General features: G+C 39.1%; 2 protein-coding genes across 2 annotated transcripts; both read right to left on the reverse strand.

The window, feature by feature from the left end:
* Positions 1 to 19,362: 19,362 nt before the first annotated feature.
* Positions 19,363 to 20,334, reverse strand: LOC143850478 (uncharacterized). The gene has a single exon (XM_077359725.1). It carries the CDS (start codon positions 20,332 to 20,334, stop codon positions 19,363 to 19,365), a length of 972 nt encoding a protein of 323 aa, XP_077215840.1.
* A 1,329-nt stretch (positions 20,335 to 21,663) lies between these two features.
* On the reverse strand, positions 21,664 to 22,924 carry LOC143850479 (uncharacterized). The gene is made up of 3 exons (XM_077359726.1): positions 22,838 to 22,924; positions 22,422 to 22,724; positions 21,664 to 22,050 (listed from the first exon to the last, which is right to left on the reverse strand). Exons 1-3 carry the CDS (start codon positions 22,922 to 22,924, stop codon positions 21,664 to 21,666), a joined length of 777 nt encoding a protein of 258 aa, XP_077215841.1.
* Between the last annotated feature and the right edge of the window lie 49,165 nt (positions 22,925 to 72,089).

Below are 72,089 nucleotides of genomic sequence, written 5' to 3' on the forward strand. Positions count from 1 at the left end.
AACTCAAGGGAAAAACATGGAGAAGAAATGAGAAGAGCCAAGCTCTCTCTCAATTCTCACACAAAGGAAGAATGTCTACAAATTCTGAATCAACAAAAACATATGAAAATGAGGTAAGTATTGGCTTTATCATGGGCAGCCGAACTAACAACCACAAAACCAACATAATTAATCTATTTAAAATGACAAAAAGGACATCACTTACAAGGGAAATTACAACTAATGACTATTACTAAAGACCAAACACTAACACTAACCCTAGGCTAGTGCAATCTACATGTCAAGCTGCATCAGCCACCATCATGAATGAGGAGCAGGGATCCTAGTAGCACAAGGATAAGAGGAGAAAGCAAAATCTAGGAGAGGTGGGTTGGGAAAAAAAATCCTCTCTACTATTAAGCTTATTCAGGACAAGGGACATTGGCTACTGGTCAATGTCTGGGTGAGGGAACCAATGTTGTTGATGGTTTTAGATGATGACCATGACAGCTACCACATCAATTCCCTTGAGTAGAGGACCAAAAGCATAAAGAATATCACAAGGATTTCCCTAAGGACAGTTGTGTAGTGGTAGGCTTGGACTTAGCTCGAGAGGTCACAACCCCACTATATTGGATTAAGAGACCTCGATGTTTAGAGAATGTAGGATGTGAAGCCTAGATGAGGACAAAAGAGCTAAAGATCATGGAGTCATTTCCTAGACTGTTGAGAGAAAAATGCACTTATCCTTCAAAGAGGGTATTGGATGGAAGCAAATTGATTATAGAAATACTTACGCTTGTTCAAGTATTGATGTGGACATCAACGCATCTAATGTTGTAGACCCCATCTTGGAAAAGGCAGAAAAGAGAGAAGAAAATTATTAGTTTTAATTTCCAAATCATCTCACTTCCTGTTCGTTAAAGTAATTGCCTTAACCATAGCTTGGGCAAAATCCCTTCCTTTATTCCTCTTTACACCGGCTTTTTCCTTATGGGAGATTTGTTCCAGTGTAGAGAATAGGTCTGCTATAGTACAACAATGGCAAGCTCCTCATGGGATGATGAAACTCAATTTTGATGGCTCTAGTATGGGTAACCTGGGGCAGGCATGCATAGGAGGAACTCTAAGAGATTCCAGGGGTGAAGTTATTTGGGCTTTTTCTGGGCATGTTGGGGTAACATATGCGACTGAAGCGGAGGTTCGAGCTGCTCATCAGGGGATTATTCATCTCCAAAGGGAGATTATGGATCATGTGATTGTCAAAGGTGATTCCCTTAATGTAATTAGAGGGCTTAGAGGTTCATATGTTCCCCATGGAGGTTTGCTCAATTCTTTGATGAGATCTGTGATAGATCAAATGACGCCTCTTTATCTTTTATGCACGTAAGAAGATTGGCCAATGGGATTGCAGATAAATTAGCTAGGGAGGGAGTAGAGAAACAAAGTTTAGAGATTTTTGATTTCCTTCCTCCATAAGTGAGCTGTATCTTTGTTGCTTTGTTTTTCCTGTATTCTATCTTTTGTTCTTGTTTGTTCCTTTGGGTCGTACTTTCTCAGTCGCCCTTTTTATTGAATGAAATCTACTATTGTTAAAAAACAAATATTAGTTTTCAGCATCCCATGACACTGCAAAGGTCAGAAAAGCTTAAGGAACAATGCATGAATGCCGCTAGGGATTAAAGAGTAAATTATGTGTATTGTCATGGTTGTAAATTGAGTGTGTAAAAAGGGTATGCAGTGCAGGCTTATTTGTAAATAAGGGGATGAAATAGGTCATTGTAATTATATAGATGGGGACCAAGAACAGATGACAATCAACCATGCGGAAGCTAGTAGGGACGATTCCTGATTCTCTCTCAATATGAGTTTCACTGTCACCAGAATCAGAACAATTTTGAACTGTAACAATTCAGTTCTATTCATGGTGTGTTGGAATCGAAACTTACTTCTTGAAAGTAGTTTAGTTAGTCCTATTATGTTAGCTTAACTTCTATAGTTCCGATCCTATCTGAATCAGAAAATATGATTTGCTTCAGCAGTTGTGTTTAAAAAGTACAGCTCTATAGATGACTGTACATTTAAGTGTCATTTCCAAATCTGTAACTGCAATGTTCAGTTGCAAATCAAAGACATTTGATTACATATTTGTTGTTTGTTAGCTTGTTGAATTGGAATCCAAATGCTGATCTGAAATTTCTGCCAGAAGACAGTCCATTTCTTAAATAGCTGCAGACCTTTAGCTCCTATTAAAATAACTGCAAATTTCTGCAGTTTATAACATTGTCTCCTCAATCACAAATCAGATCTGAAACATGATCACTGGCTCTTGATTTTACTAGTTCTGAAACTCCAGCATTGTTCAACATTGTTCTGAACTAGGTCTGTTCATGTACTGAACAGAATAATGCTGATTAGTTGTGTTTCAGTTCAGCACAACTATAGAGATACTGTTCGTTGTAGTTCTAAACTGAACAGAGCAGCAACATTGTGCTCCGTTCAAGTGATCCTGAACTAGTTCAATGTTTATAGACCAGATCTGGCTATAACTGTTCTGAGTATTTGCTGCCGATTGGGCCCATAAAGAAGCAGAACTTTAAGACTTTTAATCTGTTTCATTGCCAGTCTAAGCGTCTGTTAGTTCAGAGTCTTGAATTCTTAAACAAGTTGGTAGTGAACTAATCTGAGGAGGCGAACGGAACGGTTGACACCTTGGACAATGAGGGGTGTTTTTACTCCAAGATAACAGACAAGTACTGCAAATGGGGGGAACGTCCCAGAGTAGAGAGAAGAGCATGAATATGTGATAGATTGGCCTTACCTACTCTGAGGACGATTGTCCTTGCATTTTCTTAGGAAAATAGAGGGGAAGTATTCGTGAGAAGAAGGGGGAGCTCTTGAAAAGTTTAAGGGCTCTACTCTCCTACTTGTTCTTCTACATTGAGTTCAATGGTAGAAACTATTTCCCTTCCCTCTCTAGTTATTTCAGTTTTCCATTTGAATTTCTTTCAGTTTTTCATTTGAATTTCTTTTAGTTTAAGGGCTCTACTCTCCTACTTGTACTTCTGCATTTTCTTTTTGTTAAATTCTCATAAAATACTAGCAAAATTCCATTCATGTCCTCGCAAACTGCTCCTGAACTGCTAATACTTTGGAAATTAACCGCCCATAGATCTTGTTCTTCCTACGCTCCTGAGATTTCTATACAACATGATTGAGGATGTGATTTGTTCTCCGTGATCCTATAATGTTTCTTTGCGTAATTGTAGTTGGAAATTCTTGATTCGTGCTTGTTGTGCTTTATAAAGATAGTTGTGCTTTATAAAGATCAGAGTTTTCTGCATCTTAATCGACCCCTGAGCAGCACCTAAAAAAATCAAGAAGTTACTCAGATCTCAGTTTTATTGCAGAGATTGCTTCTACAACGAAGTCAATTTCCAATATTCATCTATATCTGAGAAATCGGATTCAGTTTGGGAGAAGTACCAGCCGATTCACTTGCTACTCAAGAAGCGATACGGTTGCAGATGATTGCCGAAACAAAGAATTAAGCAACACTAGTTAGTTGATAAAGTCCAACAGTCCAGTTTTATGTTTTCTCTGACTTGGATCTGTCCTGAGCCAAGGCTTAAATCCATAAGAATTACATTTAGAGTAAATTCGGGTTCTTCCTTCGTGTGTATGCTGTCTCAGAACCAAATAACACTATGTTAGGAACCGTACCAATATGCCAAACGCTCCAGAGCTAATGGAACATGTTAAGTAAGGCCCTTTAAACCTATCCCATACTAGCCTGGGTCCCACCCAGTCCCATGCCCAGGCGAGCCCCCACTCCGGACCATAACATACCACCACGCTTCTCCATCCGCTGTTCTCTGTGACAGCTTTCACTCTGGCTTTTTTTCTAGGTAGCCCTCTCCACATGTCGACCCTTCCGTGACTCGAACACGGGGCGTGATGGTTTCTCTGATACCAAATGTTTGGTACCTTAACAATACGCCAAAAACTATAGAGCTGATGGAGCACGTTAGGCAAGGCCCTTTAAGCCTGTCCCATAAAAGGCTGTGTCCCACCCAGTCCCATACCTAGGAGGGCCCCTGCTAAAGACCATAACACACAATCATAAATTTTTTTGGTTCCAGTTTGTTTCAGTGAATCATTTGATCTCTTGTGAAGAACACAACATTAGCCAGATCCAGTAGCTATTCAAGTGGCTGTGGGCATCTGCTGTGCAGCAGAACAAATTTTCTTTTTGTTCTAATTCTGAATTCAAGAGGAGAAGCTCCATTGCAGATTTTGAGCTTGGCAGAACAGATCTGATGGTTCTTGAATCTAATCCTGCCATGATCTTCTTGTCTTAACAAGCTACATGAAATTTTCTGGCAAATCGAGCAAGAACACAAATGGATCTTTGACCGTGTTTAAGTACTATCTGCTTGGTCTCTGTACCGTTCATCTTGGACGTTTTGGTTACATGGCTTGAAAGAAGTTTCGAAGGAAAAGTTCTTGCTTGTGCCATCAGGTAAGGTTGTTGTTAACAAAGCAAAGCCTCTGACTAAAAGCATCAATTCACATCCTCTGCCACTGCGAATGTTGTTTTCTTTAGACAAAAGGTTGTGCTTCAGTAATGACCAATTCATCAACCAGTTCTCAACTTTTCCATAGAACATGGAACATTTGTAGAATTCTGTCATTGAATCAAGTTGAAGAGCCATCACAATGTTGAAATCCTGAGATCCAACATGCAAGCCAGTATCTCAAATTCACAACACATCATCACACTTTAGTAAGGCTTCCCAATGTTTAAAGTAACTGTGCTCCAACAGATCAGAAACAGTTTGTGCCATTGGTTCAATTTTGAGATCTTCACAAGGCTATGTGTACTTGTAATTGATATCTTCAGAGGAGAGGATTTGAGGTTGAAATGAGCCATCACAATGTTGAAATCTTGCTTGTGCCATTGGTTCAATTTTGAGATCCCCACAAGGCTATTTGTACTTCTAATTGATATCTTCAGAGGAGAGGATTTGAGGTTGAAATGAAGCTGTTTTATTTTGCGAGTTGCATACAAGGGTATCATGTTGTGAGTCTATACTCTATAGGTATATGATAAAGACATTACTACCCTGGACAATTTGTCATCAATTGCTTTTGATGAGAGAATGCTGCTTCACTCAGATGTTGAAATGAAGTCATGTCTATATCCAAAAGGTTCGGATCAGCGTCGAGCAATTACTTACAGCCTTGCTACTGTTGGTATATTTCCTGGAAAATGCCTCCCTAATCCCTATACCTGTCTGCTAGAGAAAATACGCATGATGAGCTCCGGATGGTTCATTCTCAGTAGCATATTAAATCTGTTGAACCTACGGGGTCCACGTTGTCAAGTTATTTCATTGGAGCAGAAGTTCAGTTGTGGAGTTCAAGAAAACCTTTGCTTAAGCTAGTAGCATGCAGGCGTGGCCAAGTACAAGCGAGGGCATAAGTATTTGGCATATAAGCAAGATGTGCAGCCTGATCTCTAATTATAGACCAGTTGGTTGGATGTACCAAGAAGGCTCCCTGCACTGGATTGGAAAAGAAAAGATGATGGACTTGAATACTGTTTGTGGCTTCTTTGCCTCCTCCTAGAAGATATACACGCCAAGATCAGATCAGAGTTCTTGAAGGTTGCTACTATTCAAATTAGAGTGCTATTATTCCATTGGGTTCGACAAAGAAAAGAGTTTCAACAGAGAGCAGAAGAATTTCAATATGTGAAGGAATGAAATAAGGAATCAAACTAAAGTAGAATGTATCACTAGCCAACCAAAATTCTGATTTCACTGCAATTGTTCTAGCAACAACAAGGTGTTTGCATTTTTGCTTCATTCTATAGAAGGAAGGATCGAGCTTGAGGACAAGCTCTTTTCTAAGGGGGGAGTTTGATGTGGACTTCAACCCCATCTAAAGATGTAGACCCCATCCTGGATGAGGCATAAAAGAGGATAAAATTATTAGTTTTCAGAATCCCACGACACTGCGAAGGTCAGAAAGCTTAAGTAACAATGTATGAAGGCTGCTAGAGGTAAAAATGTAAATAATGTGTATTAGCATGGTTGTAAATTGAGGGTGTAGAAAGGGTATGCAGTGAAGGCTTTTTTGTAACTAAGGGGATGGAAGAGGTCGTTGTCATTGAAAAGGTAGGGACCAGGGATACATGGCAATCAATCATGTGGAAGCTAAGTAAGGAGCATGACCCTTGTCACTAGCACAAGATTCAAGCTAAGCGACAGGTGGTAATTGGGGACCGGACACTTGTCATGGGCTAAGGCTTTATTCTCTGATCATTCGACAAGTGTCTCGTGGGGACCAGACCAAGAGGACACTTGTAGCCACGTCATGACTCCATGCTTCATCGAATGACAAGTGTCAGTGGACCACTTGCAAGAAGCTTCTAGGCCCCTTCCTCTTCCTATATATAGGGGAGGGGGGAGGCAACATGCAAGGCACTTTTAGTGATGGATTTTTGAGAGTGTGGCCGGGAATTCTAGGTTTCTCATTGCATTTTTCTAGGAAAATAGAGGGGAAATAGTCATGAGAAGAAGGGAGGGGTACCGGAAAGTGTAAGGGCTCTACTCTCCTACTTGTCCTTCTACATTGAGTTCAATGGTAGAAACTATTTCCCTTCCCTATCTTGTTATTTCTGTTTTCCATTTGAATTTCTTTCGTATATCTAGTATTAGTGCGTAGATTTCTTTTTGTTAAAGTCTCGGAAAATACTAGCAAAATTTCATCCAAGTCCTAGCAAGCTTCTACCAAATTACTAATACTTTCGAAATCAACCTCCCTTGATCTGGTAATTTCCATTCTCTCATCGCTGATCCACATCAAGTACTCTCGAATCAATGAGATCCCTTTTGTTGAAATCATCTAATTCTACTTTCAGTTGCATAATGCAAGATTCAAATTCTCAAGAATATGAATTATGAAGCAAATTCAAGAGATCCTTAGAATTATAAATTATATAATACTTGATCCAGGAAATAAGCTGTGAGTTTGGAATTAATCCACGCAATAATGAGTAGATCATTGGCATGTCAAGAATCAAAATTTGTGATTTTTTCCCAACCAGGGAGCTTTTTCTTCAATACAATCTCCATCCTCCACTATCTTTTCGATCCTTTTACTATATTCGGCAGTAGGTAAAGCAAGATCAACAAGATGGCCAGGGATGCCATGAGCTCGCCGTGAGCTCTGAGTCTTGGGAGGATGTATCTCTCCAAAGCTAGGAAGTTATTATGCGAATTTGATACTGACTACGCGAGGGATCTCTTTTGAGAATTTGATACTGACTAGGTGAGGGATCTCTTTTGAGAATTTGATAATGACTAGGCGACGGATCAAAGAAAAGGAAGACAACGAGGGAAGAAGGGAACAAAGAGGAGGATGTTTCCATGATAAAGAAGAGAGAAGATGAATATTGGAAAGATAGGAGAACCCTCAATTCTAATAGTTAAGGATTTCAGATTTTCTTTTCTTTTTATATCTGAGGAAATGCTAACAAAGGAGATTAAAAATAAAGGAGGGGAATAATTTCTTTCAGAGACATTTTTTGGAGACAGAGGAGAGAAATGGGCAAGAGAGACCCAACCAGTTGTTCTCTCTAAGAAATCTTTACAAATACAAGGTTCTTGTGACAGAAGTGCTAGTCCTTCCATCCAGTTGTGCTAATAGAGGATGTTAACTTACCAACTTCTCCAATAGCTTAAGCTGTTGGAGAAATGAGTTATTTATCTTTTATACTTTAACACTCCCCCGCACGTGTTTGGCCCACTTGGCAAACACGTGGCACATGTGGTCCCACTTTGGGCCGACCATTGCATGTGGATTTTTGCTATCCGGGAGGTTTGAACTCGAGACCTTTGGCTCTGATACCATGTTACGGCTACATCGAACATGTAAAAGAGAGAAGAGAAGAAGGTTTTGGGGAGAAATGGTGAATGAGAGAGTTCTACCTCACGCACATATTTATTTATATATATGTAGCTCATATACATGCGAAGACATAAATACCCCCCATAAAGAGGGTGCGCACATATACTACGATATCCAACAGAGGATATGATAGTAAACTTTTCAATAACATGCTGCAAGAATTATCTATGAACATATTCAAGCAAGTAGTTAATTAACACATGAGTTTCATAGTTTAAAAATTGAAAGACTAGGTCAAGAGAGTCATCTAGTCACAATAAAAGAACTTTAGTGAGGTATATTAATCTATGAAAAAGGTTTGCAGAAACTTAGCACATTGCACAAATATTTAATCAAATATACTCAAATGCAAATTTAACATCCCCAGATTAGAAAAGTTGCAGAAAAAAAAATATATCTGTATGCGAGGATGTAAAATTAGTGATGCAAATCATAAAACCCAAGAGTCCCAAAGAATTATTTAAACATGCACACAAGGATGAAGAAAGGTGCGGTTGGAAATGTGGGTCCAAAGAGTCTCTTGTTGATGTCAGAAATGACTCCCAAGTGCAACAAAGAACCAAAACTTCCATTTCAGACCATTCCTATCTACTTCGATGTATGCTGAATTTTTAAGACATTTTACAACTAATTTTGATTATACTTTTTAAAGCTCAAATCAGTAAGTTTATAGACTGACAATTTTGAGCTTTTCCACTTTAAAAGGTTCCAAAAAGGGGAATGGGAGTTCATTTGAGTAGGGCTTCATGTTAGAAGGTCTCTTTTTGAGTTAAAGAGACTACTAATAGTTTATAAACCAATTCCGTAAATCCCTCAAGTTGTCGATAGTGTATGAACCAGAACTAAAATGTACACAATCTGTTTGCTTTCTAAACTGGAACATTTACTCAATTGGAAAGTATAGTACTTAGGATGAGATTAGTAACTTGTATTAGGAGAAATAGTCTCCATTTATTTTTTGGAAGTAGGAAGTCTAAATTTAGTAGTTTTATGATAGCTTTTTTTATCTTTTGAGTTTTCTATGCAAAAACTACTTTTAGTTGCTTAAGTTTTAGCAATTTAGAGCACAAAGGAGTTGCTTTTGAGTTGATTTAGAAAGTACTATTAGTCTAGAATTAGAAAGATATGGTTTACACTCTGGAAGAAGCTTCATGTGCAAGAACTCTACATATCTCATAGATAGGGTTTAATGGAAAGTTCATATGTACTCACTTTAAAGAAACTGTTTTCTTATTGCTAAAAAAAGCAGTTCATGACTTTAGAATTTTCTATTTTCAATTCTTGCATCTACTCCTAATATTTTGAAATCCTTCTCCGGATCCCTCCCAAAACCAACCATCGAGATTTTGGGGGGTCCCAAATAGACTTTATCCGCACGCAACACTTACCTTTGGGATTTGAGAAAACCTTTCAGGATTCACAAGGGTCGCAGCCACATTTGTCTTTTTATTCTTCAGCCCTACGGAAGGAGGTTTAGTGAGTGCATCCATGGATTTCAAAGTAGGCTTTCCTCGGTGGTTCCCCTTATGATGGCCGAATCCATCCCCTTAGATTTTTGCCTCCATGCAAAGCTAGGTTTCCATTTTCGAGGTCTGGGTTCTAACGAAAAGGATACCCCAAAAGAGAAGAGGCCCAGGAATCCCAAGCTTAGAGCCTCCCAAGCCTTTCCTTAATTTCGCAAGATTCTCCTTTCGGGTCAGATAGCATGCCAAACTAGCACTCCTAACATGCCTAGATGGTTGATAAGGATCCTTCAGTCTGAGACCTTCCTCACTGGGGTCCAGAACAGTGGGTATATGGCTGGCTTGAATAGGATGAAAATTTGATGATCCCAAGGAACATCCATCAGTCGCAAGAGGGATTGAATCGGGGGGAGATCTTCCTGAATATTGCCAAACACTGCTGTTGAGCAGTGAAATTTGAAATTTGAATTCAGAGAAGCAGGCCCCAGGAGAACATCTCTCCTTCCCTGAAGGTCCAGAGGCGGAAAGGAGGCCCCGGCATCATCGCCGAGGGCTGGCTATCCAAAATTAGATTATCCTTAACCGGTAAAGGGGAAGGTTCCAAACAACGGCCTGGCTCCAAAGGAGCAGCATCGGAACCCGGCTCTGATTTCTGAACTTCGATTCTGACTGTGAAGTACTAGCCCAAGATCCGGATTGGAGCAAGGGAAGGGGGCAGTTTCCCCCATGGAGTGAGGATTTTAGCGGATACAAAGCTCATACATTGTTTATAGCTTCCTTCCATTTTTACCTACAAGACACGGCGAAAAAGGTTTCCTAAGGCTTCAACCGTTGAGGTAGCCCAAACGTGAAATATAATTTCTAACATAATATAATTTCTTAAATAGGATTCCAACAGGAAATGCTTTCTAAGAAGAGATAAAAGGTTAACTTCTTCTGGAAACAGTTTTGCATAATGCAATCACATTTTGTCCTAAGTACCAAAATTTTTGAATAACCTCAATGAATGGATGAAGGTCTCCAAAAAGGATGGCAAAGTGTAAGCATATGTAAAAGGTAGGGATCATTGTTTATTTGGTAGGCCTAAACCAAAAGAGTAGATGGGACTTCGAAATAAAATGGAGAAATCTGAGGGCAGTAAAAAGTTGCAACTAAGAAAGAATAAAATAAGTATTTTAAGTCAACATGTGTTGGCGTTTAGTTCTTACTTATCTAGAAAGAAAAGGAGTCTGTGTGTGTGTGTGTGTGTGTGTGTGTGTTTGTTTAATTCTTGCTTATTTAGCAAAACAAAAGGTCAATATGTAGGCGAGAGAGATATGGGTGCATGCAAGATGGAAAATTAACGGAGTTTTGATGCTAAGTTCTAACATAGGTTTATGTAAATGTAAAAGGGAAACCTTTAGACATAACTTCATCTTATTATAAGTACAGGGAATGTAATTAAATGCAAATGTAATCATCAATCAAATAATATTTAAAGCAAGCCGGTACTAAATAAAAAGGAAGAACATTTGACTAGTTGAATGTCTAAAATTTCATCTACAAGATCAATTAATATAAAAGAAACCAAGAAATCATGACAAGGAACAACCAATGAGTATTAAGGCCGATAAAAATCCATGAGAGCTGGTTTGACTTTGTTAAAGTTAATTGTTGATAGATCCTACATCCATACATTGATCAAATTCTCAAGTAATGTACGCAAAGATATTTATTCCTTTTTTTTTAGGATTAGTTGAAACTTATTGAAAAAGGAGAATAGACAGAAATACAATAAACATTCCAGCCAGGGACAAGGCCCCATAAGGCAAAAAAAAAATCTCATATGATGCAACCAAAGCATAATTTCACTTTGTCTTCTGTCTTTCATTTTTTGTGGACGAGTGTCCTTTCTTAATGAACCTAAAATTCCAGTAAATTTAACTATTTCCTTTGTTTTGTAAGAGAGTGAAAGAGAAAAAATGAGCAAGTGAAAGGGGATACAGAAAATGTGAGAGTTACTATTCTTTAAGATAAATAATGGAGCGAAAATCATTCATATAATTAATAAAAGCCAAGATGAGAGATATCCGTGTACCTTCACTAGTGTAGTCTACAAAACCTTGAGTGAGTTACCCATATTTCGGGATGCGTGAGATACTAGGCCAATATTGGCCTCCTTCCTTTCTGCATTGTTTCTCTACTTCCACACATCCACAAATACTTAATCGTTGAAGCATTGTGGGTAGCCCATCCTCCGGCAAGGAAAGTAGTTAAGGACAGTCACCAATGGCCAACATGTTGAGGGGGTAAGGTTCTTCAACATCCCCTTGGGAAAGGATTTCAGATTATCACACCCTATGATATAGAGGCCTGTAAGCGTGGTGGCAGTAGCTTTCCTGGAAAGGACTCAAGTCCCTTTCAAGGAAAGCTACTACCCACTACGTTTACAGATTAGCAACCTCTAAAGGGGATGTTGAATAACCTCACCTCACCTTCCTCAAAATTTAGCAATTGGTGACTAACCTCTCCTCCTCCTCTTCTTAATATTAGTGAGAAGCATCAGTTAGCTGATAACATATTTAACAAAAAACGATTTGTGTTACCAAACAACAACAAAATACCAAACTAAAGAAAATATGGATGTCTACCAAAACTAAGAGTATTAACGAATGTTTTGACTAAAAGCAGAACACATTAGTTCCAGAAAATCAATGGAACAGAAAGACCAAGACAGTGATTAAGAAAAACGTGAAAGGCTTATATAAATATGACCTAAAAGTTTCAAAGACAGAGGCATCTTTCAAAAAGTTCAAATAATATGACCTTTGTGTAAATTCTCCAAAAGGAAACCATACTGCAAGAAGGTAAAAAATGTGGTCCAGATCTAACAAGCTAATTATAGAATGTACACACCAGGCAATGTAAATTATCATCTCAATAAGAAAAATCCTGTACAAATAAAATGAATGTTAAGGAATTACAATATTTCTAAGAAATTACCAATGTAAATTTTTCCTCGGGAAGAAAGAAAAAACCAAAACCCCCTATAAAAACCTCAAATCTATCGGAACAAGAGCATAAATGATAGGGTCACATGTATTTTCAGTTATGTAAAATGTGTGTTCTGTTCTTTTACAGTTATTAGCAGGTTAGGTGTCGTATGTGTTGTCGTATTGTAATTTGTTGTTAAGTTTGGCAGTTGTAGTTTGTGGGATCATGTTTATAAGTTTCAATAGAAGGAAGGAGAAGACAGACTGGTTTTTCTCAACAAAGCTTTTGTAAGGAGGCATCGTCCCCCTCGAAACGGACGTACTCATCTATTTTTGTTTATTTTCTATTTAACTCTATTTGGATCCTATCATCTGGTATCAAAGCAGTTACGATCTTGCAAAATGACGAGGAAAAATGATGAAAGGATGGATCGATTAGAAGAAACTTTGGAAGAGATCCGACAATCATTGGCGGCTGTAAATGCTAAATATGATCATTTAGCATCAACTATAAATACAGTAAATGAAGTACAACAGACTAGTAATCATGATACAGGGCAAGGAGGAAATCTAGGGATAGGCTATGGCAGATCTGATAATTTTTCCAATTCATTCAAGCCACGATACACTCGGTTGGATTTTCCAAAATTCAATGGAGATGACCCCACTGGTTGGATTTACCGCGTAGAACAATTTTTCCGTTATCATCAGATCGCCGACGATCAACGAGTGTTGTTGGCTTCATTTCACTTGGAGGGTGAGCTAGTCAGTGGTTTCAATGGTATGAACGGACTCAACAACACTTAACCTGGACAGATGTAACTGAAGCCATTTGTGTTCGATTTGGTCCGACCGAATATGAGGATTTTGACGCTGCATTATCAAAACTACGCCAACAAGGGACATTGCGGGAATACCAAACTCAATTTGAGAGGTTGGCCAATCGTGTACAGGGTTGGACCGAAAAGGCTCTCATAGGATGTTTTGTTAGTGGTCTAAAAGAAGAAATTGGTGCTGAAGTGCGTATGTTTCAACCCAAAACTATGACCGCTGCCATAGGTCTAGCACGAATGCAAGAAGAGAAATTACAACGGCTAAGGCGTTTGAAGAACACTCCGAGTTAATCAACTCCAAAATCCACTGGACTGCCCATAAAAAGGATGACACCGGCTGAAATGCAAGAGAGACGTGACAAAGGGCTTTGTTACAATTGCGATGAAAAATTCGCTCCAGTGTAAAAGATAACAGTTATTTCTCTTAGATGGAGGATCTGATAACGAGAAAGAAGAAGCAGATGAAGCACTTGAAGCATCTGAGGAATCAGAAGTGCTGGAGATTTCTATCCATGCTCTATCTGGACTGAGTCCACCGCAAACCATGCGGGTGTCTGGCCAAATCAAGAGACCAACTGTCTCCATCTTGATCGACTTTGGAAGTACCCATAATTTTTTGAATGCTCGCTTAGCTTCAAGATTAGGATATCCAGTGATAGAGCATCCAACATTTAAAGTGGCAGTTGCAGACGGTAAAAAGATAAAATGTCAAGGACGGTGCTCCAATGTACACCTGCAAATCCAACAATACACACTAAGCACAGACATGTATTTATTACCCATGAAAGGATCCGATGTAGTTTTGGGTATCCAATGGCTTAGAATGTTGGGTCCTATTGTATGGGACTTCTCTAAGATGTCTATGAACTATTCAATTGGCGATCGTGAATATTACATCATTGGGCAAACATCTGGAGTGACAAAATTGGCAACTTTTGAATAGCATTGAAAAGCTCTTACGCAGTCAGCAATCAGGTGTGGTAGCACAACTCAGACCCATTATTGATACTGGTATGAACGAACTTGAACCTTCTGACCTTTCTAAATTGCTCAAGGATTTTTCAGACCTTTTCGTTGAACCAAGTAAATTGCCCCCTCCTAGATCACAAGACCATAAGATACCGATTAAAACTAGAGTTCATCCCATCAATGTGAGACCTTATAGGTACCCACATTTCCAAAAATCCGAAATCAAAAAGATTGTGCAAGAAATGTTGCAAGTTGGGATTATAAGACCTAGTGTGATCCCTTATTCTTCTCCAGTCCTATTGGTTAAGAAAAAAGATGGTACATGGCAACTCTGCATCGATTATAGAGCATTAAATCAAGGACAGTGAAAGACAAGTTTCCAATACTGGTGATTGATGAGCTTCTCGACGATTTGCACAGATATAATGCTATTTTTCCAAGCTTGGCTTGCGATCCGGATATCATCAAATTCGTGTGTATGAACCTGAGATTCCAAAGACTGCATTTCGCACACATGACAGACATTATGAATTTCTGGTAATGCCCTTTGGACTGTCAAATGCACCATCTACTTTTCAGTCACTCATGAATGACATTTTTAGACCATATCTACGGAAGTTCGTACTTGTATTTTTTGATGATATATTAGTGTATAGCACTAATTGGGAAGAAAATTTGCTACATTTAAAAAAGACTCTGGAGGTACTCCAGGCCAACCAACTTTTTATCAAAAGGTCTAAATGTGCATTGGAAGAAAAGATGTCGAATATCTTGGTCACATAATATCGCAAGAAGGTGTAGCAGCAGATCCAAACAAAATTGCGAGCATGGTTGAATGGCCTCGACCAAGTACCGTGAAGGGCCTACGTGGGTTCTTGGGAATCACGGGGTACTGCAGAAAATTTGTCAAAGATTATGGAAAAATTAGTGCTCCCCTAACTGCTCTTCTTCGAAAAGACTCGTTTCATTGGGGTCCTGAAGCCGAGAAAGCCTTTTCAGATTTAAAAGTAGCTATGACCACAACACCCGTATTGGCTCTACCAAATTTTTCCAAGACATTTCTTATGGAGTGTGATGTGTCAGGTAGTGGCATTGGTGCAGTATTGATGCAGGAGGGAAGACCTATCGCCTTCACTAGCAGAGCATTATCTGGAAAAACTTCGGCATTATCGATTTATGTAAAGGAGATGCTTGCCATCTTGCATGCAGTAACGAAGTGGCGACCCTACCTCATAGGTCAGCATTTCAAAATCCTGACAGATCACCGCAGCTTAAAATTCTTTTTGGAGCAGCGAGTATCCACCCTTGAGCAACAAAAGTGGGTATCCAAATTGTTGGGATATGATTATGAAACAGTATACCGCAAAGGGAAGGAAAATGTGGTTGCCGATGCTTTGTCTCGACAAAATGACAGCAACTGTTTCAATGCCATTTCTATGCCTCAATTTCCTATGCTAGTAAAAAAAAGAATGGGAAGAAGATGAGCAATTACAATCTCTCATACGACGACTTTAAAAGGATCCTCAAGCTGTCGTGGGTTACTCATACTCCAATAATCAGCTATGCTATAAAAACCATTTGGTGTTGAGTTCAAGTTCTAAATTCAAAGACCAACTTCTTCGAGAATTTCACTTCGCACCAGCTGCTGGACATTCTAGGTACCACCGTACATATAGGAGGATAGCACAAGGCTTATATAGGAAAGGAATGAAACAAGACGTCAAACGTTTTGTAGCTGAATGTGACACCTTCCAACATAATAAACATGTGAGTATTTCTCCACCGGGGTTACTACAACCGTTGCCCATTCCAGAACAAATCTGGGCAGATCTATCTATGGACTTTATAGACAGATTACCGCCTTCACATGGCAAAAGCACAATCATGGTGGTTGTTGATAGACTCTCCAAGTATGCACATATTAGTGCCTTGCAACACCCTTATACAGCAGCAACAGTGGTTAGTGTTTTTATAAGTGAGATCTCAAAACTGCATGGAATGCCATGATCCATAGTCTCTGACCGTGAGCCAGTCTTTACCAGTCAATTTTGGCAAGAATCTTTGAACCTTCAAGGCAGAGAGCTTCTCATGAGTACAGCATGCCATCCACAAACGGATGACCAAACGGAGGTAGTAAACAGATGCTTAGAAACTTATCTTCAGTGTTTCACAGGATTTCATCCTAAACAAAGGACAAAATGGCTTCCATGGGCTGAATGGTGGTATAATACCACATACCATGCTTCAACCAAAGTGATACCATTTGAAGCTGTATATGGCAGGCCACCTCCTACAATCACTACATACCTGCCGGAATCCACCAAGGTTGATGCTTTAGACAAGGAACTGAAGAGCAGAGATCAGATCTTGCGCGACTTGAAGGAAAATTTACGACAAGCTCAAAAATGCAAGCTGACAAACATCGCACTGAGAGAGATCTAATGAAGGAGACATGGTATATCTTCGCCTCCAACCATACAGACAGACATCGGTATCACACAGATCCAACCTGAAACTATCCCCATGTTTTTTTGGCCCATTCAAAGTGTTACATCGAATTGGACCAGTAGCATATAAACTGGACTTACCAGCTGATTCTAAACTCCATCCAGTTTTTCACATATCACTACTTAAAAGAAAAATTGGGGCTCATTCAGTGGCATATCCATTGCTAGCACCAGTTAAAGCAGACGGAACACTACAGCCTGAACCATCAGTTATTCTTGACCGGAGGATGGTGAAAAGAAATAATAGAGCTACAACAGAAGTCTTAGTAGAGTGGGCGAATCTTCCACGGCATGATGCTACATGGGAGAACTTTCAGCAATTTCAAGAAAGGTTCCCTCATTTTCAACCTTGAGGACAAGGTTGACATTAAGGGGGGCGGAATGATAGGGTCACATGTATTTTCAGTTATGTAAAATGTGTGTTCTGTTCTTTTACAGTTATTAGCAGGTTAGGTGTCGTATGTGTTGTCGTATTGTAATTTGTTGTTAAGTTTGGCAGTTGTAGTTTGTGGGATCATTTTTACAAGTTTCAATAGAAGGAAGGAGAAGACAGACTGGTTTTTCTCAACAAAGCTTTTGTAAGGAGGCATCGTCCCCCTCGAAACGGACGAACTCATCTATTTTTGTTTATTTTCTATTTAACTCTATTTGGATCCTATCAATAAACAAGAGAGGAAACAACAAAATCATCAAAAACCCTATAAGAAAGAGAAAAAGAACAAAAAAAAACCTCCTCCAAGTACCTCTATAGCATAAAGCCTTAATCAGAGCTTTTAAAACCCTAACAATAGCCTTCTTCCCTTTTGCCTTACTCTTGTTTAAAATCTGAAGGTAAATGGTCTTCACAGAGGCTCTTACCAAATAGAGAGAACGCGTTATGTCTGGGAGATGATTTTTTCACACCCCCCTGTAGGATTATGCGCCCCCCCCCCCCCTCTTAACATGATTTGACATCAAAAAATGTTAAACTCTGCCAGAATTCACCTTAAAAAAAGGGGCGAGCATAATCCTACAGTGGGGGTGAAAAAATCATCTCCTGTTATGCTTTTGCTTTTTGCGTTCTTTCTTCTGTACAAAGAAATGAGAAAAGGACTGAACTGCGTAAAATAGAAGAGGAGGAGCTGCGTGACACTAACGTGCGCCGCTGGGTGTAACATGTCACATGATCCAGAACCATTCATTTTCGTGGGCCCCACAGTCAAGGATCTCCAACCTTTGGATGATGTAGACCCAGCAAGGTTACAGTGTGAAAAACCTCGATTGATCGGATGGTTAGGAACTTAGAGCATAGTGTGTGGCCCAGAGATAAAGGGTTTAGATCACTCATGTGGTACCCACACGTATTGGAATCTAAGAACTAGCCACTGTTATATGATCTAGAATGTTGATCTGAGGAAGATGCCCGTGGTAGGTTCTGGAAATGAGGTAAAGACAAGAGGTAAGGGGAGTTTATAATAAGCGAAGATTGCAATGTTATATGGCCTACAATGGCAATGATACTATTGGTAATAAGAACTGCTTCATTCACTGGTGAGCAACCATGGTAAAACAACAAAATGTGCGATACAGCATGGTTGAACTTGCTCTGATCCAATCCGTCCACTAGGTTGGCCTTATTTTGGCTCTCGTATGTAATGAGAGCGGAAGAATAAGAAATTGCAATAACCAAAACTCAAATAAACTTTCCACACTTGATTCACGATTTTTCAAAAGAAAACCGTAACATAAGAAGATAGTGTGGAATTTATCAAAAGTCCAAAAAAAGTCCCCTTTTTCATATTCCAAACGTCCATATATGTTCTTTACAAGTGAAAAGATTCAAATGCTTCTGTTACTGTTTTTTTTTTATTGGTAAGCTAGGGTTTGGCAGACCCCTACCAGAATTCATAAAAAAAAAAGAATACAATCAAGGAGGCTCAAAAGCCAACAATTTGGGGATAAGAATCCAGCACAGCCCACTACAGGAGAAAACAATACAATTGAAAAAAGTCAAGGGCCAAACTAAATAAGGCATTCTGCACCAAGAGCCAAGGAGATAAGCCATCAAACCAAAAGTCTTCAGCAGGGAGAAAGGATGTGGGTAGGGGGGGTAGCAACTTCTAGAAGAGGGATTTATCGTTACAACCCAATGAGGCGGCACCAAGAAGTGGAGCACAAAGGAGCAGTCTTCCAGCAGCATCATCAACAATAGAAGAAGCAAATTACATTCTATGGTAGATATGTCCATCTCTGTCCAAATTTAAACAACTTAAGAGATTCTGAGGGCAAAGAGGAAGAGGGATGGAGTTGTCTTTCCACGGACAAGATCTTTTAGATAAAAGATCAGCAGCAGGATTAGCTTCTCTCCAAACATGAGAGATCCTCTAGGAATGGAAAGTGGACAGAATTTTCCTAATGTGGAAGATGAGGTTAATCAATCTCCATGGGGGCTTTATCTTTCCATTAATGACTTCCACAACGTAACTTGAGTAAGATTCAATCCAAATTCTCCGAATGTCTCTGATAATGACCTCCTTGAGACCTTTGTAGATAGCCCAGATTTCCAACTTGAAAATCTCCTTTTTTATTGTATTCAAAGAGAACATCGATAGCAGCATACCTTCATCATTTCGAATGAGGCCCCCCAAGCCTCCACCATCGGAATTAAGGGAGGCATCAGTGTTCAGCTTGAACTCTTCAGAGGTTGGGGGGGGTCCAGGTGCACGTTTTTTTCCGATGGTTGCTTTGCATTGAACTTGTACCCAAACAGCAGGGCAGTATTTCTTTTCTCTTCAGAATCTTCATTTTGGAATTGCAGCCAGTTTATTCTTTCTTTGACATCTGCATTGATCATCCGAAGGATCACTGATTTGTGAAGTTTTTTATTCTGAAATTGCCTGTAGTTTCTTTCTTTCCAAATTCTGAAGATTGCTGAAGCAAAAGCAATTTTTAGAGCAGTAACAGCTTGACCTTTTCCTGTTCTGTTAATTCTAATCCATTCTTCTTCATCTTTCAGAGTAACACGAGGTTTTCTTCTGCTGTTGAATTTCCAGAGCACGAAACGCCAAATCCAACAAGAGTATCCACATTGAAAGAAAAGATGGTCGACAGTTTCGGCATGTGCCTGACACAGGTTGCATCTAGTATCAATATGAGGAAGGTAGGTACACAATTTGCCCTTTGTGAGGAGTTTGTTTTGGAGGGCTCGCCAAACAGTCAGAGAATGCTTTGGGATATGGCCAATGAACCAGAAGGTTTTGAACCATGGAATCTTAGGCGAGTGGTGACGGATGTTATCCCAATCACTGTGAGTAGAGAAACTGCCGTCCAAAGATGGCTTCCAAATGGGAATATTTTTATTATCATGAATAAAAATACCTCTGTTAAGAAGAAGTTTCTCCTCACGCAGAGAGTCATTATCCAGTATAGGGTGCCATCCATCACTTCTCCGGATATCACTGAGCATTTTTTCGTCTGCAAGACAGGGGTCTGTTGTAGACTTAGGTATTTGAGTAGAGATTTTTCCATCAGGGTGCCAGGGGAAGTGCCACAAGTCAATTTCATCTTCTTTCCCAACTGCATAGCAAATGTAATTCACTGCAATATCACGGGCTTGAAGAACACTTCTTAGACCCCAAGAAGGCTTGGACGACATCTTTATGGTCGAGATACTCTGCTTTTGGATATATTTTGAATTGAGCCATTGTCTCCATAAGGACTTGCTATCTTGCAAAATATTCCAAAGTAGCTTAATTTGAAGAGCAGTGTTGATTTGTTCAATTTTTCTTAGACCCAAACCACCTTCACATTTGGGGAGACAAATATCATTCCAGGAGACAGTCGGAATCTTCTTCTTCAGGTCAGGACCACTCCAAATGAAATCTCGCATTAGCTTTTCAATTCTGACGATGATTCCTTTGGGAAGCTTGAAGGCGGATGACCAATAGAGGTTGAAAGAAGATAAAACAAATTTTACAAGCTCTACTCGATCAACTTAGAGAGAGACTGATTTGACAGGGCTTGAATTCTTTGTCTGATTTTTCCAACAATGGGCATACAATCCGCAGTTATCAACCTCCCAGAGATAAGGGGAAGGCCAAGGTATTTAATGGGAGATCCCCATTTTTTGAGTAATTCTTCGATTGTCTCAGGAGGAGGTACCTGAAAAGAAAATTTCACTTTTGGAAAGGTTAGCTTTAAGGCCAGTGCAATTTTCAAAATCAAGGAGACAATCCAGGATGCCTTGGGTTGAGTGATCATCAGCAGAGGCAAAGATCATGAGGTCATCGGCAAAAAGAAGGTGGGAGATTGTTAGATTTCCTTTGCAAAAAGCAGGGGTGATTTTCTTAAGGATAATAGCTGATTCAATTAATCTGGATAGGATTTCCATTACAAGGTAGAATAAGAGGGGGGATAAGGGATCTCCTTGTCTTAAACCAATGGTAGATTTCAAGTGACCCTGAGGAGTGCCATTGAAAAGGATAGAGAAAGAGGGGGTATTACTGCACTCATCAATCCAAGAACACCATGTCTAGTCAAAACCTTGCAGGGACATGAAAGAGAGCAAAGCTTCTCGATTTACGTTGTCAAATGCTTTTGCCAAATCAATTTTGAGACACATTTTTGGTTTTCTAGATGGATGATGGAAATTATGAAGCAAATCATGGGTTAGAAGGATATTTTCTTGAATCTGTCTACCATGAATGAAAGCTGATTGAGAAGGGCTAACAAGTTTTCCTATCACCAATTTCAATCTGAGGGCAAGAATTTTGGTGATAGTTTAGTAAACAAAATTACATGAGGAAATGGGTCTAAATTTTGCAGGGGAGGTAGCATCAATTCCTTTTGGAATCAGCGCAACAAATGTTGCATTTATTTCCTTCAGCATTTTTTCTTTTCAAAAATGTTTTTTATTGCAGTAGAGAATTCAGAACCAACCAAGTACCAGAACTTGTGAAAGAATCGGCCATTAAATCCATCGGGTCTAGAAGCTTTTATCTCCCTTCGTGCTGAAAACTGCATTTTTGATTTCCTCCGAAGATACAGGTGCAGAAAGCATTGCTGCCTCATCAGAAGTGAGGGTGCTGAATGGATGAGGGAGAGGGGGGCAGCCAGATTTGCCATTGTTGAGAAGTTTGTGGAAATGTTCAACAAGGATTTCAGAGATCTGATGAGGGTCATTGGTGGTAGTACCTTGAGTATTTTCCATGGAAACGATGTGGTTTCTGTGTAGTCTGGACTTGATTGCTGAATGGAAAAAGCTGGAGTTTGAATCTCCAAGATTCAACCAATCAACACTGGCTTTCTGACGAGTCATATTTTCTTCCAAATGAGCAACTCTGAAGAACTCATCTCTCAGCTTGTTTTCCTCCTGAATAAGATTTCTGTCAGATGGATTATAGGCAAGCTTTTCTTGGACAGAGTGGAGAGAGGATCTGATGATGCTTAACATCAATCCGGCCAAAAACATTTTTGTTCCAGATTTCTATTCTTCTTTTGACTTCTTTAAGTTTTTGAGGGAGCCTATACATCGGATTTCCCAGAATCTTTATATTCCAGGCCTCTTCCACAACGGGATATAAGGAAGTGTCTTCTAGCCACATATTCATGAATCAGAATGGTCTTGGGCCCATCCTCACTTGATTTTCAAAACTGATAACCATCGGATTGTGATCAGAAAATGCCAGCAGGTTTATATGTTGTGTAAGAAAGAGGGTATACACTGATCCAAGAGTCATTTACCAGAGTTCTGTCTAGTCGAGCAAGTTTCCTGTCTTCTGAGCTCCTGTTGTTCCATGATAAACTTTGACCATCCGATTGCATATCCACCAGAGAACAGTTGGCAATGCAACTATTAAATTCTTCCATGTAGGAAGGGTAAACAAAGGCCATTCCGACTCTTTCCTCAGAAAACCGTGTAGCATTGAAATCCCCTAGGACAATCCAGGGGGAGGTGACAGAACCAGCAATTTGTTCTAAATCATCCCAGAGAGATCTTCTAGCACCTCCATAGTTAAGGCCATATACCGAGGTCAAAAGAAATTTCTGATTAATTTGTAACAGGTGGATTTCATAGTGAATAACTGGTTAGATTCCTGCAAAATATTAACTGCAACTTTGAATGGATCCCACATGATCCAAATTCTTTCTTTACTGACATGATCATAGTTACCATGAGCAACCCATTCATCATTGATTTCTTTTGCATAATCAGCCAATTTATCAACCTTGGCTTTAGTTTCCATTAGGCAAGGAAGGGGGATACGATTTGAGGTTAAGAAATGTTTCACTTCCTTCCTTTTTGTATCAGAGCACAAACCTCTAACATTCCACGCTCCTAGAATATTCATTGGGGACCTGAGTTGAGAGAATTTTGTGGGACTTGACTGAAGTCATTTGTTGGGTCAGGGGAGGACTGTTTTTTAATTTTCTGTGGGATCGGGTTGGGGTTTGAAATGTGTTTTGTTGGGTCAGGGGATGACTGGTTTTGAATTTTCTGTGGGATCGGGTTGGAGTTTGAAATGGGTTTTGATGATTCTAAAGGAGATGTTGGGGAGATGATTTCAGTGTTTTGCGAAGGTTGGGAAGATTCGGGCTCTTCTAGATCATCCAAGACAAGAGCAGCATAAGGGTTGGGAGAAAGAATGTCAGAAGGGGTATCTTGGAAGGGCTTAGAAACAGAGCTAGCCAGGTTACAAGGAGCCGGAATTTCCATAGTTGGGGTACACTGAGTCTCTTCATTTTGGGCATTTCCCTCCCCTTCTATCTCAGGGTTGGTGCTTTTTGAAACAATGGGTCTCCATTCTTGCCTTACCTTATCATCTTTCTTTTTTTCTCCTATTGGGCAAGCAGCTGTGGTGTGGCGGAAAATCTTGCAGTTTTGACAGGCTATGGGTCTCCATTCATACAGAACCTGTTGATTGTGGATGCCATAGGGAGTATGTATTGGGATGAACTCTGGGTACGAAGCACCAGCCTCAACCTCAACGCATAATCTCACAAAGTTCAGCGTTGTCTCCTCCGAAGTTTGTGAGTCCATGTATAGAGGGACCCCGATTGCACTAGCAATTTTGCTAAGGCCATTGGCACTCCAGAATTGCAGAGTAAGCCCTGGGAACTTAATCCATATTGGGACAGAGGTTAGGTTCAATTTTTCTTGAGCATTTATTGCAGTCAATTTTTCTGAGAATCATTAGCTTGCCCGCATATGTGTGGTCTTCCATTTCCAGGACGTTTTCAAAATCTTCCGAGCTGGAAAATTTGAATAAGTAAAATCCATTATTTAGAGTGAAGGTTGCTAAATCTCCTTTGAGTTTCCACTTTCTCATTAGATTTTCTCTCAGATGAAGAAAATAGGGTCTTCGACCTAGGAAGTATCCAATAAGGCAGCTTTCCCACTTTCTTGCATCCCTTTTGATTTCTTCTTCAAATTTTATCAGATTGTTTCCTTGATCATCTTTGGGGCGAATGACATGTCTCAATTTGGTTGTGGTCTGAGCTTTTGGTTTTGTAAGAACTGAGCTCCAGGATCTGTTGGGGTTGGTTTGCTGGGTTTTAGAAGCTTTTGCTTCTGTTACTGTTCATTGAATGTAATAGTATATTTCGTCAGAGAAAAAAAAGTATCTATTCCTTCATATCATTCGGCTATTATATACAAGTAGTTGAAGATCCGTGCGTTGCACGGGGATGGAAAACAAAGAATCAAATGAACAAAAAAAAAGAGTGCGAACGAAAAATATATCTTTAGACCAAAAGCATTATAAATTTCCAACATAATCTGCATAGATATGTATCCCTCATGCAAAGTGATTAATGTTGGGATAAATACAGGGAATATTAGCAAATCCTCTCCTTTTTTCAAATAGCTTCGCAGGAAACGGTATACATGTATCTGTAATAAAGGAAGGAGAAAACAAAAATGTTGATAAAATGGAAACAAAAAACAAAGAAAAACAAAGAATGAAAAGATAGAGAGACTACACATCCATAGATATCTATTTATCAAAAACAAAACATGCATAGATATGTATCCCTTATGAAATAAGTGATAATGTTGTATGGTTGTAGCATGTTTTTGAATGATAAAAAGACCACTTATCATCCACAATGAAGAATTTCATATCTAATCGAGTTTCACATCAATTAATTAACTTAAAGTCATGTTCAAACAAATCCTCTTCCAAAATGAAATAGTATTGCATAAAAATCCCGTCACAAACTACAAAAAAAGGAATTTGACCATAATTGGCCACTCAGTCACAAACTAAGAAAAACAATACGAAAAATCAAATTAACTATCTTTCATCCTTTTCTTCACAAATCTCCCTCTCTTAGAAAAATAAGAAAAAGGCATAAGAATAATACAAACAAATAGCACCCTTAAGCATCCCAAATGAAAACTCAAACCCATCATAAGTATCCCACTTAGTATCAAAATAATACAATTTCCTTCTCAGTGAACACACCATGTCATGGGCATCCTCTTAGATGAGAGAGAGGGGCTAAACCTCCATGCTTTTCTAGAAAAGAGAACAACAACGTGTTGCAATGAGTAATAACATCATCTAAAGCCTAATTCCCAATTTCAACGAACCATTGATCATGTTTTGTCATATTTATTTGATTTTTCCAAGTAATATATTTTTTATATAGATGGCCATCTCAATTGACTTCCAAATATACTTAGTTCACTATCCTCAAATATTGGGCTACCTCTTGTCACATTTCAGCGGGGTTCATCATTAAGGCAATGCTTCCATTATATTTAACACATCATGACAGTATCCTTTACATTTTTGTGATGTTTCGACGCTTTTTTCCTGATTTAGTTCTCTTTTTTGTGATTTTTGTATGGAAATAGAATAACTTACATGTTCCGAGTTTATTTAAAAGTTGCAAAACCTGTTTATTTGGGTCCTATTGTACAATCTCTTACCATGTAAGCAAAACTGTGAGCCTAGCATGTTTCTTAAGTTGTAGGCAGCTACAGACGAACATCATATAATAACTCATACATCAAATATCGAGTGATATACCAATTTGATTTCCATATTTTATTTTAATTTGAACTATGGTTCAAACAACTAATTTTGGATTTTAGGAAGCAATTGTGAGCCTAACAAGGCAAATTTAAGCACCCTTCCATATTAACCATTGCTAAATACAAAATCTCTAAAATGAAAGCATCTCATTTTATGATTTAAAAAAAAAGGAAACAATTGAAGTTCTGACATATTTGGGCATACCCATACTTTAATTGCATTAGAAAGATGCCCTTTTATACTTTAAATGCATTAGAAAGATGCCCTTTTGAAGCGTTCACTATGTAAGATTACCCATCCCGAAACGGAAATCTGGGTTAGTGAAGCTATGAAGATACACCCAAAGAAAGTAGAGTACCAAAAGTCAGGAAGAAAAGAGAATTGGATTAGAGAAGCCTGATGGAGCTGATTAGAAGACGACGATAATACCTTCTTGCCAATGTTCAGATAAGTAATCCAAAGATCATGTCTGGTCAGCATCACAGGAATCAGATGAAAGATTTTCAGCACTGACTGGTAAGCATCTGGCGATGGAGGACCGATCATCTACGGAATAGCAGCAACATTACAGTTTGTTGACAAAGGAGGGTCCTTGATTGATCTGATCTTTCACCGACAAACCCGAGAACTGAAAATAAAAAAAGGAGGATAAATCTGCAACTACGGCTGCTGTTGAAAGAGAGAAGATGGCGAGATAAAAAAGAGAAAAAACTTACTTGGAATCCTTAGAAGATAAATGCTTGTTCATTTTAGAGAAGAAGGCTCGGGCGTTACAAAGACCAAGGGTCATGCTAGACGAAGGGCCGCGGGAGGAAGGGTGGCCTTTAAAATTACCTACGGCTACGAGACAGCCATCGCCATTAATTGTTTTTCATCAACATAAATGGTATGGAAGTATCGGATGGTGGAGAGGAATGAGAATGTGAAACGATTTTGAGATAAGCAACAGATGTTCGCTCGTATTTAAGCAGCAGATGTACCACTAACCAAAAGAGAAAATAGCTGAAAAAGTAATTAATATGAGGAAATTAAAAGTAGTATTTAGTGGATGATTTGGCAAACAAGAGATTGATGAGGTGACTTGGAATAAGAAACGATTTTCTTTATTCTTAGGCTTTGGACACGGTGCAATTTGTAATAAGAGAGAGATATGAGCTTTAAAAAGAGAAAAGTACAGAATGGGGGCTGATGTTTCGAGTAATTATGGATTGCGGGCACCTTTTAAAATAAGAATAAAAAACGGGCTAATCTTCAAAATTGGGTGGTCAAAAGACCCTCACACCCTTCTGACATTGACAAAGTCCTCATTTTTCATTACTGCCTATTAAATTGGCACACTTCACGAGGATTCTTTTGGTTCGTTTGAATGGGTATTTGAACCGAAAGAACCTTGGGTTCGTTTCTATCTTGGCCGTCGGAAATAACTAGAGACGGATGGATGCTTGACACGTGTTGGAAAACTTAAACTTTTTGGAACGTTAACATTATTGAATACTTTACTGAGCAGCGTTACCTTTTCTCACTTCTCTTTGGGCTTAGAACGGTAACGTTATTGAATACATCTCTTTTGGCTTAGAATATTTTCCCTTCTCTTTTGGTCCTCATTATTAATGCCGGCTTAGCCCATTATTTAATGCCGGCTTACCCATTAATTACGCTGGCGTACCCATGAATCCCGCCGGCATACACCCTATTTCCGCTTACACCCTATTTCCGCCGGCGTACCCCATTATTTATGCCGGCGTACCCATTATTTCCTTCGGGTACCCATTATTTCTCTTTTGGCTTAGAATCTTTTCCCTTCTCTTTTGGTCCTCATTATTTACGCCGGCTTACCCCATTATTTACGCTTTCCGCCGGCGTACCCATTATTTCTCCTTTTGGCTTAGAATCTTTTCCCTTCTCTTTTGGTCCTCATTATTTACGCCGACTTACCCCATTATTTACGCCGGCGTATCCCATTATTTCCGCCGACGTACCCATTATTTCCTCCGGGTACCTATTGTTTCTCTTTTGGCTTAGAATCTTTTCCCTTCTCTTTTGGTCCTCATTATTTACGCCGGCTTACCCCATTATTTACGCTTTCCGCCGGCGTACCCATTATTTCTCTTTTTGGCTTAGAATCTTTTCCCTTCTCTTTTGGTTCTCATTATTTACGCCGACTTACCCCATTATTTACGCCGGCGTATCCCATTATTTCCGCCGGCATACCCCCTATTTCTCTTTTGGCTTAGAATCTTTTCCCTTCTCTTTTGGTCCTCATTATTTACGCCGGCTTACCTCATTATTTACGCTTTCCGCCGGCGTACCCATTATTTCTCTTTTGGCTTAGAATCTTTTCCCTTCTCTTTTGGTCGTCATTATTTACGCCGACTTACCTCATTATTTCTCTTTTGGCTTAGAATCTTTTCTCTTCTCTTTTGGTCCTCATTATTTACACCGTCTTACCTCATTATTTACGCTTTCCGCAAGCGTACCCATTATTTCCGCTGGCGTACCCATGAACTCCGCCGGTGTACACCCTATTTCTCTTTTGGCTTAGAATCTTTTCCCTTCTCTTTTGGTCCTCATTATTTACACCGACTTACCCCATTATTTACACCGGCGTACCCCATATCTTCCGCCGGCGTACACCCTATTTCTCTTTTGGCTTAGAATCTTTTTCCTTCTCTTTTGGTCCTCATTATTTACGCCGGCTTACCTCATTATGTACGCTTTCAGCCGGCGTACCCCATTATTTTCGCCAGCATACCCATTATTTCCGCTGGCGTACCCATGAATTCTGCCGGAGTACACCCTATTTCTCTTTTGGCTTAGAATCATTTCCCTTATCTTTTGGTCCTCATTATTTACGCCAGCTTACCCATTATTTACGCTTTCTGCGTACCCCTTTATTTCAGCCGGCGTACACCCCATTTCGTTGGCGCACCTCTTAATATTCCGGCGGTGTACTCCTGAATCGGGTGGCGTTCTCAGCCAAAAGAGACATGAGAAATAATAAAATATTCAATAACGTCGGAGTTCTAAGTCAAAAGAGGCGTATTCAATAATGTTACCGTTATAAGCCAAAACAGAAGTGAGGACCAAAAGAGAAGTGAAAAGATAGAAACGAACCCAAAGCCAAAAGAGACGTATTCAATAACATTACCGTTATAAGCCAAAAGAGAAGTGAGAAAAGATAATGATTGACTTTGGGTTGTCAGCGTCCAAAAAGTTTTTCAACACGTGTCAAGCATCCATCCGTCTCTAGTTATTTCCGACGGCCAAGATAGAAACGAACCCAAGGTTCTTTCGGTTCAAATACGCGGTCATACAAACCAAAAGAAGCCTCGTGAAGCGCCAATTTAATGGGCAGTAATGAAAAAGGAAGTTGAATGGCGTTTCTGTCGATGTCAGAAGAGTACCAGGGTCATTTTCCAATCTGATTTTGAAGATTAGCCTGTTTTTTGTTCTTGTTTTAAAAGGTGCCCGCAATACATAATCACTCCAAATATAAGCCCGCATTCCGTACTTTTCTTCTTTAAAAATGTATAGAGGAGGGGCTGCTTTTTTATTAAAGTCTTTTGGAATTTAGAATTTTTAAAATTGCGGGATAGAGGAGGGGCGGACATGTAGCAGCACCACACAGCGCGTGAAATCCAATATTTTTTTCGAAAGTACAAGATGATCGAAACCATTCACTACATAGGATGACTAAACCGTTCATTTGTCGGGCCACATCGTAAATATGCAGCACCCTGTAGATAATTTCCATAGGATGATCTATGGGGTACAACCTATTTATGCTGTGGCCGGCCCAACAAATGAACGGTTTGGATCATTAATTTTTGAATAATACTGGACTTCACGCACGCTCACCACATAAAATCTCATATTTTCTAACTAGTTATTAAAGGCAGTTCCAATTAACAAAAACATATTAACAGCCAATAAAAAAATGTGCTTAATAAAGGAGTCCCATATTAAAAAAAGGGGGTATATAAGGGAAGTGATATATCTGCCCCTTTTGATTACTTTGGACACCTAGCAGCACTGTACGTGACAATCTAGGCCCATTGAATCCTTCTGACGTGAAGTACATCAACCCCTATGCAGCCACTGATACACTGTTGCTCGGTGTCCCAAGTAATCAAAGGGGGAGGATATATCACTTCCCTTATTTAAATTTTACTTCCCTCATATAAATTTGCGCAAGTATTTCTCAATCCTGGTAGAGCTTACAAGTATTAAAAAAGAGCAGTGATAAATCGACCCCCCAAAATGATAAATCGACTCCCCAAGTGTCTATCTCTCTCCTCTTTCTCTCCCTAACCCAGAGGAGAGAGAAAGACACATGGGGAGTCGATTTATCATATTTGGGAGTCGATTTATCACTCAAAAGGATTGCCATATCAAGGGAATGGGGATATTATTGCCCATTTTTAATTTGCACAAGTATTTCTTATCCTCTTACGACTCTCACTTCTTAATAGTTTACATATAACTACTATTATTGCCTCTCAATTTCTCTTCAACCATCTTAGGAACCCTATCTTCTCAAACACTAATAAGCAAAAGTATTGTAGAAAAAAGAGTGGAAAGACAGTGGGTGAACTAAAGTAGATATGCAGTTTGAATCCAACCAACCTCACCATATTTTTGCTTCAGTTAGAACTTAGAAGTCAAAAGAATTGAATCTGATTATGTAATTCCAAGCACCCATCCAAAAGTACTGAATTTCAATTAAGAAATCCCTAGTTAGGGTTAGGGTTTACCTCTTCCAAACTTTTTTGGAGAAAGAATGAGTAGTAGTTAGAAAATGCCCTAATTCATATTCCATTAGAAGGCTTAGTAAGAGGACATTAGAAGCATAATTTGTACCCACCCACATGATATTAGATGATCCTAGCCATTCAGTTTATGACCCTGGAGATGTGGTCAAACCATTCATTTTATCAGCCTAGTGATGTAATCTAAACCAGTCATTTTATCAGCCGGCACAGTGAACAGAAAATTGTATTTATTTCCAAGATATGCCCAAGAGCAGAGCGTGAACCACCTTGGATTGATCTGAACCATTCATTTTATAGGAATTGCTTTGGATAAAAACCACACCAATGACGCATTCCCATCTTACAGTAACAATTACTTCCTATTTGGCTTGTATAAATGGCATGATTTTCGGACAATACGAGATCTAAAAGAGGATTATCAAGTGGGTGGTTCAGATCAATCAAAATTGGTATCAACTGCTTTGTCTTGCGCATGTTGTTTTACAATAGGGATTAGTCTCACAGAATTCTTAAAACCACGGGTGGAACTTACTATCACAAGTTAGGTGGAACTTACTATCACAAGTTAACTACGGGTGCCAACAGATCCACTTTGGATATCGGATCCACATATGTCCTAATCACGATCCAATCAAATCCCTTGGATCCACATATGTCCTAACTCCTATACACGATCCATTCAAATCCCGTATCGATTGGATTAGATCCAATGTGTTTTTCACATCCAATGTGTTTGTCATATTCTACTTCCCGTGTCTCGGTCACGATCAATTTCACATGGGACCGTCCATCAAAGTGTCCTAGTGGGTCTTACATTGTACATGGTTCAAATGGGCAAGGGCGAGCAACAATGACGAGGGCGAGCCAGTGGCACAATGGTATAGGGACATAGGGTCAATGATTGGGAAAGGACGTAAAGAGAGTTTGAGACTTGAGAGGGGTGAATGGCAAAATACTTAAATGCCTAAGGCTTGTTATTACTAAAAAACGGTGGCCCAGTGCTCGAGGCTCCCACCATTGTTGGTCTGCGGAGGGCTAGATTAACACAGCCTTACCCCTGCTTTGCCAGGAGGCTGTTTCCGTGACTCGAAGCCGTGACCACCATGTCACAATGGAGAAACCTTACCATTGCGCCAAGGCCTGCCCTCTCTTGTTATTACTAAAATAGACTAAATAGTCCTTAAATAAAACATAGTTATAAAAAATTGGAAGGTATTTTGTTCATAAAATAGTATAAAAAAATTGGTTTTAAGACCATCCCACGTGTTCGTATTAGTGTCTAGATCTTATCGGAAATCCTTTCAGATATTATGACCGTGGATCCTAGTAATGTGTCTAGATGCTAACGGTTTTGAGTTTGGATTCAAATGGAGGCATTAATCAGTTGAGCAAGATTTCTTAGGACCATGGGCAGAACTTGACTAATGCGCATTAAAGGTGAAACTCTTCATGCTGTTCTTGCTAATATTGGATCTACTACAAGCCCTTCCATTTATGGTGCTGGTGCTTAGGTGGTTGTATTGGTGAGAGAGGACAACAACCTAGCTATAAGTACTACGGGCCCTTCCATTTTTTACATAAAATTTATGTACAAAATTAGGACAACAAACAGAATCTATAAAATTCAAAATTCCGTGTTATTTTGTTTTTTTTTTTTATAAAAAGACAAAATCCAAAAATTTTAGAGAGTTTGAAAACATATTCCAGATATCTTCATAGGGATTTGCTAGCTAGGTCCATCGCAAAAGGCATTTCTCGGGAGGTCTTTGCGTCAGAGAGCAGCAACATAGAGAAACACACGACATGCGGATTTTTATTGCAACTATCTACATGAGGAGGGCAGTCTTGCTTTTATCAGCAAAACACACACGGTTCTTCAAAAAGTGGAGGAAAAGGCACCCTATTGCCTTTTCTGGCACCATCAGAGTCCAGATAGAGTACACTTCCATGATTCTCTTTGCAGCTTCCCTTTTTCAATATTTTAATATTTCTTATTGGAAAATTCTGCTTGCATTTAATACATATTGTGTCCCCCATTATTATATGAGACGCCGGTAGATTGAAGGAACATCATGCATTTGAACATTTTTAGTTTTAAAGTAGAACGTTGCCGTTATTCAACGTAGTAGAACGGAAACATTGCCGAGACGCTGGAAAAGACGCTGCCGATATGTTAAATAGCGTTGCCGTTCTCCTATTGTTTCACTCAGGAGCAAATGGGCAACGTTGTCATTATACGTTGCCGTTATTTAAATGCATGACATTACTTAAAAAAAACGGCATGCAATTTAATATTGCCGTTCTACTATTTTTTCCTTCAAATGGGCCCACTAATGGAAACCCTAGATCCAAAACAGCAACATTTTCTAATTACCCCGTTATAACTGCCGATCGACCCTTCATTGATTAAGGTAGTCTATCCGTTCCTTAAAATAAAATATCGGCAAGGTCTTTTCCACTAGTTCCGGGTTGAATACGGTAGTCCATCGGTCTCTACATACGGACCCACTAACAAGAATCCTAGATCCAATATGGGTACCATTTTTTTATTTGACCCGCTTTAACTCCTAATTGCCCCCTTGTTTATTAAGGTGGTCTATCCCTTCTTGGTCTTCAATATAAGGATGACAACATTATTTACTAGTCGACCAGTCTCATTAGTCTAGGGTCCATCGCACAAGGAATTTCACGACTGGTTTGTTGCGTGTCAGACCAGCCACCTCGTGAATGAGGACAACAGCTTTTCTCTCCATTCACGAGGTGGCTGGTCTGACGTGCGGTGTGTCTTTTGCGATGGACGCTAGCAATTCCCTTGTTAAAAAAGCTTTATGGATGAAATAATACCTGAGGTTCATAATCTTTAAGATATATACCACTCTTGTGAGGATTCTCCGGATTCACCACTCCTGTGAGGGTTATCCGTATACACATCACCCATCCTTAACCAACAATAGTTGGAAAGGATAAGTATGTTATATTTAATTATCTGTTGTAATTAATCTGTAAATTCCATTTGTAATCACCCCATTGGGTTTACTATATTATTAAATACAAAACACCCCTGCCCACGATGGGTAAGGTTTTTCCGTAATCTTCATGGTATCAAAGCCTACGGGATTTGCCCCGGTAGCCTCAATCCTTCCTCCTTTCTGCTCCAGTAGACTCAATCCTTCCTCCTTTTGGTCAAACCTCCTCTAGTTCATTTGCCAAATCTCTCTTCAAAGTCCTCTTTCTTCTTCACTATGTCAAAATCGATTGACACCACCTCCTCCAGTTCTAAATCCAGCAACTCTCTTCCTAATTTCCAACTTCTTTCCCACCTTGTTTCCATCAAACTCACTTCAGAAAATTACCTATTATGGCACCGTCAAATGATACCCATACTCAAATCACAGAAGCTCTACAAATATGTAGATGGTTCTTATCCAGCACCTCCGCCATTTCTAGAAGTTACGAATGAGAAAACATCTACTGTTACCACGGTCGATAATCCAGATTATGATGATTGCGTACTCACAGATCAGCTTCTTATAAGTTGGCTTTTTGCAACATTGACAGAGCCAATGCTGGCTCAAGTGGGTGATCTCACCACTTCACAAAAAGTTTGGAATTCTCTCGCGTATGCGTCTCAATCCGAAGCTCGCATTGATCAACTCTGAACAAAGCTCCGAAATATCAAAAAGGGGAGTAGCTCCATTGCGGAATACGTAAACCAAATCAAAGGAATCGCTGATCAACTAGCTGCAGTACAAAATCCAATGCCTCAAAAAGAACTTGTATCTTACACTCTTTGCGGTCTTCCGGCCGACTATGAATCATTTTCACTTCTCTATTCACCAAGTCAGATGGTTTACCCTCTTTTTTTAAATTAATTGAAATGCTATATGCTCAAGAATGTCGTCTTGAAGAATATCATGCCAACCAACATATTGAGCGCACTGCCTTTCTCTCTGCAAGAGGTCGTGGCAAATTTAATCCAAAAAGAGGCAACCAAAATTTTGGTCGTTCCAATACTAATGGTGATAACCGACAAAAATTCCACTTTAACAATGGACTTGGAAGTGACAACAGGAATGACCGAAATCGTTACATATATCTATGGATACAAAACTCTCAACCAATACCCCTTGCCAAATCTGTGGCCAACAAGGGCATGAAGCAACAACCTATTGGAAACGTTACCAACCAGATGATTTGGCACACTCATTTGCTGGTCTCCACATGAACTCGCCTCTTGATGAAATTTGGTATCCTGATACAAGAGCTTCAAATCACATGACAATGGAGAACTTTGGCCTCACCAATCGCATGAAGTTTAATGGGAATGATCAAGTACTTGTTGGTAATGGTATGAATCTCCCAATCAATGAAACTGGTAATCTCTCTCTAAACATAAGTCTGGTCATCTTCATCTTAAAAATGTTCTACATGTCCCTCAACTTTGCAAAAATTTATTATCAGTTGGACAATATACTCAAGATAATGATTGCTTCTTCATCTTTTATGGAAATGGATTCTATGTGAAGGACCGAAAGAAGACCGGCAGAATCTTGCTCGAAGGAACAAGTAAAAATGGGCTATATCCGATCGTACCACTGCATGAAGATCGAGGACAAATTTCAGGTTTGGCTATGGGAGTAACTACACCAACAGTATAACGTGAGGTTTGGCACATGAGACTTGGTCATCCGAATAATGGTGTCATGGGATCTCTCATAAAAAATGGTAGCATTTATATTTCTGGTTTTAGGAAGCAAATAAATATTTGCCCTAGTTGTCAAGCTGGGAAGAGTAGACGGCTTTCATTTAGTGCTTCTGAATCCTTTTCTAATGGACCATTAGATTTGTTGCATTCTGATTTGTGGGGTCCATCACCTACTTTATCACGTCATGGACATCGTTATTATTTCTTAATTGTTGATGATTATTCAAGGTTTAGTTGGATCATGCCTCTTACTAAGAAAAATAATGCTTTGGATGCTTTTGTCTCTTTTAAACGTTTGGTTGAAAACTATTTTGGAAGAACTATTAAAGCATTTCAAGCAGACCATGGTGGTGAATTTACTGGGTCCTTCTCTGCTTACTTAGATCATTGTGGTATTTATCAACGTTTTCATTCCCTGCAACACCAGAACAAAATGGTGTTGCAGAACGCAAACATAGACATATCACTGAAATGGGAATAGCCCTGTTGGATCAAATCCTTTTGGTTGGATGCCTTTCAAACAAGTGTGTATTTGATAAATCGCCTACCTTCTCCCATCTTGAGAAAGAAATTCCCATATGAAATCATGTATGGAAAGCCTCCTAACTATTCACTTTTGAAGGCTTTTGGTAGTAGATGCTTTCCATATTTACGGCCATTCAATGACGATAAACTTGAGACTAGAACTAAGCCATGTGTATTCATTGGCTATGCTGAACACCACAAGGGCTACAAATGCTTGGATCCATCCACTGGTCGAACATATGTTTCTCGTCACAAAGTTTTTTATGAGACTTTATTTCCCTTTGCAGGAATGCAATCTGGCCCTGTGATGCCGACCTCATCTACTGATATCAAACAATGGATATATCTTGAGCATCATGTACCCTCATCATCACCTTCCATATCAATTCATGTCCCTAATTCTTCTCAACCAAACACTTCTCCAGAAGTAGCTATTCAAGAATCAGATTCTCTACCTATGGCTACTCAACCTGAAATTAGTTCTGAACCAGATCCACAACAACCGACACTCCCATGGAGCCCACTATCTCGACCACATTAGACCCAATACCCTCCACTCCCCTACCCCCTTCAACTCCACTAAGACGACACCATATGGTGACTAGGCTTCAAGATGGAACCAGGCATCCTAAGGTCTTAATGGCAACTCGTCATCCCATTCCTTCATGTTACATGGCTCTCGCTGCTACCTTAGAACCAACTTGTTATACTCAAGCTGTCAAACTAACCGAATGGCGTGCTGGAATGATAGATGAATACAATGCACTCTGCAAGAACAATACATGGGCACTTGTGCCGAATCATCCATCCTACAATGTGGTCGGATGCAAATGGGTTTTTCGTCTCAAGCGTAAGTCTGATAGGTCCATTGAACGCCATAAAGCCAGGCTTGTTGCAAAAGGGTTCAATCAGCAAACTGGGGTCGACTACGGTGAAACTTTTAGTCCCGTCGTCAAGCCCACTACTATCTACACCATCCTTGCATTGGCTGTCAATCACGGTTGGTCTATTCGTCAATTGGACGTCAAAATGTGTTCCTGCATGGATATCTTAATGAAGTCGTATATATGTGTTGGATTTTTTATTAAAAAAAAAATCTAAGTTTCAAATATTCCATAATTGAGCTGAGGCTTTAAGGTGGCTTTTCATATTCCTTGGTACTCCAAAAGTCATGCACAAAAGGACAAAAGAGTGGGCCTTTCTTAGTGACTCTTTGTATTCCATTTATGGTGGCTCTTTGGTTTTCTCATTTTTAGTTGAATGCCTTTAGTTCTCTCATTAAGGGTGATTCCAAAATAATGAAGAGACTCTTGGCTAGCTTCAAAAAAGAGAGAAGAAAAAGTACAGCTTTTCTATCAAAGAGAAAAGAGAGAAGGAAAAGGCACTACACCATTGTTGTAGTGTGTGAAAGGAAAGCCAACCAAGGGTGTGTCCCATATTTTGGTGTGAGATTAAGATCTTCACAAGAAGCCTCAAAGTGTTTTTGTAGAGCCCGATTTGCTTAACTAGAGAGACTCAAAGCTTTGCCTTCAAAGTGTTTGGTAGGTGCACACCAACACTTAGTTGTTGTTCCTGGAGACGATTCGGTCGTCAGATCCTTGCACCGGAATAGGGCCTAATAACGTCTTAAGCGAAGCGTTCGAGGATGTACAGTAGCTCTACAAATATTGAGGATTATCTATTCTCTATTTGGTATTTCCATCTTTCTTTAAGATCATACTATTGCAGTTTTCATTTTTTATTTTCCCTATTCGCACCAATAATATGAAACAACCACCTGGATTCACCGACCCATCTCGACCTAATCATGTCTGTCGACTTCAACGAGCCTTATATGGCCTCAAACAGGCCCCACGAGCCTGGTTTCACCGCTTTACCATTACCATAGCACTGTTTTGACAAGGAATTACCCAAAGTAAAGCTGATTGCTCTATGTTTGTGCATCACTCATCTCATGGAATTATTATCCTTTTCCTCTATGTGGATGACATCATCATCACTGGCTCGTCCTCTACTCTTTTATCAACCTTTCTCAGATGCCTTTATCATCACTTTGATATGAAGGATCTCGGTCCTTTGCATTTCTTCCTTTGAGTTGAGGTTCAACGCTCTCCATCTCAACTAATCATGACTCAGACCAAGTACACACTTGATCTGCTTAATCGTGCATCCATGCTTGGTTCAAAACCTATCTCCACGCCTGTCTCTTCTGGTTCCAAGCTTTCAGCTCATGATGGTACGTACTTCTATTTCTAAAGTTGCACTTTATCGTAGTATTGTTGGGGCACTACAATATCTAACTCTTACAAGGCCTGATATTACCTATGCTGTAAATCAAGCCTGTCAATTTATGCATGCACCTACCACCACTCACATGATAGCAGTTAAGCGAATTCTTCGTTACTTAAAAGGAACACTTGGCTATGGGATATGCCTTCCTTGTTCTTTCGATCTTCGTATATGAGCATACTCTGATGCCGATTGGGCAGGTAATCGAGATGATCGTTGATCCACGACTGGTTGTTGTATATTTCTTGGTCCGCATTTGGTATCTTGGTGCTCCAAGAAACAACCAACGGTTTCTCACTCAAGTACAAAGGCTGAATACCGTGCTCTTGCAGTTTGTTCGGCTGAAATAACTTGGTTGAAATATCTCCTACGTGATCTTGGAGTGCCACCTTCATCACCTTCCTTATTTCTTTGTGATAATATCAATGCCACGCATCTCACTATCAATCCAATACTTCACACTCGGACAAAGCACATCGACATTGACTATCATTCATACGGGTCGTGTTACTGATGGCTCTCTCATTGTTCGTTATACTCCTACAGAGCACCAACTGGCTGACATATTCACTAAGGGACTGCCAAATCAACGTTTTCAATGGCTACATTCCAAGCTTCTTGTGCCCGCTTCTAGAGTTCCCGATAACCTCGCGGGGGATGATAAGAGATGATAAGATACCACTCTTGTGAGGATTCTCCGGATTCACCACTCCTGTGAGGGTTATCCGTATACACATCACCCATCCTCAACCAACCATAGTTGGAAAGAATAAGTAAGTTATATTAATTATCTGTTGTAATTAATCTGTAAATTCCATTTGTAATCACCCTATTGGGTTTACTATATTATTAAATACAAAACACCAGTGCCCATGATGGGTAAGGTTTTTCCTCAATCTTCAAGTACTCCATAAGAGTACATCTAAACCCAAGAGATAGGTCCCACCGCATCCACCAATGGGAATGCATGAAGAAAAATTTCAGAATTTCACGTAGTTCTCATAAAATCCTCAAAACTATAAGGTTCCTGTCGAAAAGGACACAAGAAAATTCTGTTTCTCTAACCTAAGGGTGCAACATGGGTCGGGTTGCGTCCGGTTGAGGCCAACCCAACCCGACCCGACCCCAAGAATCCTTTTTTCCAACCTGAACCCGACCCGACCTGATTTCCTACCTAACAAGGTTCAACCCAACCCGAGTTCAACCGAACCCGAATATTTAAGCTTAGAAAAAATTCATAAAAAATGTCGGCTAAACTCAGATCGAGTTGCCGAAACCCTCAACCTGAACCCGACCCGAGCTCAACCCGGGTTGGGAAAACTCAACCCGACCCCGACCCCGACCCCGGCCCAAACTCAACCCGACCCAAATTTTTTTTTTTTTTTTTCAGGTTGAACCCGACCCGAATTGCACCCCTACTTTGACCACCGTTGATCACAAGATCCATGGTGTTCGAACAGTGTGTACAAAGTAACTGCAAAATGCCATCTTCAAACTAACTTCTTGCAGTCCGCGATTCACGGCGTTTGAGCCGCTAACTTTGATAGGTGAACATGATTTTTTGGAGGGGTCCACAATTGTCGGCCCACTACATTAATATTATCTTCTCCAAAAATTACTCCAGAACTTCATTGAAATAATGAAAAACCCGAGGAATGTAGAGCCATTGATGTTAACCGTAATATTAAAAGGGCAGTCATAAATTCACCCCCTTCTAGGATCAATTCACCCCATATTTTTCAAAATGGACTGTACAGCACACACCATAGGATGATCCAAACCACCCATTTGATGGATCGCCCATTTGATGGGCCGCAACATAAACAGGTTGTGCCCCAAAAATCAGTTCCATCGGATTATCCCAACTAACCGATCTATAGAAGTTTCCATAATGTGATTCCCTCATTAGATCAGAGGGTTAGAATCATCCTATGGAAATGATTTTTGGGGCACAGCTATTTACATTGTGGCCCATGAAATGGGCGGTTTGGATCATCCTATGTTGTGGGCTGTACCGCTGTACAATCCATTTTGAAAAATACGGGGTGAATTCATCCTAAGAGGGGTTGAATTTACAACTGCCAAAACATATTGATTAGACAATCCTAACAATCCAATTAACGAATATAGGCCAGTATTGGTCTCGTTTTTTCCTTTCTAAATGCCTATTTGAAGGTCATTTACATGGCCCATCTACTTTAATCTTCTTCCGAAATGACACCAAAAAAGTTTGAGGAACAAAGAGCCGTAAATTGGATCGGGTTCAAAGTGTTCAACCCTAAAACAACCTAAACTTAGCCTTAGGTCGAGGAGGGTCAATCCTAACCCAAGCCGCCTTCTCTCAACCTTACCCTAACCCGTCAAACGTGATATTCCAAATCAAGGCCCCGTTCATTTAAGATTATGATGACCTATTGTGAGTCCAAAGCCAATTATTGGAAATTTGAGTCCAATATTTGGTATTGGATTCACAATCGGTTGTCGTAATCTAAAACAAACAGGGCATAAGGAGACGGGTTCCGGCAAGTAGGGTTGCCTAAGGCCCCAACCCTTGCCCGACCTGAAATTAAATTGGGTTGGCTTTTCTCAACCCTAACACAACACAATCCGGGGAAATGCAAATCCAACCCTAGCCAAAATAAGGTTAAATCCATTGAGGTCGAGTTGAGCCCTGCTGAAGTTGCACCCCTTATGTTATAACAAACTCGCCGAGTAGGGGTGTTTATTCGGTTTTAACTGAACCGAATAACCCCAAAATTAATAACCGAAATAAATTCGGTTAGCTTAAATCGTTAACCGAAACCGAAACTGAAATTATATTTAACTGAACCTAACCGAAACTAAATTTGTAATTCGGTTAATCGGTTAATTCGGTTAAAACTGAATTTGTTTCTGTAGATTGTTGAGAATGAGAAAACAAGTTGAAGTATTTATTACAAGACCAGTCGGATTCCGGCAAGCCTCGCCGGAGATGATGATTCTTGGCCGGAAGAGAAGAAAAATCGATCGTTGTTGATTTAAAGGATGAAAAGAAAATAGGAAAAGTGACGCCTGGAATTGGAAGAAAAAATCTTTAAAGGGATTGTGGCTGATTTTTAGGGAAGGCTTTGGTAATACAGATGAAGAGTTTTGTAGGAATAAAGGAAAAAATGATGATAAAAGTACCTGGAATGGCTGATTTTTGGGGATGAAGAGTCGTGTAGATAGAGAGGGAATAAAGGCTTTCGTAATATACATGAAGAGTTGTGTAGGAATAGGGATTTGGTAATACTTGCGTGTGTGGAGGGAGGAGTGCCACGTCGCACCAGCGGTCACCACTAAAAAAAATCCTTCCCGCTTATTATACTATCATAGTAGATAGATTGAATTTCAAATTTTCTTGTATCTATCCTCTCTATGTCAGATGTCAGGTCTTAGTTGACAAAGAAGACACAAAGAATATATATAAAATAATATGCAAGATTAAAAAATGGGGTGTTATAACTTATAATATACAAATGGTGTACTCTCGTCAGTTCTATAGCAGAAAAAGAAGAAAGAAAATATATATATAAAATGGTATGTAAGATTAAAAAATGGGGTGCTAGGGGTAAGAGCATTATTTTATGCCATACAATTCGGTTTTTCGGTCTAACCGAATAATTTGTTGTTTAAACCGAAACCAAAACCGAAATAAAAATAATCGAAACTGAAACCGAAATATAATTCGGTTCGGTCGGTTCGTTCGGTTAAAACCGAATAGTGCACACCCCTATCGCCAAGTACAAAATCCTAGCCATCCAATTAATGTGATTTTTGTATCCCGGCACATCCATATTAATGACCACCAAATATGATCACACGATCATACAACTAAGTTTGAACTAAGTTTCTTCATAAATGATGTCCACTTAAACCATAAAGTTTATTAGCTAGTAATCTAAGACTGCCTCTTTAGTCTTTACTAACTTAGCTTACTTTTGTGTCCTTAATCCATCTAGGAATAGCATTTGAGTTGGAAGGCTTAGATAATTTCCAATAATTTAAGGGCATTATAGTAACTTCACACTTGAAGAAGAGCCCTAACCCTCCCCCAGTTTTTGTACCCTCCACCCCTAGACTGTTTGACTATTTTTTTTGGAAAGAAGGTTAAACAAAGGAAAGAACAAAGAAAAAGAGAAGCAGAGAAAGCTACAAAATTTCACTTACCAGAGCTGAAATTATCAGCAGCAACAGCAAGCTCCTCATAATCAAAACTCCTCCAAGACGGCTTAGTGTAAATCCTCACCAAACTCCCTTCCTTCCTCGGCGCAGCGAATTCGAGCCAATTTTCTGTTTAAATTCCTTCCCGTTCTCATAGATCTCTTCTTAAAAACACTAATCAGATTCTTCCATTGCATACCATGACCCTCCAAATTCAAAGATTCGTTGACAACTGATGATTTATCCCCCGAAGAATTGCTTCTGTTACTACTATAATCAGAATAAACACCCAAAATTGGTATTTCTAAAATGCAGTTTACATAATAGAATACAAAAGAGTCCGTGTTATTATCAAAACATGGGAGTGACAATATCAGTAGCCATTCATTTCATCATGTGTTGAGCCACGACATAAATACGTTGTACCTAGGGAATTATTTGAAAAATGATCTCCATGATCCTAATCATCCGACCTGAGTTTCTTTCTGCCTAAGCTAACACATTATACAGAATACTTCGAAAGCACACATGGTGATCACAATCCTTCAAACCGACGACATGACTGCCCAAAGCATCTTGTGTGTTGGAAATACTTATTCCATTGGAAGGGTTGATCGTTTGTAGATTATGTGAGGATCAGAACCGGATAAATTCTCATACCAAATGCCAATCATTATATTTGACGGGGTTGAATCATTTCAAGCAGGGGAGTATGATGGTAACAACCTTAGGGCCCATATTTTAATTTTTTAAGTGATTTTTGGGTGTTTTAAGTACATTAAGTCATAGGAGGGGTACCACAGTCTTTTCCTACTAATATCACTTGGTTTCTTTGAGTCATGAGTATTTTAAATAGGCCCCACACATGTATTACGGGAATTGTAAGTGGGGAGAGAGGTTCTAAGTCATTAGAGGGTCTTTTAATCCAAAAGTGTTGGGTTTTCATTTTCGAGTTGTAGATATTTCAGGTTTTTTTTTCCTGTTCTTAGATACTATAAGCCTCATTACACTTTTCTTTGATAATGAATGTTGATTGAACAAAGATTTTGAAAGCTTCTTCTCTTGTGTGGATAGGAAATCTCCTCATCGCCAAGGTGTGATGCTTTGATCTTCTCTAAGGAATGATGCTTAGGAGCCCCTAGGTGCGATATGCGCTGGGTTTTGGTTACAGAGATTCCAACCTTACTATCTATCTCTTTCATGTTTCTGTTTTCCCATAAACTACCTTCCCGGGAACCCTCCATTAATCTCACACAAAACCTCTCTTGCATTATTTTCCACCTATCTTCTATACAAAAACCCTATAATGCCCAATATAAAAAAATTCCCTACCTTTGAAACATCATTCATATCCTACGCCCTTGTTGTTTTGTCCCAAAACTAATTTTACACCCTCCTGGCATACGTCTACAGCTTCCCAGTATACGCCTGCGCTCTGCGCTACAAGAAACCTACCATAAATCTAGTACAAAGATTTTTCCAATTTAAATCCTACATCAGATTTGGTATCAGAGCAAATGTTAGTCCTTCCTCCAATCATCCTTCATCATAATGTCTTCAAGATCTTGTCAAATTTTCCTTTGATGATTTGATTAAATAAAAAACAGAAAAGATAATAATGGAGAACACTAGAACACCCTCCATTTAAAAAAAAAAACACAAGAACCCCTAAGGCAAGCTACTCAACTCAACTCAACTCAACAAAGCCTTTGTCCCAAACTAGTTGGGGTCGGATAAATGAATCCTTTAGAAAAATTTCATGAAGAAGGTGAAAGGAATCTACCCGGCTCTAATCACGGCTCTAGTTGGGTTCTTCTACGTGGATCATTTTCTTCCATTCTATTCTATCCAAGGTCATGTTCTCTGTTATGTTCCTAGATATCAAGTCTTTCTTCATTGTTTCTACCCAAGTTGCTTTCGGTCTGCCCCTACCTCTTTTAACTCCATCAATTTGGCACGAGCCGCCTCTTCTCACCGGAGCATCCAAAGGCGTACATTGGATATGTCCAAACCATCTTAAGAGGTTCTCTCTCATCTTCTCCTCAATTGGTGCCACACCCACCTTTTTACGGATGTCTTCATTTTTAATTCTATCTAACCTTTTGTGACCACACATCCATCTAAGCATTCACATCTCCGCTACACTCATCTTATGCACATGATGCTTCTTGGTGGCCCAACATTCTGAGCAGTACAGCATGGCTGGCCTCACAGCTGTCATATAAAACTTTCCCTCCAACATGGTAGGGATTTTACGGTCGCACAGAACTCCTGAGGCAAGCTTCCCCACCCTAAGGCAAGCCTAACAAAAGAATTTGAGGAAGGAGGAATTGAAGTCAGGTCTCACGACTTATCTCATATCCTTTATATCATTAACATTAGCCAGATTAAATAAACTGCCCCATATGGTTTACACAAAAATAAAGGACAAAAAGTAATATCGAAATGAACATAAAGGGCTGAAACAAAGTAAGCTTCTACCTGAGATGGTCAGCCAAAAAGAAGAAACAACAACTCGCTTAACTCAATTAATTGCAAGAGGATAGTGCGTACTAACAACAAAAGTGTCCAAAGAGACACCACTTCTATCAAGAGAATTCACCCTCAAATTGGCAGTCCAATGTGCGCATGGAAAAGAACTTGCATCCCCCCCCCCCCCAAACATACACACACAGAGATAGGGCTGCAAATGAACCGAGCCACTCACGAACATGTTTGGGTTCGGCTCGTTAAAAGCTCGGCTTGGGCTCGTTCGTTTACTAAACGAGCCGAACCCGAGCCCAAAAATTAAGCTCGTCAAATAAACGAGCCAAACTTGAGCATTGTCCAGTTCGGCTCGGAAAAGCTCGTGAGCTTTTTAGGCTCGGTTCATAACGCCGAGCCGAGCTTTAAAGCTCGGATTATGTTTGTTTTTTATTGATAAAATAAAAGAATGTGGGCTATTTATCAAAAATGAAAGGTTGGCCGAGTGGTTAAGGCGTTGGATTTAGAGGGCCTGGGTTCAAATCCCACAACTGTCTGTTTTTATCATTCTTGAGACGAGCCGAGCTTAAGCTCGGCTCATTCTACTTAACGAGCCGAGCAGAGCCCGAGTCAAGCTTTCTCGAATATTTCACGAGTCGAGCCGAACATGAGCCTTCATAAAAACTAAACGAGCCAAGCCCGAACACCCCAAAGCTCGGCTCGGTTCGTCTCGTTTGCAGCCCGAGAGAGAGAGAGAGAGAGAGAGAGAGAGAGAGAGAGAGAGAGAGAGAGAGAGAGAGAGAGAGAGAGAGAGTGATCAGAATCCTCAAGATAATGTAGCTAATCTCCAAGAAAGCCATTTCCATGCTTGATGCAACGAATAACACAAGGGGGTCACCTCAACCACTAGAGAGTCCAGAGCATTAGGGTCAATGAGAAGGATGCTTTTCTTGAGTGCAAGCACTTCTGCCTCATTTGAAGCCTTCATCCTGACATATTGATGAATGAACCTTCAATTAAATCCGCACTCCTAAATTTATCCACCATTCAACTTAAAGATTTAGCCTGATTTTAAGCAAAATGGAGAAAGAGGGTCACTATGTGATGCAGTTCATCCTACCAAAAGAGTTGAAAAAACAGGTAGAAGAAAAGAGGGAGCTAAGTCAGCATTCAAAAGGATAGGGATTTGGCCCCACATTCCCCTGGGTGGTATTTAGTTATTTTTTAGGTAGAGGGCCCAAGGTATCGTGTCCATTTATTGTTCTATTTTAATTATTTCAAGTCTAAGTGATGTGATTTAGAGTAGTAACACACCTTTATTTTTTCTTTATTTAAATTTTATTTAATATTTTAATTCATATTTTATTAATCCTAGACGTGGTTGGATGTCCACATCAACCTATGGCTCACTTTACTTGCCTATTAACCATGACCCACAACTCTAAAGTCTAAACCGTGCTCAAACTCACATAAAAGGTCTTATAACCCTATTAGCCTCCCTACCATGACCCACCACTTAAACCTCCAACCCCTTTCTTAGATCCTATTGCCTAACCCCCCTATGGCCCACTACTTAACCCCTTAAGCCCCTCTTCTTATTTCCTATAGGCCAGCCTACTTATGGCCCAACACTTATCCATACAGCTCTCTTTAAAAGCCAACACCCTCCTATAAACCCTAATTTTGAATCGACAAGAAAGAAAACGCACCCTTGCATGCAGCGCCTCCCTCTTTATTCCCCTATTTTTTTTCTTTGTTTCCTCCTCTTCTCAGCCCCTATCGGCCTTGTGCAACTCTTTTCTTTCTCTTCTTACCTTCTATCTCTCTCGCTTTCTCTCTTTCTCGTCTTCCTCTTGGACATTACTTGCAGCGAACGATCAAGGCATGAAGACCGACATGTCACTCTAAAGTACAGAGCACATTCACTTCTTTTTTTTTTTTGAAATGGCAATCAATATAAAAAACAGGGAAGACCAAGGAGGTCACAGAGAGATGTACAGAAAAGGAAAACAGGAAAAAACAAAAATACAACAACCTCAAGGAGGCAAATAATAAAAAAACTCCAACCCCAAATGCTCGACACCAGATCTAGCTAAAGAATCAGCCTCGCCGTTTGCAGATCTGCGCACATGGGCAAAGACAACTGATGAGCCCTTCACTAGATCAAAAATCTCGTCAAAAAACGACCAAAATCTCCAAGGCGGCACAACAGACCCCCAAAGCCATCTAACCACATTTAAAGAATCTCCCTCCACAATAGTTGTGTTAATCAACTCCCTCTCAATTCTTTTTATACCCTGATAAACCGCTCTAACCTCCGCTTCACTTGAGTCACATACTCCCAACGGCCCAGAGTAAGCCCACAATGAATCCCCATGGGAATCACGGAACAAACCACCGATCCCTGCCGGCCCGAGGTTTCCCAAGCTCGAGCCATCAAAATTCAGTTTCTTCCATCCAATAGGTGGAGGATCCCACTTTTGAACCACCTTAGCTCTAATATCCCCACTTAAGCACACTACCCTCCAACCTTCCCATAAATCAAAAGCAGAAACGAAGCGGAAAGAAGGCAAGCAGCTCGCCCAGGATATAGCAAGGGCGATGATACTGATGTATAACCTATAAGGCGATCTGTGAGACCCCTCAAATACCCTTGCGTTCCACTCCTTCCAAAGGACCAAAAAAGTAGCAATGAGGCAAATATTCCACAAAATCTTACCCGTCTTCTTCCATGGCACCGACTCCCAACACGAAACAACATCCTAAACAGAGAAAGGAAACACCCAGAAAATCCCGAATCTCTCCAAAATGAACCCCCAAACTTCCCTAGCAAATTTGGAGTGAATAAAAAGATGGCAAGCCGACTCCCCCGCTTCTAGACAAAGAGAACAATGATCCACCAAAAACATACCCTTCTTACGAAGGAAATTAATAGTTTGAATCTTCTCCAGGCAAGCCGCCCACCCAAACAAGCACACCCTAGGAGGACAGTTAAATTTCCACACCTTAGCAAGTGTAGAGGGGGCATCGCATGGGATAAGATGAGAATGAAATGATTTCACGGAAAAGAAACCAGATGGATCCCAGATCCAAACTCTTTTATCCGACCCAGACAGTTTAATGTAGCAGGATTCAAGCAACTTGAAAAAATGAGATAAAGCTTCAAATTCTCTGTCAAAGAAGTTCCTCCTAAACGCCGGCATCCACAACACTCTCCTGTTTTCACGAACAAAGCAATTGCTAACCAACGCATCCTTCGACGACGCCACAACAAATAGCTCCGGATACAACATCATAAGGAGCTCAGGAGAGGACCGAGCATCATACCAAAATTTGATACGATCCCCCGAATATTCTTTGTACCGAATCCCCTTACTAAACCCATGATAGATTTTCATCACATCACGCCACACAGTCACCCCCTTCAGGTTGTATAAATTATCCGACTCCCAATACCCAAGCTTAGCTCCATACTTACTACACACCACTTTCACCCATAATTGATCGTGTTCCACCCCAAACCTCCACAACCACTTACCTAATAAAGCGTGGTTGAATTCCCAAATCCTCTTATTCCCAAGACCTCCACATTTAAAAGGTAAGCATACCTCCCCCCACTTCACAAGCGGAATGCCCTTTGAATCACAAGAACCGCCCCATAAAAATCTACGTTGAATCTGCTCAATTCTCAACACCACACTGACAGGGCATTTAAAGAGCGATAAAAAGTATATAGGAATATATGCCAAAACAACCTTCACCAGAACCAATCTTCCCCCTCTGGAAATAGGATTCATTTTCCACGTTTTAAGCCTCTTTTCAATCCTCTCCACGATAGGATCCCACAAATGCTTCCAATGTCTACCCACGCCCAACGGTAGACCCAAATATTTGGACGAGAGAGATTCCAGTTTACACCCCATCATCTTGGCAAATCTGAGGGCCCTATCCATCAGCAAATTGAGAGCAAACATACAAGATTTATGAAAATTAACTCTCTGGCCCCAAGATCACATTCACTTTATCTTCAATAAACTAACCCCATATTCTCTACGTCTTTATCCGTTCTCATGTTTTTTCTTACATTCCCCTCCCAGATCCTATTACTTTTCACATCACCTTGCCCTGAGTCATTGCCTATTACCACACCCTAGCCGCCCTTAGGTATAATTTGAGCCATATATTGGATTATTTCATATTCATTTAAAAAGAATAGATTATTTCATATATCTGAACCTTATCATACATTATTTCCATATTTCCGGCAGCTAGCTGTTTTGTTTATGGATTTGATGTACAGAACCTGCATGGGGCTCAATTATTTACTATTTGATGAAAGAATTTCAAAGGCTCTGCTTTCCTGCAATAACTACTTGTAATTAGATTTTATATGATGTTTAATCTATTTTTGAATATATAATTTGCTGCCATATTAAAATAGAACAACTTATTCGTGCACCTAAATTCTCAAAAATCAACCTGCGGACCCCAAGGTTTGCACCAATTTGGTATCAGAACTCAGTTCAAACACTTGTAGGGTCCTTCAATTAAAGACACATAGGTGTTCGATAATGACCGATAAACTCTTCCTCAGTTCTAGCCTTGGATAGTTCGTCTCTCGCCCTCCAATTGTTGGGTAAAGTCCTGATGGAGTCTCTCTTAGTTATATGCATTAGACTCTAAAATTCTCCTTTAGAGTCTAGGTTCATTAAAATTGTCTTTTATGGATCCTTAGATAATATTTGAGTTTCTTAGTGCTGCCCTATACCTTAGAGTCTACTTCAGATCAGTTAGGTGTCAACTTCCTAGTCTTAGCCCATCTATTTTCTTTTAATGTGTCTTAGTACACCCTTCAATTCTGTACGGTTGTCTTGCACATCGATCACACATGTACAAACTATGACTAATATGGCCAATGCACCACATCAAGGGCAAGAACGAGCCCAGCCCCGAGAGGCATAGAGACATCGCACTCAAGCTACGTTGGACCATCACTCGGAAATCTTAGCCGAGATCAGAGTTGCCTTGAATCGCATTAGCAAACGCATTGGGCTTGGGATTATCGGAAATGTCGTGGTCCCTTGGAATGCATGCCCTGCCTAGCTAGGCAAGGCAAGGCGAGGCGAGGCAAAGGGGCATTGACTGAGACTCAACTAGTTCAGTTATTAGAGATTACGTGGCTAGTCATTTGAACTCCACTTTTCCTCCTAATAACAATGCTAAGAGACCACATGTGGGTGAGAAGAACACGGATCATGGACTTCTATAACCCAAACTACATAGTACCACTACCTTCAAAAGTTCCAACTGTAATGAATGGGGTCATAGACCATCTGATTGTCCACATAACACATATTTTATGGAGTAAAATAGGATTATACTTTAATTCAGCCGCACATACTATTCTCGAGCATATGGACAGATATAAGTGATCAATTATAGCTTAGGGCATTTGCTGAAATGCTTAGCTAGAGGGGACCATCACCAATGGAACGAGTTTACATAATTTGGTTCGTTCTTTTGAGAATATTTGTGGCCATCTCCTTCCACACCTCCTAGATCATACACATGTGCTCTATACTGGGAAGTGCATCACTAAGGCCGACGCCTTCGTCCACTACATGAAAGAGGTAAATCGAGAGATGTTAGAGAGTTTGCGACCGAGTATTGAGAGGAACGAGGTTTCCATTGATCACCATCATAGAGATCACTTCTATAGCATGGAGGATCTAGAGATGGTGTTCCTTCAAAGTGTATCGGTTTGTGATTGGAGCATATCATCATTCACGTGAAACAACCAATTTCTCCAAAAGCTTAAGCTATTGTAGATGGCGCTATTTAATCTTTTATACTTTAACACTCCTCCTCCAAGTGGCCCCCTCTTTTCTAGGGTTGGCCTACACGTGGCGCATGTGGCCCCTCTTTTGGGTTGGCCATTACATGTGGATTTTTTTAATGTTAAGGAGTTTTGAACCCAGACAACAATTGCTCTGATACCATGTGAAACAACCAATTACTCCAAAAGCTTAAGCTGTTGTATATGGCGTTATTTAATCTTTTTTACTTTAACAATTCACTCATCGCTTCGTAACATTCCATAGATGTTCAAAGTAAGGAAACCTGTCGAGGATTTTACTAGTGGTACCTAATTCATTAGTGATGATGTTCTTGGATTGAGTGTTTGTGATAGTGCGGTACAATTGCAAGGACTTCCTCATGAACCACCAAATTCTAGTTCCGAACAGGCATGATGTAAATTTCCTCATCTTTGTCTTGATACTGGTCATAAATAGGCCATATTTGATCCTCTTCGTCGTTGTCACCTTTAGCAAAGTCAACACTCTTATGGGTAAGAATAGGATGCATGTCCTAATTCCCCACAAGTGAAACATTGAATCATCGACCCAATGAGTGCTGGTTCCTTTCATTTAACGGTCCGGCCAACCCCTTCAACAGTCCTGGGACTTGTTCAATTTGATAAAGGAGATGCATGATCGCTTCTAGTAGCTGTTTTGTCAATCCTTGACACCCCAACGACACTATAGCTCATTGTGTTTGCATACGTAGGCTTATGTCCGATCATATTAAACTTAGGGCCATAATGGATCACTCTTTCTTCTACCCAAATAGCATACTGATGTGCATCTTCAAGGTTAGTCAGCCACATAACTATCATCTCATCCTGAGTCAACAGGTTGAGCCGGGATAAATAACTTGCATCGAGTGTGTTCGTCACTTTTTTTATTACCTACCCCTATGGACAGGTTGTTGAACTCCGATGTCTATACTTCTACACTCATTTCACGTTGAACTAAACTATGAAAATGTTGATACATCATAATATGTAATCAGAAATCAGCAAGGAGAAATTGCTTCCTCATCTTGGCCCTCATATGTTCCCACGCATAGTAGTCAACCCGTGACTCGACTCGTAACTCGATTTCTTAATTTTATGACTCGTGACTCGACTCAACTCGTGACTCGTAAGAGTTTTTGGAAAGAGTAGCAATGTAGTTGAAAAAAATATCATTATATCTCAAAAGATGAAGCATGTAAAAAACATATAACCCAATTGCACATAGATAAAGCACTAAGCCAAAAATATCCATCTATCCATAATATATACTGTTAGAACCGTCACTCGAAGAGTTTCCAAATTAATGAATAATTCCATACTCAAAACTGTGTTTCTGCGCATCGAACCGTCACTCGAAGTGGGTCCAGAGATTGATCTTCCCACTAAGAAGATCAATCATGTTCCAAACTGATTCGAGTTCGTAACCGATAAGTGTTATGGTGTATATGCCATAGTTACAAAGTAGTTATGATGCTTTTGTTTAGTTGTAATACGGCCTTACAGTCAATTAAACACGTAACAGTAAGAATATCCAACCAGCACAAAATGACAATTAAACAGGCTGATTTAGAAAAAAGCAATTTCAAGTTAGAAAACATTAAGGGGCCATTTGGATACACGGATTTTAGAATCCTGAATTTCCTCAAAATTGTAGTAGGGAGACGAGAGAAGAAAGAGAGCAGCTGTCATTTTCTGTTTTCTACCCGTTCTTTCCGACAGCAAGAGAGCTGGCGATTGTCCCATGTTTCCAGGTTTTAGAAATCGCAGGATGCGGGAGAGATTTCTAAAACCTGGTTTTCTTACTTAAAATCCAAGAAATGCTGCCAGGACAGCATACCAGCAGGTGGATCATGACCCTCTTTTACACTGTTTTCAAACAAAAACCTGGATTCTAAAATCCACGTATCCAAACGGCCCCTAATTGTTTTTATAATTGCACTAATTCATATTGAATTTTATTGTTTAAACAGATGTAAAAGGTTATTATAGTTCCCGAAAAGCTCTTGGAAGCCAATTAAAGAAGAAAATACAAGCTGATTGTGTGCAATTATTAAAACATGGTAGTGCCAGTATCAGTATCCTTGAGAGAAAGCAATTCCAATCCAGAAAACTAAAATTAAACAATCATAGAACCAACCTATCTGTGCTGGTTCAAGCACAGTTTCGTTCTCCATCTCAACAGGGGGATCCAATTCCATGCAAGTGACGCCATCGCCTAACTCAATTACACTAACATTTCCAACCAAAATCCGCGCATTTTCCTTCTTACTACAAACCATTTCCGTTGCAAATTCCAAAAAAGAAGGACCCAATTCTCCCACAGCCTCCTCCAAAAAAACCCAAACACATTCCAAAGCATCCTTTCGCGTATCCTTCATCAAAAAATTATCACGAACACTCTCATTCCCAATCGCCTCTATTATCTCATTCCTCGATTCCCTCAACCATTCCGAACCCAAACCAAAACCCTCCATCTCAGAAACCCTAATTTTCCAAATTCTCTCAACAGAATCAACACAATTCTCCCGAAAAAACTTTGCTGCGCATTCCACTGCCACTGTACAGTATGCAGCCTTCATCGATTCCGAAACCCTAATTCCGATTCCACGGTCGATCGATTAGATTGATTCCAAGGAATCGGGAATTTTCTCTGTGATTGAACATTTCAGAAGTGATGTACAGATTCTTCTCAAGAGTATTGTTTTCTTTAGACAGAGATCGTGTTTTGCGAGTGGGGAGAATTGAGATGAGTCTGTTGAGTACCCAGTCTTCGATTGGTTGGCGAAGGAGGAATTCGAGAATCCATGAGCTTTTGTGTATGTCCATTAGGGTTTGTAAGGTGAAACCCTGACATGGAGTATTGAGGGGTTTTAGGGTTTGTAGAGATGAAACCCTAACATGGAGGATTGAAGAGTTTTGGCATTGGAACAGAGAGGGGGTTTAGGAAGCGCGAAGAGAGGTGAAAATCTCCCGCCTGTTTGTTTTGATGGAGCCTCAAATTGCACGTGTGAGAATAAGGCACAAGGGCGAGTGATTCAAACCGTTCATCTTACGGGGTATTGGAGATCATCCCTAGATATGGTCCCTTACTAATTGGACAATTTTATTGAAAGGACTCAGATTTCTGTTTCGAATGCAAGAAAAACATTTTTACCACAATTTTTTTTCTTGGGAAATTTTTTCTTTCAATGATTTAGAAGAAAATTATATGATTATGATTAATTTAGATGGATATTAAGGTCCCTCTAACTGAAAATGTAATACGGTTGGTTTATTTTATCTTTTTTTCAGTGTGTAAAAAAGTAGGAAATTTTAGAAATATTTTTCCTTCCAAACTTTTTCCTGAAAATTCTTGCAACAGGACCCTGCTTGTATTGCAGGAATCAAGGTTGGAATTGGCACCCCATTCCTATTCTGCAGGGCATTTGAACAAAAAACCAGGGGGCAAAAATGACATTGAGGCGGAACTAAAGTGGGGAAATGCTTCGAATCTGTTTCATGTCCCAAGTAGACAGGGCAAAATGGCACCTGTACGCGCGGTTACACTCGACCTGTAGCTAAATTCGTGGGTACGGGTGCCAAATTTCATCCCCGTCAAAAATAGACCCGTACCCAGCCCGTACCCTTACCAGCGAGCCGGTTTGGGTCGGGCCCGGGTGCCCACGGGTTTACCCGTCACTTCCAGTATAAATAGACCTTGTGTTACTAAATTATGGCCCGTTTGGATACGTCATATTTTGTATGTGGATTTGGAATTGAGTTTTGAATACAAAATGAATAGATCTGCCAGCTCATGTTGAGGGAAACAAAGTGGGAAGGGGGTACTTCCTACTGGAGAGGAGAGGTTGAAGAGCAAAGAGGGTGAAGGAAACTAACAGATCTGTGGATTTCCAATTACGTATTTCCACAGCACATTTGGAAATATAATTTTTTTTCACCATTAGTCGCTGATTTGGAAATCCAAGGATTTGATCCAGATCCAACTCAAAACGCAAAAAGGGCTGCAAATGTGAGAAATCAAAATCAAAATCTTCTCGGCATCCAAACGGGCCATAATAAATTTCATTTCATTTTCAGTTTTTCACTCTCCCTGTCTGTGGATTTTCACCCACGCCTTAGTTTGTTCTCCCTCCCTCTCCACTCTCCATTCCCCCTCAACCCCGCACGCAACAGCCGCACACCACCAGCGACCAGCCGCATTGCCGCAATTCGTCTGCTCTTTCTTTCCCTCACTGTCCCTCTCCATCCGTCGCAACGGTAGTGGCATGTATAGCTTCCTAGTTCCTTAGTTATTTTCAATTTCTTGCATTATTATTGTGATTTCAGATATATATTTGATTTGGCATGGAAATAATTTTTTATTTGGCATTATTATGCAATTTTTGTGTGACTGTGTGTGTGATTGTGTTTGTGAGTCGTAACTGTCACTGTGTGTGGCTGTATGTGTAAAATGGAAGGAAGAAAAAGTTAACTTTCCTAAAACCAATTTTACAGAGTCTTTAACTAGTTGTAGACACCCCATTTTGCTACGCCTTAACCGTCAATATTCCGAGAGCATTCACAGGGTATAACATGTTTATATTGTGGACAGTCAAATGTACGATCCGAATCATTGATTTTATAAGCCCATGCCAATTCGTTGATATGGTACAGGTCGCATCATGGGGTAATCCGAGCCGTTAATTTAATGCGTCCAACAAGAAATCTGTTGAAATGATTGAATAAGGTAGGCCCCATATGTGCTGCCTTCACCACAAGATGCTGAGCCCAACGCTAATGTGACCATTGCCTATGATGATCTGAATAGTCTATTTAATGGGATGCAATTTAAACTGTCTAGATCATCCTACGGAAATGATTTGGTAGGGAGAGTCAATGAAAAAATATATCTGAATGATGTTGCCATAAAGGAGGGTCGAATTTGCCATTTTCAAATAATAGGGTAGGTTCGCAATTCATATGAAGGTTGTGGGCAGAATTTGCCATTTTCAAAAATATATCCCATCTGACCTTAAATTACGCATGCATCCCATCCTCATGATCAACCGACCATAGTTAGCCTCATCCATCTTACACCAACAGACCTCTCCCATTTCACCCCATAGCCATTAGCCTCACTCATTAATACTCCATAACTATCAGACCCCTCTATCTGCACCAACTGGCCCCACCCATTCTTTTCAACTTGAACCTTGAAGTCCAAACCCGAGCCCAAATACCCGACTCCAACCTCGACCCGAGTAGAACCCGGAACCGCAACTCAAGTCCAACTTGGACCCAGACAGTAATCCGAGCCGACCAACCCAACCCGAGTTGGACCCAACACCACCTGAGTCAACCCAAGCCAACCCGGGTCCAACTTGAGTCAACCTGAGTCAACCCAAACCAACTCTGGATACCATGTCCCGATTCCCGATTCCCGATTCCCGAAACCCGGAATACCATATCTCAATTCCCGATCCCAAACCCGGGATACTTTATCCTGATTCCTTAGAACCCAAAACCTCGGACATCTTATCCTAGGATACCTTATCCTCAGGGCCCCAAAACCCCGGGCATCTTATCCTAGGACACCTTATCCCATAACCTAAATTCTAGGATACCTTATCCAAGGATTGCCAACTCCGCACCCCAAACCCTCACATCAGATCAGGCCTTAGCTTAGGCTCTTAGGACTCCTTGCATTAGTTCTAGGATCATATAGAACCTACATTCTAGGCATATAGAGATTAGCTTTCACTAGCTTCCAGTATCAAATCAACATCTAATTCTCTGACTCAGTCAACTACATATAGCTACATAGGACCCTTGTTAGGCATTAGGCATCTTAGCTAGGCATTTAGGACTGAAACTCCTGGCCCGCATGAGTATAAATTGTGAACGGACAAATAATTAGAAATCCTTAGGTTAGTTCAAATAAACATTGGCATCACCCCCTTTAGTTAGAACTTAAACAATTAAAGCATTTTAAAAGTTGAAGGCCGGCATTTGTCGGGCAAGAAGGATGCCTAAGACCTTCCCTCCATGTAATCAGGTAACTTACCCAACTCGTGAACGTAGACCAAATATACAAAGTTAATCATGGGTCCTAGATCCCTAATCTAGATGGCGACTCTGGTCGTGGCTTCTCTCGTAAATTAGGATTTTCATCTCAAATTTATGAGAAAGCCAATCATATTCAAAATCAATAGACAAAGGCGCTATCGCAACACACAACCTCGTGGGCCACTCTCTGAGCGGGATCCACACTAGTTCAACTGGTTAGGCTAGTCCTTCAATGCCTAGTGGGAAATACTCCTTATACCAGGAAAAAAATTAACTTTACAGTTTAAATAGGGTTTACAATCTTATTGAAAGATGAAAGGAAGAAAAAAATAGTTACAGAACATTGCTACAAAAAAAGACTTATATTACTGAAATACAAGTCGTAAGAGGAATTTTATTATTGGTTTCTATATGTGATTTGTGTTTATAAATTTATAATAGGATATTCCAATTCAACGGAATTCGTGACTATGAATCCCACTCTTTATGTGGACGATTTGTCCAGTGATGATGATGATTGTCATGTGTTGCTAAATAATGTGACAAACACTGAAAATCTTCCGGCTAGGAGACTCTTACAAAGAAAAAAGCAACTATTTGGGATGAATATGAGATATATAATGATTCTTCTAAACATGAAAGGGCAAGGTGTAAGTAGTGCAAAGTAGTAACTTATGTCATAGGGACAAGTAGTCACGATACCACAAATTTGAAGAAATATCTTGAGAAATGTCCAAAATACATGACTACGAACATGGGGGTAAACCAAATGATATTTGATTAAGGGATGGAATTGCACCGTGAGAAAATGGCCATTTCCATAATGAAGTATAACTACTCATTCTTAATGGTTGAACATGAAGGCACAAGGAATGTTTATAGTTATTTGAATCCAGATGTCAAACTATATTCTAGGAACACGACGAAAGCTAATTGTTTGAAAATATATAAGAGGGAAAAAAAAAAGCTTAAGCTTGCTTTGGGTAAAGTTGATGGAAGGATTTGCTTTACTTTAGATATATGGCCATCCATTATCAAGGAATTGAAAAAAAGGTATTTTCTCTTACATTGAATAATGCTTCTATATGTGACAATCCGCAAGACATATTAAAGAATCAACTTCGTGTGCAAAATGCTTTGTTATGTAGTGGTGAGTTTTTCACGTACGATGTCCAGCACATATCTTGAACCTCATTGTTCAAGATGGATTGAAAGTTGCTAGTGTTGCGTTACATAAGATTAGAGATTGTATTAGGTATATGAAAGGATCCGAGGGTAAGTTAAGGAAGTTTGTAGATTGTTGTGCACAAGCTCGTCTTGTAACCTCAATGGGTTTGTGCATGGATGTTCCCACTCGATGGAACTCTACTTTCTTTATGCTTGAATCTGCCATCAAATTTCGTACTGCGTTTGTAAATTAAGATTTTGTTGAAATGGGTTATAATTATTGTCCATCAGAAGAGGAGTGGGAAAGGGGGTGAAAATTGCCAAATTCTTGAAACTATTTACTGATATGACTAATCTTGTATCCGGTTCTGAGTAAACAACGGCAAACTTGTACTTTATATGTGTGTGGAGAATTCAGTTGCGTCTATTTGAGGAGATGATGTGTGAAGATGAAGGTATTAGTGCTATGGCCCAAAATATATACCAAAAGTTTGAGAAATATTGGGATTCTTATAGCATCGTGCTAGCTATGGCGGTTGTTCTTGATCCTCGATACAAGTTTGAATTTATGAAATTTTGCTATGATAAGATCGATTCACACACCGCGGAGGAAAAAGTGTCACTTCTTGAAGGGAAGTTATTTTCGCTTTTTTAAGAATATGTTGATCAATATTCCATGCACGATAAAGATACTACTTCGGTTGGGACTAGTGGTATTCATTCCATCACTGATGATATTTGTGTAAGTTACATAATTCTTGTCATATTACATTATTTTTTTATACGAAATGTCATGAGGAAGTCGGAATTGGACCTTTACTTGGAGGAGCCAGATTTTGATCCAAAAAAATCAAGTTTTGGATATTGTAGAGTATTGGAGAAGCAATCGTACTAGGTATCACATACTATGTAAGATGACAAGTGATATCATGAGCATACCGATAACCATAGTTGCTTTCGAGTTGGCTTTTAGCATTGGAACTAAAGTTCTCACAAAATATCAAAGCACACTTAGTCCGGATAATGCACAACTTGTGATTTACTATCTGAATTAATTGTTTGGTTATGAAGTTCAAACTAAGTTGTAACATTTATTTTATAATAACATAACATTTATTCACTTACAATAACATTTACTTTATTATTCACTGTTACGGCCGCCTAATCGGCCGTAACACAAATAAACTAAATAAAAGAGAAATAGAGAGGGGAATGGTTGATTCGAGGCAACCGGACCTCCTAATGGCTCGATTTAAGAGGAACCATGACTCTCCAGGAACAAAGCTTCCTTTGTGCTGTAAAATTTATCTTCTCCTCCTTTCATTGAAACTAGTTGCAGACCCGTGCGATGCATAGGAATGAAAAGTCTTGCCAATAAAGTCCTCTAAAGTCTTACCAAATGGAAAATAGAAAATAAAAACGAATTGAGAGCAATGAAAATGGAAAACAAAATAAAGTATTCTAAATTACAACAATCACAATGACCTTGAAAAGTCTTACCAAAATTCCAACGGGATAACAATGTGTAGCGAATCCTAAGGAATAGCAATTTCAAAAAAAAAAAAGCTCTGCTCAGATGATAAATTTTCAATATTATGAAAAAAAGAAAAAAAAGAGTAGCCAAATAAGACTAAAAAACATCATGAGAAGCATGCCTTAGTTCTCTAAATCATTCATGTTGGAAAACATCACAGGAAAATAAAAACTAAAAAAATGGATGCAGAAAAAGAGGAAAAGGAACTCACAGATCTTATATTCCAACCTGAAAGGAAAAGGATTCCCTTTGTGAGAGAGATACGGAATCCCAAAATTTTAGTGGCAATAGGAAACATACCAATATACTATGAAAAGGAAGTTGCCGAACTGTGGGAATCGTTGGAGTGATTGAAAAGATTTGATTTTATCTAAACATCAATAAACACTCTTTATATAATATATAAGAATTCAGTCCAACCTGTGGCGTACAAAAGTAAGCTATCACTCTCCATATGAAAGTTAATACAATATTTTTATTGTTCCAGTTAACACCATTCAATTCATATTGAGGCCACCAATAATGCAGCCAATTTCTGCCAATGAGGGCGCCCTTTCAGCCCTTTTTTGCAAGGGCTCCCCTGAGTTTAGAATTCCTCATATATATATATGATGAATAAGAGTGTGTGGTCGACCGCACATATGCTTAGGTGCGGTCGAGGGCCTAAACACATGGGTCCCACACTTTTTGTAGTGATCAAAACCATTCATTTGCAAGGCCCTATCATAGATAGGGTGTGTACAAAAAATCAGCTCCATTGGATCATACTTACCCCTCCAAAAGTCAAAGGCAAAAATGGGCAGATTTGTGGCAAACGGTGTCTGTCCATTTTGCCCTCCACTTTTGGAAGGGTTAGGATGATCCTATGGAGCTGATTTTTTGTGCACACCCTATCTATGATGGGGTCTTGCAAATGAATGCTTTGGGCCATCCTAACAATGTGGGTCCACATGAGTTTTTGGCCCTCGACCGCACCTAAGCTTGGTGCGGTCGAGCGCACACTCTTATTCCTATATATATATATATATATATATATATATATATATATATATATATATATATATACATATATATGAGAATAGAGTTCCTAAGGTGTAACCTCATATAGCTTATATGAGGTGGCGCTCACAAAACATAAGAGGCACATTTTTGGGGTGATCCAAACCACTCATTTGAAAGGCCCTTAGATGGATATGGTGCCTACAAAAAATCAGGTCCATAGAATCATCCTAACCCTTCCATTTATGGAGGTTAAAAATGGGCAGATTTATGGAGGTTTATCTCATCCATTTCAACCTCCACAAATGGAAGGGTTAGGATGATCCTATGAAGTTAATTTTTTGGGCACACGCTATCTATGTGAGAGCCTATCAAATGAATGCTTTGGATCATCCAAACAAAGTGGGCCCCTTATGTTTTTAAGCGCCACGAGGTGACACCTTAGGAACTCTATTCTCATATATATATAGAGGAAAGTGTTTCTACTCGGTCCCCTAGATAAGCTTATCTACTCCTCCCTTTAAAAAAATACAGTGGGCCCACGCTGTTTGGATGATCCAAAGCATTCATTTGACAGGTCTTAACATAGATAGGGTGTGCCCAAAAAATCAGCACCAAAGGGTCATCCTAGCCCTTCGTTTTGTAGTGCCTTGTGGTGCCCAGAATGGACACATATAAACGTCCACGTTTATATGCGTCCATTTTGGACACGGTGTGCCCAACAAAATGAAGGGCTAGGATGACCCTTTGGTGCTGATTTTTTGGGCACACCCTATCTATGTTAAGACCTATCAAATGAATGCTTTGGATCATCCAAACAGCGTGGGCCCACTGTATTTTTTTAAAGGGAGGAGTAGATAAGCTTATCTAGGGGACCGAGTAGAAACACTTTCCTCATATATATATATATAGTAGAAGAGAAAGTAAGAGAATTTTTTGTAGAATTACACATATATATATATATATATATATATATATATATATATATATATGAGAAAAATATATACGGTCGAGCACACCAAGCTTATGGTGAACTCGAGTGCCCCAATCACATGGGTCCCACATTTTTTGTGGCGATCCAAACCATTCATTTGCAAGGCCCTATCATAGATAGGTTGTGTACCAAAAATCAGTTCCATTGAATCATCCTAACCCCTCCAAAAGTGGAGGGCAAAAATGGGCAGATTTGTAGACAAACAATGTCTGTCCATTTTGACCTCCACAAATGGATGGGTTAGGATGATCTTATGGATCTGATTTTTGGTACACACACCATCTATGCAAGTGCCTTACAAATGAATGTTTTGGATCATCCTAACAAAGTGGGCCCACATGTTATTGGGCACTTGAGCGCACCATAAGCTTGGTGCGCTCGAGAGTACAATCCTCTCTCTCTCTCTCTCTCTCTCTCTATATATATATATATATATATATATATATATATATATATATATATATAGGAAAAGTGTTTGTGAGTTAGAGCTCATATAAGCTTATAAAGCAAGCAGTGCTCTCAAACATTTGGTAGAGGCCTAACTTTGATTTTTTCCTGCACAATATGCATGGTATCTTCAGGTAAATAGGTGTTTAAAGATGGAGAGATGCTCGGTCTTTGATTTGATCACGACAACGACAAAGAAAGTGTTGAAACTTGGGTTATCTCCTAAAAAATTCGACCAAGAGAAACAACACCCAAAAGCTGGAGTTTCCAATCAACAGATAGGAAAGATAGGAAAGCCAAAATCTTCAGTTGGATTTTCTAGGGAAAAACCAAATCCAAAATCTTCATCCCTCACTTGTTATACTGCAAAATAGGAATTATCATACCTACGTAAATTGAAAAAAAAATTAATATCATCGAGAGTGAGTCTTATAGAAATTAAACAATGCTTTAAATATTAGAAATGTTTGTTTTAGGAAACATGAAATTCCATCCAAATCTACACCTGGTTTGTAGCAGGTAAAATACTGAAGATAAAATAATGTATCAGTTTCTCAACCAAATTTAAAAATGACGTGGATCTATTCAAGGCCCCTTCTCTGGCCCATGCGTAAAGGGGGCCCTTGCATCTATCATTCCTCTTAATATTTATATAAACGAGAAATGCACTATTTTTAAGCAATTTTTCAAGATAACATAATGGGCAGTAGAGTGTTCTTTGAGTCATTTACTTTTATAATCGAATTGCTGAAGCAATCTAAGTATTCCTCAAGCAATATAAGTAGTCTTCCATCCATTCCCGAGGGCAAAAGAATTGATGACCGACCTCTTCATCATGGAGGGCTTATGCAAGGATCCTGGCGTGATTCCATCTGGGAGGGAGGAAGTGAATGGGAAGGGATCGAATAGGGTGAATTCGAGGTTAAGAAATGAAGATAAAGGAGGAAAGGTTAAACTATTCAATTTAACGTGGATTCATTAAATGGAAAATTAGGGGAAACCAAACGATTCAGATTGAGAGAGAGAGAGAGAGAGAGAGAGAGAGAGAGAGAGAGAGGGCTAATACGCTATACTCTACGTTTCCAATTTGATATAAATTGCAAATTTAAAACAATAAAAAAAAAGGGCTGAAACTCCTATATTGAGAGAGAGATTTTAGAGAGAGAGAGAGAGAGGAGAGCGATTTTAGGAAGACATCAGAATAAGCTAATTAGACGGAGAGTTCTTAGGCTCAAGCACTATGGAAACGTCTAGCAGTCTAGGTCTAAATGTCTAATTAAAACGGGAGGTACTTTATATTTTGAGATATATAAGGATATTCAGTTGTTTTTAGTAATGAATATCGAAGAGTTTTTGCTTTCTTGGAAGTTATAAAGGATACGCATAAATAGTTTTTTTGGAAGTCGAAAGGGATAGATATGAAAGTAGCAAAAGAGAGTAAATACCATAATTAAGAAAATTTTGAGGGGATTCTTGTAGATACGTTTTTATCCGATAGATAGGACTTGATACTCATTTTGTGCTTTATTTATGGCGATTATTTAGGGAAGAGAAAATTCTGTGAGTCTTTTGGAATTGAGACTTTTTAAAATTGTGGGATAAAGGAGGGGTTGCCATGTGGCGGCACCACAGTTTGTAGGATTCCACTTTATATATATACTAGTAAAAACCCCGTGCAGCATCGCACCGGCAAAGAACTGTCTGAACCACGTCATAGGTTGATCCAAACCGTCCATGTGATGGAACACAACATAAATAGGTTGTGCCCCAAAAATCATTTCCATATGCTGATCCTAGCCGTCCAATCTATAGAGGTTTCCATAATTCCCCTTAAATAGGATGGTTAAGATCACCCTATAGATTTTTTATTAAAAAACCATAAAGGAGAGGGGAAAGATTGAAATTATGTGGCTTTAATAGGTGCGTGCGATGCACGGGCCAACAAAGAACTGTACGGACCACGTCATAGGTTGATCCAAACTGTCCATGTGATGGAACACAACATAAATAGGTTGTGCCCCGAAAATCATTTCCGTAGGCTGATCCTAGCCCTAGATGTTTCCATAATTCCTCTTAAATCGGATGGTTAAGATCACCCTATAGATTTTTTATTAAAAAACCATAAAGGAGGGGGGTAAGATTGAAATTATATGGCTTTAATGGGTGCCTTTGTTAAAAGCATAAAGGAGGGGGTAGGATTGAAAATATGTGAGTTGAATGGGTGCATTTGTTAAAAAAAGTCAAAAAAAGTGATGTGTCAAAAAAAGTTGATTGTCATAGAATTTTCAAAAAAATCAAAAAATTCTCTTCTTTTCCATCCAGCTTATTATAGTAGACTAGTTGCAGACCCGTGCGATGCACGGGGCGACATAATTGTTTTTCTTTTTCAATTTGTGGGCGATATGACAAATTAGTCTTAATTTTTAAAAACAAAGAAAAACAATATTTATTCAATAAAAATATATCCAAGTCTTGTATTTCTTTTTCTTTTTTTTATATTAATAGGGTAAAAATCTGATTTATGTTTTTGGTTTTGCATTCTCTTATTCTTTTGATTAATACGTATGTCTGATTAGTTTGTTTTTTCAATTCGAACTGCTTCCATTGAATTTGCAATGTTTTCTCTTGGCAAACTTGCCTTGATAATTTTGTTCGTACAATATTTCTCACATTGGCACAGATGTAAAAAAATATGCCAAATTGAAGCCTTGTGGCACCTTTTGTTAAAATTCCACATGGTCGTCCTCTATATTATAGAGGATAAATAATATGAGTCCTATTCCAACTAAACTTGTTTCCCCTAAGAAGAGATATTGGGCTAGAAATTCTAAAGATCCTAACCAACTGGGCATGGTCATCCAATCAGACTTAACACCTCAAGATTTTCTTTCCTAACAACAAAATTAGAGTTAAGATTTGGTAACATTCCATCTTAAACTTTTGACCTTATCCTAACCGTCCAAATGCATCAAAACGTGAAAGTGATCTTTCTTTACGAAGAGTCCCTCTTTATCTCATCTTAATATCCTAGAAAACATTAAGTTTGCTTTTAATTAAGAGTTAAAGTCTTGAACATTTCACCCTTCTTGCAACATAAGATTCCAACTCAACCAATAACGAAAGACTTGTGGTCGTACATATCATGTACGATTTTAAACGTTTGCAACTCCCCCCACATTAGATGGTTAGGATTAATTGACTAAGATCCTAAGAAGTGGGCTCCCATTTTGTAATCACTTCTGCCTTGTGATATTCCCTCAAAACACCATCACCATTCAGACCTCTCTACTGGGAATAAGCTGATGGAAGAAACATGAAGGCAGAAATTTAAAATAAAAATATTACAGACCACGTAAATTTCAGTACCAAAAGAACTTGAAGAAAACTGAACAAACAACCAGTGTGCACCCAATAGCAGCCATAGTGAGGAGGCATTTTAAATCCATAGTCTGGGGGTTTCTCAACTTCCACTTAATAAAGCATGTCTACAAACAGTTCTCAATCCAGAATTCAATTGCATGTTTGATTTTAACATAGTGATATAGCAATTCTGTAATATATATTTAAGAGTTAAAAAAATAACGTTGAAGAATCGAATGCCAATGCATCAATACATCTGATAACCGATCTTATCAATTTTTTCGTTGGAAGCTTTCTGTAGCAAAAAAATGTAGAGGGAATTTAGCCAAATCTTGAGAATGACTGAATATGGGTAACTTTTCTGTTCAAACCAACGGTCAAGCATAAAAAGGAAAAGGAAATCGGGAAATCCGAAACCAATAGGAGATTTATACTAATCGTATGAGAGATTTATGGTGCCATGCTGGATATTGAGAGATTTTAGGAGAGAATAAATGGTGGATACTTAGATATATCATAAAAAAACTTGGATATTAGGACATTTTAGTTGATTTTTTGCCTAAATATTCTACTTACCACCCATTTAAAAGGAGAATAAATAGAATCGTTTTGATATTCGTAAATCTTAGAAATGTAGGAAGTCATTGTAAGGGAGCAATAAATGAGGGACCTTAAATAAGAAACAAATATCTTGAAAATTAAAATCCTTGTCCACATTCGCAACTCAGCATAAATGTAGAAATAAATGTAGAACGGGAATAGGAAAGGTATCTATTAAAAAATTGAAATAATCTATTATCTATATTTTATAGATAGATTTAAAGGGAGTGGAAGGCTGAGGTGGCCATTCTATCTTTATCTACAGTGATAGATTAAAACCCAAATTAATAGCTATTTTATAGGGACGGGAAACCCACTTTAAAAACGTTTTTGAGAATCCTAAGAGGGAAGAAAACAGGGAATATGGAATACGAAACGATTAAGAGTTTTTAAAATTACGGGATAGAGGAGGGGCTGACAAGTGGCACCACCACAGCTTAGAGGACTTTGCTATATATATATACTAGTAAAAAACCCCGTGCGATGCACGGGCCGACAAATAACTGTACGGACCACATCACGGGTTGATCCAAACCGTCCATGTGATGGAACACAACATAAATAGGTTGTGCCCCAAAAGTCATTTCCATAGGCTGATCCTAGCCCTCCAATCTATAGAGGTTTCCATAATATGTTGTTCCTCTTAACTCGGATGGTTAAGATCACCATATAGATTTTTTATTAAAAAAGCATAAAGGAGGGGGGTAGGATTGAAATTATTTGGCTCTAATGGGTGCCTTTGTTAAAAAGCATAAAGGAGGGGATATGATTGAAAATATGTGTGTTGAATGGGTGCCTTTGTTAAAAAAAGTCAAAAAGAGTGATGTGTAATTCTACAAAAAATTCTCTTATTTTCTCTTACACTATATATATATATATATATATATATATATATATACCAGTAAAAAACCCCGTGCTATGCACGGGCCGACAAAGAACTGTACGGACCACGTCATAGGTTGATCCAAACCGTCCATGTGATAGAACACAACATAAATAGGTTGTACCCCAAAAATCATTTCCATAGGTTGATCCTAGCCCTCCAATCTATAGAGGTTTCCATAATTCCTCTTAAATCGGATGGTTAAGATCACCTTATAGATTTTTTATTAAAAAACCATAAATGAGGGGGGTAAGATTGAAATTATGTGGCTTTAATGGGTGCCTTTGTTAAAAAGCATAAAGGAGGGGGTAGGATTGAAAATATGTGAGTTGAATGGGTGCATTTGTTAAAAAAAGTTAAAAAAAGTGATGTGTAATTCTCATAGAATTTTCAAAAAATTCAAAAAAATCTCTTCTTTTCTCTTCTGCTATATAGTATACTAGTAAAAAACCCCGTGCGATGCACGGGCCGGCAAAGAACTGTACGAACCACATCATAGGTTGATCCAAACCGTCCATGTGATGGAACACAATATAAATAGGTTGTGCCCCAAAAATCATTTCCATAGGCTGATCCTAGCTGTCAAATCTATAGAGGTTTCCATAATTCCCCTTAAATCGGATGGTTAAGATCACCCTATAGATTTTTTATTAAAAAACCATAAAGGAGAGGGGTAAGATTGAAATTATGTGGCTTTAATGGGTGCGTGCGATGCACGGGCCGACAAAGAACTGTACAGACCACGTCATAGGTTGATCCAAACCGTTCATGTGATGGAACACAACATAAATAGGTTGTGCCCCAAAAATCATTTCCGTAGGCTGATCCTAGCCCTCCAATCTATAGATGTTTCCATAATTGCTCTTAAATCGGATGGTTAAGATCACCCTATAGATTTTTTATTAAAAAACCATAAAGGAGGGGGGTAAGTTGAAATTATATGGCTTTAATGGGTGCCTTTGTTAAAAGCATAAAGGAGGGGGTAGGATTGAAAATATGTGAGTTGAATGGGTGCATTTGTTAAAAAAAATGAAAAAGTGATGTGTAATTCTCATAGAATTTTCAAAAAAATAAAAAAATTCTCTTCTTTTCCATCCAGCTTATTATAGTAGATATATATATATATATATATATATATATATATATATATATGAGGAAAGTGTTTCTAGTCCGGCTGACTAGAGATCATTCTCTAGTCCGCCACCCAAAAACACATGGGTCCCACATATTTGGATGATGCAAAGCATTCATTTGATGGGGCCTGACATAGAGACGGTGTCCACAAGAAATTAGCTTCATAGGATCATCCCAACCCTATGATTTGTGGAGCTTAAAATGGACGGCTATAAACCGCCAGAAATCTGTCCATTTTTTAACTCCACAAATCGAAGGGTTAAGAAGATCCTATGAAGCTGAATTTTTGTGGACATCCTATCTATGATGAGGCCTATCAAATGAATGCTTTAGATCACCACAAAATATGTGGGACCCATGTGTTTTTGGGTGGCGGACTAGAGAATGATCTCTAGTCGGCCGGACTAGAAACACTTTCCTCTATATATATATATATATATATATATATATATATATATATATAGAGAGAGAGAGAGAGAGAGAAAACATTTCCTACACACTTGTGTAGGTAAGTTACCTACGCACTACCTTAAAATACAGTGGGGGCCCACATTGTTTGGGTGATCCAAACAATTCATTTGAATGGTCCTCACATAGATAGGGTGTCAACAAAAAATCAGATCCATAGGATCATCCTAACCCTACGATTTGTGGAGGTAAAATGGACGTGTATAAACCTTCACAAATTAGTCCATTTTTTGCCTCCATAGTTTGAATGGTTAGGATGATCCTATAGATCTGATTTTTTGTGGACACCCTATCTATGTGAGGACCATTCAAATGAATTGTTTGGATCACCCAAACAATGTGGGCCCCCACTGTATTTTAAGGTAGTGCGTAGGTAACTTACCTACACAAGTGTGTAGGAAATGTTCTCTCATATATATATATAGGATACCAAACTTAAATACAAGTATAAGAGTAGTTTTAGATCACTACCCCACTAATCCACTTTCATAACACATAGACAATAACTAACCTCCACAACCTAATACACAACATATAACCACATAACTAACCCCACAAACATGCACACATCATTCCTTCCCCTTACAATGACCTTGTCCTCAAGGTCGAATTATTGAATAAAATACGTCAATTTGCTGGGGTCCCAAATCTTAATGGCCGTGATCATTCGAACTCCGCCTACAAATTCCATTGTGATCAAAGTTGGAAGGGAATAAGATTTTTCATGAAGCCACTTCAAAATGATGAAATGATCAAGATGATCCTTGGTGTTGTCATCAACAAAACTATCTTTGTCGCCATCAATTCTCTCATTTTTCTTCACATGAACATCAACACTTTCAAGATTTTACTTTTCTCTGTCTTTATGCATTTCTTTGATCTCTTTGTTGATTTTTTCCAAGCCATCCACAAATCGCCGGTGTTCTTCCATCATTTTCAAAAAAAGCGTTTTGATTTGCCTGAAATCATCGCTTAGAGATTCCAAAATTTCCGAAGGCGCAGCCATGGCATAGGATCTACTGCTTTGATACCAATTTGTTACGTGCCTAATCGGTCGTAACACAAATAAACTAAATAAAAGAGAAATAGAGAGGGGAATGGTTGATTCGAGGCAACCGGACCTCCTAATGGCTCGATTTGAGAGGAACCATGACTCTCCAGGAACAAAGCTTCCTTTGTGCTGTAAAATTTATCTTCTCCTCCTTTCATTGAAATACCAAACTTAAATACAAGCATAAAAGTATTGTTAGATCACTACCCCACTAACCCACTTTCATATCACATAGACAACAACTAACCTCCACAACCTAATACACATAACATATAGCCACATAACTAACCCCACTAACATGCACACATCATTCACATTTGTAAATATAGGTGATTGTCCGAGTGATGATCAACTAAAGGTGAAATTTTCGAACATGGCACTTCAGAAACAAGAGACCCTCCATTGTGAATGGAAGGGAAGGGGGTAAAAATTGTGATGGTGTTTATATTTAAACAATTATGTTATTTATGAATAATTATAAGTTATTCTAATTCTATTTTTTTGTTTTAATACGAAATGGAGTTTGAAGACTTGTATGACTCAAGTCATGGATGGCTTGAAGACTTTGAAGGCTTATTTTTGAACAATTAACAATATATGTTTTATTTGGATTATTCACTGATCTGTAATATTTTTAATTTTTGGATTTACTTTTTTTGTGAACCCATCACAATTAGCATCACCACTGCTCTGAAGAAAAAAAAAATGAACAAAAGTGATGGCAATTGGCAAGTTGCACTGTAGAATAATGTTTACAATAGGTTTAAAATGAACAATCAAGAAAAGCCACCATTGCTCTTCAGAAAAATAGCTAAATAGGTTTTAAAATGGTTGAAAATGAACAATGACAAAAGGCCAAAATAATAATTAAAAAGGATTTAAAAAATTATATATGAATTTGCTAGGATACTTGCGGGTTTACCCAACCCAGCTGGGTGGGGTCTGGGTTCATGAAAAGGCTACCCGTAGAATCGCGCGGTATTTTTACCCGCACTCGCCGGGTCCATACCCGCATGAGTAGTACCTGTACCCGCGCTGGTTACCCATTTGCTGGGGTCTAGTCCCAAGAGGTGGTATTCTCATTCCGGCCCAGTAGGAATGAAATTTGTATTTGAATTTTTGAATTAAATATTTATTCTTTTTTTTTTTTCATTTCATTTTTGGGCGAATCAAGATAGATATCAAAATATGATGCTAATTTTGATTCCTCATTCCAGTCATCCAAACGCTCCCTAAGGACATGTTCGGCAAGGCAAATCAAAAAATCTTGAGAATCTTATTCCATCCCCAAAATTGATTTCCTTCTTTTCTCTTTTTTTTTGGCGATTAAATAATGGAATTTTTTGGAGCGAGTCGGAGCCACTTCGGAGATTTTTCATTAATCTGTTTCCACCTGAATTTTCGGGAGATAATGGGAAGTGTTGCCGAACACACCTGAGGAACCCCTCATGGTAAAATTATCCAAAAGCAAATGACTCGTACAAGGGATTCCCTCTCTTCTTTACATCTTATGTGACGAAGTGTTAACTTCTTAGTTATCTAAGCTAGCAGAGATGGAGAAGGTAAACCTAGTTTAAATCTCCAGAGGTGACCCAAAAATCTCACTTCTCAAGTTCGCATACAACAATTTTTCTTTAGGCAGGTCTCCTTAAAACATGTGTAGAATTGAAACAAATTCTCACTCGAATATAATCTCAGGTCAATCAAGATGAATGATGAGGGTGGGATCCAATCCCCCAAGATCTCTACACGTGACACGAGATCGAGAACTATCCGAACCTCCGTGTAGACACCTCATTTTGACGGAACCCCAATAACCTTGTTTGAATAAAAACCTTTCATGGCATTGAACTAGAGTCCCAAATTCAACCCTAGGGTAGTTTAGGATCCCAAGTAGGTCTCTTTAAAATTTTGGCAAAATCTGTTGAGGTTTGCCTAATAAGATGAGCGTAGTTCATAGTGTAGAAAGGGGGGAGTGGTTTATCCAGTTTGGTGTGTGTTCTAATTAGTGTAATTTGTAGTAGGAGGGTTGTCTTTGGGTAGCTAAAAGGGTCTAGATTTTCTTTTTAATTTTCATTAAGCCTTTTCTGTGGACCACCCTAATTGACACAAGTTACGCAAAATACACTAATTGGGGGGGGGGGGGGGGGGCGGGGTTGTCCAAGCAAATAATGTGGGGCGGGGGAGGGGGGGGATTTAACAAATTTTTTTATATAAATTGAGAGTTTGAGCTCTCATTTAGGTATCTTTCCTCACAGGCTAGGTTCTTGTTCTAAAATTTCCAACGAGAGAGGGAGAGAAAAATCTCATTCGAAACCTAATCCCTTTGCTTTTCTTCTCCGACCGATTTTTCCGGCAAGCTCATCAGAACTCCGGTCAGCTCTTCTCCTTCAAGTTGCCTGATTTGTTATCGGTTTTGATTTAGATCTATCATTTCCTCTCTGTTAGAGTCCTAGATGTACCTGCTTCTATCTCTTAAAACCTTACATCTATAAAAAAATAGCTCTGATCTGCTTAGTACAAGCTCGGATATTGCACTTGTGCTTTGGAAAGGTTCTTTTGAGTTTCGATTGTCTCTGGCTGAAGTTGAATCTTCATTGACAGCTTACAAAGATATTCTTATCAGGTATTTTTATTATCTTATTCGAATATAGATTATACTATTGAATCTTGGTTCTTTGATAGGTAGATTTAAAATTTGGTTCTTTGATAGGTAGATTTAAAATTTTGAATGGATCTTATAGGTGTGATTTAATATAAGCTGCTCTTATGTCCTATAAATTGCCTAATTTCAGAGATTTTCAGGGAAAAGTGATAATCTGTAATTTGAAACTATTTTATTATTTTAGTTAATTTCCTTTTGTAGACGTACATAAGAAATAAAGAAACAAATT

Source organism: Tasmannia lanceolata, unplaced genomic scaffold (assembly GCF_043159265.1).
Source record: "Tasmannia lanceolata isolate RefF3 unplaced genomic scaffold, GAP_Taslan_0.1 ptg000018l, whole genome shotgun sequence".
Taxonomy (NCBI): domain Eukaryota; kingdom Viridiplantae; phylum Streptophyta; class Magnoliopsida; order Canellales; family Winteraceae; genus Tasmannia; species Tasmannia lanceolata.

Coding starts and splice junctions, on each gene's coding strand:
- LOC143850478 (XM_077359725.1), bottom strand. CDS start 20,334: ATGTCGTCCAAGCCTTCTTGGGGTCTAAGAAGTGTTCTTCAAGCCCGT.
- LOC143850479 (XM_077359726.1), bottom strand. CDS start 22,924: ATGGAAACTAAAGCCAAGGTTGATAAATTGGCTGATTATGCAAAAGAA. Junction 22,725..22,837: donor CTCATGGTAACTATGATCAT/GTCAGTAAAGAA, acceptor CAAATTAATCAG/AAATTTCTTTTGACCTCGGT. Junction 22,051..22,421: donor CTCGACTAGACAGAACTCTG/GTAAATGACTCT, acceptor AATCTTATTCAG/GAGGAAAACAAGCTGAGAGA.